The sequence below is a fragment of the Opisthorchis viverrini genome (genome assembly GCF_000715545.1).
Source record: "Opisthorchis viverrini unplaced genomic scaffold opera_v5_23, whole genome shotgun sequence".
Classification (NCBI taxonomy): domain Eukaryota; kingdom Metazoa; phylum Platyhelminthes; class Trematoda; order Opisthorchiida; family Opisthorchiidae; genus Opisthorchis; species Opisthorchis viverrini.
Window position 1 is genome coordinate 2,341,227 of NW_008751679.1, and position 65,098 is coordinate 2,406,324.

At 44.6% G+C, this 65,098-nt stretch overlaps 4 protein-coding genes across 4 annotated transcripts; 2 read left to right on the plus strand and 2 right to left on the minus strand.

The window, feature by feature from the left end:
• Positions 1–724: 724 nt before the first annotated feature.
• Positions 725–15,464, plus strand: T265_12914 (hypothetical protein; the record flags this gene model as incomplete). Its single annotated transcript, XM_009166222.1, has 4 exons — positions 725–1,752; positions 10,536–11,080; positions 11,810–12,085; positions 14,671–15,464. Coding segments are annotated over 4 exons (1,680 nt in total), but the record flags the coding sequence as incomplete, so codon positions are not given.
• Positions 15,465–19,840: 4,376 nt separating this feature from the next.
• T265_02043 (hypothetical protein) lies at positions 19,841–34,130 on the minus strand (the record flags this gene model as incomplete). Its single annotated transcript, XM_009166191.1, has 7 exons — positions 19,841–20,402; positions 22,179–22,267; positions 22,301–22,386; positions 23,634–23,891; positions 30,189–30,685; positions 33,487–33,623; positions 33,963–34,130. 7 exons carry the CDS (start codon positions 34,128–34,130, stop codon positions 19,841–19,843), a joined length of 1,797 nt encoding a protein of 598 aa, XP_009164455.1.
• A 15,026-nt stretch (positions 34,131–49,156) lies between these two features.
• On the plus strand, positions 49,157–52,516 carry T265_02044 (hypothetical protein; the record flags this gene model as incomplete). The annotated part of the gene is made up of 2 exons (XM_009166192.1): positions 49,157–49,173; positions 52,354–52,516. The coding sequence occupies 2 exons, from the start codon at positions 49,157–49,159 to the stop codon at positions 52,514–52,516; spliced, it is 180 nt and encodes a 59-aa protein (XP_009164456.1).
• A 184-nt stretch (positions 52,517–52,700) lies between these two features.
• On the minus strand, positions 52,701–63,086 carry T265_02045 (hypothetical protein; the record flags this gene model as incomplete). The annotated part of the gene is made up of 6 exons (XM_009166193.1): positions 52,701–53,354; positions 54,954–55,312; positions 58,600–58,788; positions 58,827–59,104; positions 59,148–59,779; positions 62,856–63,086. 6 exons carry the CDS (start codon positions 63,084–63,086, stop codon positions 53,274–53,276), a joined length of 1,770 nt encoding a protein of 589 aa, XP_009164457.1.
• Positions 63,087–65,098: the final 2,012 nt, after the last annotated feature.

Consider the following 65,098-nt stretch of genomic DNA (forward strand, 5'->3'; position numbering starts at 1 on the left):
TGGGGCCGACCTTTTCTAACCCGTCCTTCCTCAAGGGAAGGCAGCATCGCTGCTTCCATAAATATGGACATGCTGGTCGCCTGGGGGAAACACCTTACTGCCTTCACACTCCTGTCGCAGAGGACAGTACGACTTTACCCCCAGACCGCCTCGTAGCACGATTACTCGTAATACGGGGTCTCGCTGCTCTTGGTCTGGTTGCTCCCCTTTGGCCTTCCTGGCATGGTTGCACCTTGTGGAACGAAGTTCCAGCCAGTGTAGCCCGCGGGATCGTTGCAGCACTCAAGCCCGACCACCACGTCAGGGTGGCAGCTTTAGGTCGGGATTAAGAAGTGAGGAAACTTCTGTGCTCCACAACGCAAAATATTGACGATGGATAAACATTCAAATCGATGCATAGCTTTTTTACTGCAGGTATCACTAAATTTCCAAAGAACGTCTTTATATTTATTAGAAAAGTAGGGGTGGAATAAGTATTGAATGGTAGCTTCAAACTTTTAATTTCGCGTCATACGGATGTCCTTTGCAAGCCTTGCTGGCTCTTATTCTGTATTCCAGCATCTAGGGCATAGGTTTCATTGTCTTGATGACATGTCTTGTTAGTTTGCAGTGTTTTCGACTTTATCCACAATATATCTTTACTAATTTTCACCCGGCTCTTCCGAGCTTGTTTCTTACCTCCTATGATCACCTGAATTTGTTTTCTTCATATTCTTTTGAACAGTTTACCAGTCATGCCACGTACACTTAACAATAGAAAAAACAAGGAGTATGTATCTGCTTTGTTCAGTGAATACCTCCTTCGCGACCATCGGAGCGATTTGTTGCAAATTTCAATGCAGTCCACTGCTCCTTCATCGTTGTGGTACATTTCAACTACCTCTGTGAGTTCGACAACATGTTTTCTGAGCTGCTCTTGGTCAAACCAGAGAACACACTAATGTTGCTGAATGAGGGACTTCGTGCAAGCTTGTCTTCACATGAGAACACAAATGAGCCAGTGCGTGCTGACTTCGAGTCATTCGTACACGTCCGCCTTACCGCACTGCCCGTCATTCCGGAAGTTCACAGGACAACCGTTCCCCTATCTTCGGACGTTGGGAGATTTATCGCTTTCCGATGCACAGTTAGCCGCGTTGGACCAATACAAGTTCTTCAAGGACGTGCAACTTATGTTTGTTCCAAATGTGGTTACAGATTCCCAGTGGATGCATGTTTCGAGAACCAATATATGATAAAGCCTCCCCGTTACTGTCCTAACCGTGATCCGCCATGTGGTGCCACGTATCTAAAACCTATTGCGGACAATGTTGTTTGCGCGAAAAACTATCAAGAAATACGAGTCCACGAGCGATTTCGTTGTTTATCTGTCGGAGTTATGCCTCGTTCCATCCGCGTTTGTCTAGAAGATGATTTGGTGGAAACGGTGAAACCAGGTGATGATGTAGTAGTCAATGGTATTGTCACTCGTAGATGGCAAACACCACGGGAGAATTCACCGTGTGATATATCTTTGTGGATTAGAGCGAATTACGTGGAAAATTTGTCAGAATTAAAGACATGCTCGACTGCCGGCTGAACGGATAATCGATTTTCAGTCTTTTTGGGCTCGAACTACTAACTTCACAGAAGCATTGGAAGCGAGGAACACATTGTTACGCAGTATTTGTCCGGATGTCTGTGGGATGTACCTGGTGAAGTTGTCCCTCGCTCTCATGCTTGCGAGCTCGCCAGATTGGAATTGTTCGTCAGGTGAGTTTTATACATCATCACCGTGAAATATAGTCCGATAATCAGTTGCGGTTTGAAGGGCCTTAGTACACTTTTGCCCCATATAAACCGAATGCTGCCTAGACAGCAATTATTTGCTCTGTCGTGATTAATGTTACGTGCAGAATACTCCGAATCAACATATTAGATCATTAGGGCTTGCGTGCATCATCACATTACCCCTATCGAGTTACCTTATTCCCACTAAGAAGGATAACTAATATCCTACACGTTAGCATGTTTGAGTGTACAGGTGTACTCGTGTTGACTTATGTGATTTCCATCAACGGCTACTCAAATTGCTATACCTCCCGCGATGGCGGTTGTGCGACAGATCCGGGTGCCGATTAGTGCTAACTCACATATTCAGGTTTTCAGTTGTTCCTCTTGCACGAAATGCAGCATGTTAATTGTTGCTTCACTCACACGCTCTTCCATATTACTCTATGTTCGCAGCTAATCGACGAAACAGCGGGAATCCGTAGATAATTTGCTGGTAAGNTTACTCTATGAGCTAATCGACGAAACAGCGGGAATCCGTAGATAATTTGCTGGTAAGACTCATGGTAGGCTGGAATCCGTCTCCGGATTGGCTTGCCACATCGAAATACTCAGGTGGGCTTCTTCACACCACGGGTATCGCCACACGTTTTGCGCTGACCCGCGCATGTATTCACATGAATGTCCCGTGTACAAGGTAGATCCTGCGGAGCAGTACCTGAGATTTAACAGGAGAAAGTAGTCCTATGGAGATCAGCATACCCAACTGGTGACCCCTAATTATCAAGTCGAGTGCTATCTGGCACTATTTTGCGCAAGTTGGTGGACTATCGGGAGAGACAGATCGATGAGAATCAAGCTGGGTTTCGCTCTGGTCGAGGAGGCATCGACCATACCTTTACCTTGAGGCAAGTTCTTGAACAGCATCACTCCTTCAAACGTCCCGCGTTGGCCTTTTTCCTTGATTTGAAAGCTGCTTTTGATTCTGTCAGTCGTAATAAACTTTAGTAGTGTCTAGGGAGCAAAAGTATCCCTTCCAAATCCATATCATTTATGAGGACACTGTATGCATACGAGTATATGGGAAGCTTTCGCCTGAGTTCGTTGCGTCCAGTGATGTTAGACGAAGTTATCCTCTCTCACCTTTCCTCTTCAACGTTGTCATTGATATACCGACCGAACTTTCTCTGCCTGCCTCTGAAACTTCAGGAGTCGAAAGGCTCCCTTGACTTTCACACACAGATATTGAATATGCGGATGTTGTTGCTTTCCGTGGTTCAGATCCTTCCCAAAGAGACGATTTTGAATAACCTGGATAACTGTGCCGCACAGTTTGGCATGTGTTTCACACCTGAAAAGTGTAAAGTGCTGCTACAAGACTGGGTGGGATCAAACCCACACATGCTTGCAGGTAAGCCAACCGACGTGGTGGATAAACTTGTCTACCTGTGCTGAATGGAAGCCCCGAGAGTTGGACATTGTATGACCTGAGAACAAAGTGCGGAAACACCGACTGGTAAACTTAATCGGGTTGGCAACTGCTGCCTCTCTGGATGGGGACCCTGGGACTCGTCTCACCAATGGTTAATGACACTGGCAGAAATAGCTCAATTGAGCAGTCAATGGCGCTTGTGCATCAAAGCTATCATCTTCAATGCGTAGCTACTTAATCCCCGAACTAACTGAACATGCCATCGCCTCCAAGGCTTAACTTTATATCCCACACTGTCCCGTTTTCTAGTGATCGAAATTGTATCAGCTGTAACCAATGTGCCTAGGGTACACGGTTTATAGCTGATAGATTGAATTGACTTGATGGAGCCCTCTTCAGCCTCGGGAGTGCCTGAGTGCCTCTCTTTACTCGAGTGTCATCGTGCTCCTGGTCCTGACAACCTTTCGCCCACCGTGTTCAGGGATGGCAGTGAAATCCTCGGCTAGTGTCTGTCTAGCATATTCACGCCAGTCTTGGACAGAGACTATCCCAAACAACCGGCGTCGCTCGATAATGGTGCTCACTACATGGGTGTCAGTTTGACTGCTGTTGTAACAGGACTCCTTGCACCACTGGTTCTTCATCATCTCACGACCACACGCCAATCATTGACCTGTCAGCATCACGCAGAATTTCGTGCGGGTGGAGGCTTTGCCGACCTTTATCTTCACACCCCATCAGATGTCGGAGCAACGCCCTATGAACAGATGACCCACAATCTTAGTGTTCTTTGACTCCAAGGGTGCGTTCGACTCCGTCGATTGGGCAGTACAGTTAACCACACGCTTAACAGGGTTTGTCCCAGACCAGGCCTAAGGCTATAACATTCTCATGGTGGTACGACTTCTTCGCTGCAATGATCCCGCTGATTACAGTAGCTGGAACTCAGTTTCTGAGGATTCGGTCATGCCAGGAAGACCAGCGTGGAGTAACCCAACGAAGAACAGTGAGTCCACATACAGTGAGAAATCGTATTACGAGGCAGTCTGGTGGCAAGTCGTACTGTCCTCTGCGAAAGGAGTCTAAAGGTAGTCTAAAGGTGTCTCCTTTAAGCGACCACCATATCTGTGTTTATGGAAGCAGCGATGCTACCTTCCTCTGAGGAGTACGGGTTAGAATATGTCGGCATTAAGCCTGCATACTCCAGCGGCCCACTGACTGGCCGTGATCGCCGGCGAATTCTTCAATACGTCCGAGGTACCTTTAAGACCAATGAGTCCGGTGCTGCTCAGAAGGCATCGGTTCTGAGCGGCCGCATTGTTAGTAAGACAGTAACGCCTTTCTCTCTGCAGCCAAGAGAGTCAAACTGTTGAGTCGCTGGCTCCAAAAACGGTCTTCCAAGAAAACCGTAACAACCACTGTCTCACGGTTCAGACTTTTGTGTCAGAGGCTAGGGGCAGGGTTCCCGAACAAGAACCCTACATCCTCCCATTAGACTTTTGAGTCAAAGGCCCAAGGTGGGTTACCTCAATCAAACGCCATTGATCATTCTGGGTAATCTGAAAATACCATTCACCCTTGCACCTATTCGCTGACCGACTTTCCCTCGCACACCCTTCACACTCATCGAATTATGCAGTACGATCAACCCATCTGCTGGTTCCCCAGCCATTGTTCCGCGTCTAAACCATCGCCCAGAAAAATAAACCAAAATAATCACTTACCAATCTCAAAAGACCTGATCCATATTACAGCCTTCGATGTTAAATAGAACAACGTGCATCTATTTTTGAAACCTTGCTTCCTCTCTTTGTCGATGTGTGTTGTGTCTACAAAGCACCTCGAGCCACTTAGAACGAGCCGATATGTTCCATATTCCGCTATCCGGGTATCCGGTGATCCTGACGCAATGGCTCGTGGTATGTACGGTGCGGGAGTCACACTCAGCCCCAAAGCTGGAAGCACCTTACTGGAATAGATCCCAATAAACAATCTGATTTGCACTGTGTGGTTATCTGGCTCAATGAAGTTCAATGCAGGTCGACGCGGTAAACGGTGTTTATTTGTTGTGGAACTTAGAAGAATGAGTTTTTATCAAGATGTATCACGACCGCTTCGGTCGGCAAGAAGGACGGATATAGTAATCCTGACGAGTGATATGAATGCCCAAGTTCGGAAAAAGCACAGTTAGGCAATAGATTTGGAGTCGATGCTCATCGTACGGATAACAGGGAGCAGCTGCTTCAGTTGTGTGCAGACCAGTACGAACTTCCAACACAAACGCTCACATCGCGTTACTTGGAGGCTACCAACCACAAGACAGTCATGGCCTCATTTGGACATTGTGGCTGTCAGTAGCCAGTGAAAAACCTCAATTAAAGATTGTCGTTCCTTCTCGGGTGCGATATTTGAACCCGATCGTGCCATCATGGGGCCTGATCGTCACTTTGCTTTTGTCATCATTTCGCATACTAAAGCAGAGCAGCTCCATTAATCAAATTCGACAGGTTTCAGTCGCTCAAAGATGAGCTGATCTGGCTGGAAACGTTGTAAACGCATAGTTATGCGGATGAAAAAATAGCTCTGACGTTGGATGGAAGTCAGTCAAAGAGACTATGTTCTCGGCCTTCAGAACTGTTTGTCCAACTCATCCAACTCGACCAAATGAACAGTGGCTACCGGCGATATCAACAGGCTTTATTGCTGCCAGCAAAGGCATACCAGAAACTAGCGACGCTGATGGTACACACAGTTCCCTCGAACACCGGATACTCAGAAGCTCGGAGAGCGACAGAGAGCACTCGTGGATTGCGAAGGACTGGGAGATAGAGAGGGCCTTTGCCACAAACAACAGACGCATTCTGTTTCAGCTGATTCGATCAGTACTCCAAAAGAAGACCAGTGTCAGTGGGTGATATGGAGAAACAACGGAACGGCAAACTCCATCAATCGTCGTCTTGACCAGTTGGATGAACACTTCGAAGAACACTTTATTTAGCCTGCTTCAACACAACCGCTGTAAGAACCCAGCAGGCCTGAATGAAACGTCGACACCAACCCACTGTTAACAACAGAAATACACCCTGAGATATAACTCCTTCGACGCAGCAAGGAACCCATTCTGGATGGCCTTCTCCCCGCACTCTTCGAAGAAGTTGCTCAGGTCTTGGTAAGCAGTGTGATGACCATACTTCATCATCATCATCAGCCTTAAAAACCGCGTACTTGCCGTGCAGTGGATACACTTACCATTATCCCGTTTACCGATGATTTGAGGAAATGGGGTATGTAACTACGCATTGGAGGCGGTAGCTAATAGAATTGATGCGCAACTAAAGAGTTGTTAGTGAACTTTTAGCTGGGAAGCTCTGAAGGGGAGCTACGCATTGAGGACGGTAGCTTGAATGTTTGGATGGATTGTGATCAGCTATTTCTTCCGAGGAGCATTCGATGTTCTTCGGCATTACTGATCCGCTGTTCCCACCAGACTCGGGTACTGCGCCGAAGATATCAATGGTCAAACACTGAAAACCCTTTGACGTCCTCCTCGCGCAGTGACCAGGTTTCTGCTCCACATACGCTACCATAGTGCCGGCGGTCCATAGAGTCAAAGGCAACTTTCAACTCAAGGAAGACAACCATTGCTGTGGGAAGTAATGCCGCTGTTTCAGAATCTGTCGGAGGGTGAAAATATGATACATCCTCTTGCGGCTTGGAACCCAGTTTTTTAACGAATCTGTCTATTTCTGGAACGAAAACAGAATGCCATTGGATTGGGGCATCCAAGTGTTCAAAGTGGGCACAAAATGTCCTGCAAATTCTATCGTTGCACGAGCTTGATATCCATCGCATGTTGTTTGCTTTCTGGCATCACTTTTTGCGCGTTAGTCGATTATCGTGGGAGACGAATTTGTGAGAATCCATGTGGGGTTCCCCGCCCCTAAGGATGCATCGGTCATATCTTCAAGTTGACACGGGTTCTTGAGCAGCGGCACTCTTTCAAATGTCCAGCGAAGGCTCCTTTTGATTCTGTCGATCGTCAGAAACTTTGGTGGTGTTTTGAGGTCAAGGGTGTTCCTTACAAATTTATATCCTTTATGAGGGCATCATACGCAAACTCATGTGGGCAAGTATGAGTATGCGGTAGGCTTTCGCTTGGGTTCACTCAGTCCATTGACGAGACTGCCCTCTTTCGCCTTTCTTCATATTTTCTTTATTGATGTGTTGCTTCTGCCTGCCTGTGAAACATCGGGGATCGAAGTGCTCCCTGGGCGTTCACTCAAAGACATCGAGCATGCTGACGATGTTGCTCTCCTTGGTTGAGATCCTTCAAAAATGCACTGTTTGGCATGCACTTCCCACTTGTAAAGTGTAAAGTGCTGGTACAAGCCGAGCGGGATCGAAAGAAGAAAGAAAGAGCGTTCAGCTGCAGCACCCTTTCGGTGCCTAGCTGCCATGCCACCCGAAGGAAGCACGAGGGCTGGGATACTGCCAGGTTGCCCATGCCTAGACAGGAGGAAGTCGAGGGGCGGAGGTTGGATTCGAACCACGGACCTTCCGGTCAGTAAATTCGCGCTCCAACCACTTGGGCCATCTCGCGGGATCGAACACAAGAGTCATGCTTGTAGACGAGCCAGTCGACGTTGTAGATAAATGTATTTACCTGGGCAGTTGTATAAGCTCCGGTGAACTGGCTGGAGATGAATTTACTTATCAAATCTGGAAGGGCAGCTTTGTCAACCTCGGACACCTATGGTGCTGACGTGACATCAGTTTGTCTGTCACAAGTGCAGAGTTTACTCCTTGACAGTGCTATCCATACTGCTTTGTGGATCAGACACGTGGCCTCTGCGCGCAGAAACATTGGGCACAGGAAGAATAAAATCCCTCGGATGAGTGAAACGTCTTAGAGGTCTTCACTCGATGAGCCAGTCACCTCGTAACCATGCGGTGTAGTTCTCGTGAGGGAAGGATGATTGGTGCTATATCCTGTATAAGTACGAGTTAGTCGCTCGTGACCGATGAGTTATGCGTAAATAAATAGTAAATTAAGTTTTCAAACTACCAGTCGGGATGTCGTGGGCTTTGAGTTTCGTGAGATGCGCATTGCTGATGATTACCTGTAAGGATAAAACAGCTGTACAACGCTTCTCGAATTCCAAACATAGGTTGACTTTACTTACTGGAAGATACTTCATTTGAAAGATTCCGAATTCCCCACACTACCAACGGTCGTATCACTTCCCTCTATGCCGTCCTGTGCTTCCGTTTCCCATATCATGTGATCCATGTGAGCGGCTCTTAGACATTTGACCTGAATATACAGGCTTCATTCTGCAAGGTTCCGTTTCTGTGGGTCATATAGAAGCTGCTTCGGATTCTTGTCTGCAAGCATTTTCCAGTCACCGTAGAGGGTCGAATGTGATTGTTGCTTCAATCACAATGCATCCATCTGATTATATGTGTCTCCGACACTGGTTCGATTCATTAAACACCAACTACCCGCTTCAGTCGGTGCATGTAGAAGCTGCTCAACTGTTGGAGGTTGTGCTGATACCTGGTCAGTGCTTCAGCGCCTTGCAAAAGGTCATCTAGAACCCCCATAATCCAGCTTATTACCTTTTACCAGGTTCAGGTTCCTCCACGCCAGTTTCTCGGGTTTTACAGAAGCCACACTAGCCTCGGAAGATTGAGACCGCGACCCACAGTAGACGGTCAAGTCGGCTGACGATGTGTTTCTGGGGAATCCGAAGTTTGCCCAGTAGCCCACAAACTGTTCCAGTCTTCATGTGTTTGCTGAAGACCTCACCTGGCCTAAAATGGTACGGAACGAGAGTCTCCGGGTTGGTGCTCAGAACACACTGCGCTGCGGCGGGCGAAAACTCCTCAGCTACACTGCAGTTTGTCATGCGTATGTCCGAACAACAAATAATCGTCCGCAATGATGAAGTGCGGACCTTGGTCTTATGGACCAGATTCCTGGCACCAAAACAGACGTCTGTCAAGCTGATACTCGAACTGTAGGCCAGCATCGTCCACGAAAACAGCCTCACCTTGGGTTTTAGACAGACAGAAAAAGGAAGTGCGGATACACCCTTTTCTTACGCCATTGGGACTTCCGAAGTCATTTGAAGTCAGCGCATTTTTTACATCTTCGATTTTATTCCATCACATAGGCTTCGGATGAGGTTGATGAATTTATATATACATACAATGACACGGGCATACAAACGTGCATAGTCATGCCTGGGTAATTGTAATAACTCAGACGAAGATGGAATGAAATCCGTGTAGAATATCAGAGGCTCATATCGCGTTTTTCCATTTACATCCCTTATGGCGTGAAAAAGCACATCATGTTAACTGTGTTTCGCGTTTACCAAGCTACAGTATGGGATGAGTTGTGTAGTTCCATGTGTATGTGTGTGGCTTTCTTGGGCAGATGTTTTTTGGCGTTATATCGAATGATTCGTAGCGTTGCAATCAGGGAACGATTGTTCGGTTGTGAAACACAAAACATCTACAACTATAAATTGCATTCGCCCAACTGTGATTTTCGCATGCGTGATCATCGTCTGTCGATAAAAGAATTGTTTTCCGTACCTCCAAAATGGCGAAAAAATCGAGGTGGTCAACGTGCGATGTGGCGGGAGGTGAAAACGTGGGAACTCAGTGACTCTTGTTTCACTTGTTTGGGAACATTGGAAGGAGCGGGGTCTAACCAGTGTCAATAGTGTTTGTGCTATCATTTCCTTTCCCGATTGTCTGCCTGATTGTTTGAAAGTACGAGCATCTCAGAATGCTTTCGACAGGCTAAAACCGTGTCCCTTCTCAATTCAGTCTCTTTTCTCTTTGGTTCTTAATGTAATCAAGTAGACTTTGTGACTTTACGGTAGTGAAGCTTCACTCTCAGCGCTAACTTTGCTGTATTTTATAATGCTGATGATGATGGCTGGCCAACATATCGAAACAAAAGGTCAGTTAATCCGCAATCTGCTCCAGCCACGAAGAGGGACTAAACTTAATAAAGTCGAGAAATCAGAGCTGATGATCTTGTCATGCAAGCCCAGTTTTCTGTAAACGGCTACTTTTACACTATTTTGCGAACTAGTGACTTTTAAAGTCGGTTTTGGTATGCGCTATGTGGTGTTACCTAAAGTACTTTTCGGAGTTTATGCAAATAAGTGGGCATCTTTTTCTCGTTCCTGCACCAACGATCCGACTTTCATATGCGTGGTATGGTGATTTACCCTGTTAGGCTTATGGTCGTTTTAGCCCAGAATGTCTTTTAAACTAGCATGTGTTTCGATGTATGGTTGTTCTCTCATCATAGGTGATGAGAAGCCGAGTGCCGCGGAACTGAAGCCGCGCATTCGTGGAAGCCCCCATATTCTGCTTGTTGGAGATCCTGGCACTGCAAAATCTATACTTCTTCGTTCCGCGACAAGTCTTAGTAACCGTGCGGTACTGACCGCTGCGACTGTAACAACAGCTGCTGGCCTGACCGCTGCTGCTGTTCGAGATGCTCATGGGTGGAGTCTAGATGCCGGTGCCCTGGTCCTCGCTGATGGTGGTCTTTGTGCGATCGATGAATTCACGGCTTTGCAGGGAACGCACCGATCCGCAGTTCACGAAGCCATGGAGCAACAAACCATTAGTTTGGCAAAGGCTGGTTTGATCACCCGTTTGAATTGTCGTTGCTCCGTATTGGCGGCAGCCAACCCACCACTGGAGGATAGTTCACGTTCCGATGACTTCGGTTTGCCCACCTCACTTCTGAGCAGGTTTGATTTGATTTGGCGTCTTGTTGATCCAATGGACTCAGTCGCCTGGGATCGAAAAATTGCCGATTTCATCTTAAAGTTAGATTCTAAAGCTGTGAGTTGTCGTCGTCACTTATGTTTTGGAAGTCGTTCTTCCTGTTTAGGAATGGTTGCTTTCTTGTCGCACTAGGCACAGAAGGTCACGTAAATCAACCTCAAGATGTAATAGAGGATTTCAGCTGGAATCCTCTGTTGGCTTAGGTGACCTGACAGCGTGTTCCGGCCCTTTTCATTGGCCGGGCCACATGACAGTTCTATATTCGTTTCATTTAAGGGAACCGCGTTTGCGTGTCCAATGCAAAGTGTCCTGTTTCACTTTCAGACGCCCCTGTTAGAATTGCGAATTTTTAGCAATCCGGACTCCGTATTTGATGGGCGTGTAGTAATAAACTGAGCAACTCGTTCAGGTATGCTTGGAGGTGGCGTTCTTCTCCAAAAGCAACACATGTACGCGCTACTCAGTCGTTTGAGGGTTTACGGACATTTCAGTACTAGCGGCAGCTTTCTGTGTACGACTGACTGCTATATCCCTTTAATTTGCAATCGGTCTAAAAATGTGTTTTTACTGCACCACTATCAACTTGCTAGCTGGTGCCCGGGATAACTTAGAGGGTCATTTGAATTTAGGCCTTTTATTGTGCTTGTGAAATGGCGAATGCTCTCCTTCCTAGAAACTCGTTCTCATGAACCGTTCGCCAGTACAACCTTTCATGGCACATTTTCATGTGGTTTTTAATCTCCTCTTGTTATGCATCCATCACACCCTGTTTTATATGTACTTTAGGATTCTCACGTCAGCTCTAAACATGCTCTGTGGCCAACCGAACGACTCAGGGAATACTTCACGTGGGTTCGACAGGAGTTCAAACCCCGACTATCTCCCTCTGCCGCCAATCTGTTGCAGCGTTATTATGTATGGAGACGTAAAAGTATGGGTTTCTACGGTGTTAACTGCCAGAATGGTACGCAAGGGCGAACCACTCTCCGTCTGCTGGAGAGTCTTGTGCGGTTAACAAGGGCACATGCTCGTCTGATGGCTCGGTCGGAGGCGGGTTCTGAGGTAAATGAACTATATCATCCGCTCTTATCGTGGCGCGCCTTCACGTTGGCAGCTCTTCACTTCTCCCATCCAACATAGCTTGAGTGCCTTCTAATTTTTCAGTGGCTTTTTGCATCTATGCTAACTTAAATTTAGGCTTTTTGTCCGGGTTTCCATGTTAATAGTTCTTAACTAACGTCTTGTAATGGGCGATGACTTGGAAAATTATGGCGTGGGGCGGGGGGAACCGCAGCAGTATGAGACTGTTATCGGGGACCGAATAGCTTGCGGTTTTACTCACTGAAGACAGGAAGTTAATATCATGAAGCAGAAGAGCCGACGGTTTTTGGTGATGCCGCCATGTATCTTCAAAACTTCTTGTATACTCCATCCTTTGGCAACTTCACAGAAAGAAGTCCTAGAATTCACGACTGATGATTGTGCTGGCTACTTGTCCTTTGTGACTGTTCACTCAAATAATAGTCATAATAACAATAATAATAATCATTCATCTGACACCTTTTCGGTTCCTAGCTGGCATGCCACCCGATGGGAGTACGGGGAGATACTAACATTAAGTTGCCCAAGCCTAGGCCGGAGCGATCGAGATGCTACGTTTTCGGATCAAATCACGAACCTTTTGGTTAGTAAGTCAGATCCAGCCGCTAAAGTAGCTCGAGCTGGTCCATTCAAAAATTGGTGGTGTATCAGAGTGGGTTGAGTGGCTGAGTATTCTTTTGGCTTTTTTCAAAGCTGACGCGGGAAAGAATAGGTATGGGTATGGTAACGGCAGTTCCTAACATCGTCAGTATGACCTAGACCAGACTATCTTTCCACACAAACTCTTCCTGGTTGTGTTCAACGATGGACGTGTAATCCTTAGTACTTTTCCACTTACTTGCATCAATTTGGGAGAATGGAACTCCTAGCAAACTGGGACAAATCAGAATAGTACTTATTCACTAGAAATGCATGTTCCTACTAATTACGGCAATTTCACTGGTATCGGACTGACCTCTTGTATCAAGATCCCCATCATCGTGTTAAGGCATCACGAGAAGTTAGAATCCATGGGAGTCAAAACAGAATTACTGCCGGGAAGATTTAGCGTAGACTCTAGACAGCTCACAATCGATCTTATTCGTCTGTCTGTTCTCCTAACCAGGCTTATGCATCAAGATATGTCGCGGAAAATTCCGATTACCGTACGCATTTCGTGAATCTTTCGGAGCTGGACCATTTTTTCGTGCCGTCAAATTTTCCAACCCACCTTTTCGCTTTGCATTTCAGGGCAAACCTCTTTAGTACCAGGCATTAAGCAATCGAATTTAAAGTAATTCACTCTGAGCATCTCTGTTTTTTAATGAGCGGTTGCTATTTTCCTTAATATATCGACGGTTACTGGTGAACAGCTCAGTAAACTTGCAGTCAGGTGGAAATTTTGCCAAGTTGCATTCAATTATGGCGAGGTTGATCTAAAGCAGTTTGGGCTTATTGCATGGCATTTTGAAATCTCAGTTTTAGGGGTGGGACGGATCAACTTGTGGCCGAAGGCACCATCTTGCAGAAATGGCCTTAAGGATAAGGAAGAAGGGTCTGTGATAAAATAAGCTCCGTATAGTTAGGCGTTCTTCGCTCTGCCGACCAGTTCTGGGGAATTTACGCTCCATCTCGGCCATTCTGCTGTATACGGGTGAACCAGTTAGCCCGTTGAAGCTAGTCTGTTGTATTTTGCGCGGTGGTCGAGCTATGAGGTTACGCCTGCACTGAGCCTTGCCAGACTACGCGATAGGAGAGAAGACAGAGAGCTGGGGACACGGCTGTATTGCCAGGACTAAATATACAGAGCGTCTGCGTAAATATATAGGATGACTAATTGGTCAAATATGGTCGTTCACCTGTTCGCTCCGTACAGCCAATAGTGGTGTTCCGGTCGTGAACATTCTCAGGCCCACTATGCTGGTCGTGTGTTGCTAAGCCGTTTGGTGAGAGCCGCCAACTCACCTACTTTCCGGACGTGTCGTACCGATAGTGACCTTGGGGATGCGTCACTCTCTGCGCATGTACTTTTTCTTCTGTCTGGGCGCGCCCTGACATAGTCGTGACGAGAAAATCTCACAAGTCCACACATAGGGTTCTAATCATGTAACCGTTTATCGTTCTCTTATCTTGATCCGGCGCTTGTGCTGCTAACAACATTTTTAGTTCTTCTGAAACTCCTCTGCCAGTTGGGAAATTCCACTTGAAGCATTCCCATACTAGCTGTCTCGTTACGCCGTTTCTGTCCGACATGTAGGATCGCCCTCTTTGGCGCACTTGTTTGTTATGGAGACAGAACCTTAGAAGTGTAATAGATCCTAAAGACCCATCTACCTGGTCGCCGCATTAAGTTCGGAGGAAGCTCTAGCAGTTGAAATCGAGTACAAGTTATTATTTTCAATAACCTCTGGGTTGAAGGTTGCCGTTCATTTCGAGTACGCAGCCTGGTTATGATTTCGAATGCAATGCAGTTTGGTTGTGCGGGACTCTTACATTGCCAGTTTAGCTGCGCTAAGTTTTCGCGGTGTGATTCCTCGGTTCTACCGTCTTTCCATTTTTGTCCACAGGACGCAGTCATTGTCATAGGTCTCATGGATGCCTCACTTCAGTCCACCACAACCGGCGATGACAGTCGTGCACTTACAGATGCATCCTATTGGATGAGTACCCCGGAGGCCATCGTGGCTGCTGATATTCCCACCGATTGCCGGAAAGAATTTGGGGACTGGGAACAGGCAGTCCGTGCGGCACTATCGGAAATCAGTACTGATGGAGATTTGCCGGATGTTAGCGAAGATGAGGTGGAGTGTGAAGAAGTAGATGAACAAGTGAAAGACAGCTTGGAGGCCTTCTCGTTGTCGGATAAGGATATGAAGGAGAATTCCGTATTTTCATTAACCGCGGCTCCGTTGTTTTCGTCCACTCAGTTGGCACCCCTCCATTTATCCGTCCCTGGTTTCGAGGATCTCGAATTCGGTGCGTTCGAACAACAAGAATCTGTCGCTTTGGACAGTAGGCCGGTAGTCAGCCGTGTGGTCTCCAGCCGATCACCTGTTGTAAATACAGCGTCGACTGCACATTCGTCTCCAGAACTCCCATTCCCAAGCCCACGGAAATCAGAAACCAAGAGTGAACGTCAGCAGCGAATATGTCAAAAGCTTTCAAGGTTCTCAGCGAACGTTGCTTCGTCGAAACGCCATTTGACCGAAGAGCATTTCCCTTTGAGTGATATTTTACAGAGTCCTCAAAAGCCACGCGATATTTTATCCGGTTCCTCTCCCGATACGAAAAAACCAGCCTACGAATGCACACTCTCTTCTGACGTCCGATTAACTGATTCTGACTTTGAAATAGATTTATGATCTCACTTTTTTCATGTTACTCTCTTGTCTTATAAACCAGGATGTAGATTCTCGTCTGTAAGTGGATATAGCTGGCCGTGATGTAACCGATACACTTGCCCATAGTGCTCGACCGTCTTCCTTATAGAAATCTCAAGTTTTTAGGTGCATTTTAATGAATTCCCTTCGCAGTGCTGTGAAAACATAACACCATTAAGCGACTCAGTAATCTCGGAACAAGCTAGCCTGTGAACGTTGATACCTGTTGACAGATTTCGGCATTTTCCGTTTTAGTAATGTTCTGCCGCATTGGCTTACAGTTGGGTTTATCGATTCGGGGAAATCCTTGCTGACCGAATTTCATTGTTTCGACGATTGATACACTAAACCAAGCCCAACAAATGTGGTGTGTGGAACAGTAGCTTTTCACTAGTTCAAGTGAACATAGGATGTTTACTTGATCCGTTAGTTGTTTGCAGACTTTTTCACCAAACGGTTATCCTTGGTAGTACTTCGCAAACCATAGCAACAGCGCGTTCCGCGATAAGACTGGTATGTACCAACTTGGACGGTCCAGTTGTGGATGCATGTAATCGAGCGCAATAATTTTAATAAGACCTTTTAATTGGACATTTCGCTTTCAGAAGGATGACGGCAATCGCCACATGATCTCACTGTTCCCCAAAAGTACCATTTATTTCAGTTAGATGGTGTTTGGTTTCCGAGCGCAGTGCAGAAGAGTGAGTGCCAGGCCAGTTGATCGTGCAAAGTACTACCTAGTGTACCTTTGGTTTATTGATTGAAGCAATTCGAGTTTTTTCACCACCAACATCTGACTTCAAGAAAAAACACAAGTCGCCAGTTAGCGTTCGTCTTACTTCAGCATTTGGTATTTCATAGACTCACCTTTGACGTTAATATGTTTTCCTGTATTTTCATGAATGCATGATTTAAAACTTGATCCTACGTGATAAGACTTTGAAAATTTCAACTTTGCTTTGATAGGCAGTATTCGGTGCAAGCTATTGCAATTACGTTTCGACGCTAGTTAGTGGATATTGATTGCGTCTGAAGAGTTCTGCTTTGTTAGACGATAATGTTCAATGGAATTTCTGGGGCTAGTGGTTGAACTTCCTGTCTGCTCACGTTTCGGCGCATATCCTCCTCTTTGGTTCATTGTGCGGTGGAATGCTTCCAGAGCGTTTAAAGCACGGCGACGCCTCACTATATGGGAAAATTTCGCCGGTCTGATTCACCGATAAATGGGAAAGCGGTTCATCTCTCTATTCGTGGTATTAATGTTGAAAGCAGTTGGAGAAATCCATTATTTGCAATGAAGTTGATGCTACCGGGGGACAGCTGAATTCCAGCGGAATCTCATTGATGGCATCAAATATGCTGCACAAAGACCGCCTCATGTTTCAGCTGATAAGGTACCCGAGATATCACAGTCTATTTACGTGACAGAACACACTACTCACAAGGTTACCGAGAACTCTTCAGTACCCCGCGACCGATTATGCCCTTCTTAAGGGTCATCACATAAGCAGTCCCCGAATTTCCGCCAATTTTATGTTCTGCTTGAACACCAAAGTGTACACAAGTGACGAAATGCACTTATTTCCAAATTAAGCTGTGTGTGCTGGAACTGGAAGCGGCCTTTGTGCAGTACATGTAGTTGATTGATATTGTAAACGTGAGATACATCTGGGATCAAGCTAAGTCCCCCGTTTAACATCAACCGAATATGTAAGTGAATGTATTTCAGCTACGGCTCACATTTGGTTCTCAAATAGAACATAAAGTTCACGAAAACTCGGAGACTGCGTGTCTGGTGAGGTCCAAGAAGGCTAAAACCGATCACCGTTGAAGAGTATTCAGTCAGCCTTCAGTGCGGATATTTGCGGTGCTCCCGTTGCCTGCAATATTATGAATTCTTTCCTGGACTGTCTTGGAAAATTATCTGCTCTTTTTTATGGTTAAGACTTGGCCTTGGGCTTCTGGAAGCGTTGTTATTCAGCCCGGTACTCTGTCAGTGGTGAGCATAAACAGTGAGACCCATCACCAGTTGTAAAAACCGCGCAATTGCCGTAGGGCGGTTCTAGATGCCACAGTTTCGTTCACCGATGATTCGGGGAGGTGGGGTAGCTAGCTGCACATTGGAGGCGGTAGCTGAGATAACAATAGGGAACTGTTAGACAGCGAATACTTGATAGTGAGAGCGCCGTCTGTATTGGTTTTAATTTAAGACATTCAGACACTTCTGGCAACGAAATCCGCTCACTAAATTGGAAAAAGTTTGGAGCCGATTGAGTAGACATAGTTCCAGAATGGCTTGGTAAACAATCGGTGGATTTTTATTTGGGCAACGTTCCACTTTTAACACAACACATACACTTGGCCTTTTGTCAAAAGCGAAACGTTGCCCAAATAAAAATATACCGATTGTTCACCAAGCCCTTCTGGGGACACATACACTGGCCTTTTGTCAAAAGCGAAACGTTGCCCAAATAAAAATATACCGATTGTTCACCAAGCCCTTCTGGGGAAATTCGCTCGCATTTCTGCAAGTTTTCCAGTTTGACTTTTATTCTTGGTGTCCCGTGGAGGTAGAAAATGCATTTCAGTGCAGTAGCGAAGATGCTAAAGGTTCGTTGACGGATTTTGGCTTCGGCTATTTTGAGGGCGACAAACTTACACGAGCGCCTATCCATGGAGGTGAATATGATCTTGCTTGTAGAAGGGGATCAATCGCACTTGGAGAGATTGTCTTTTGGACTACTCTTTTGGAGTATTACTCCTCTGCGACGCCATTAGAGAGGATATGTTAGCGCTGCTGGTTGGCTAAGTGATAGTGTGAACGCATCTTGCAAGATAGTCGAAAACCGTTTCACTTTTGGAACCCACTGCTTCCAAGTGGGTGTTTCTTGTAACATTATATTTCCTGCATGTTCAGGGTAACGTGTGGTAGAAACCTCCACATTCTAGAAACCATCTGCATCTTCGGGATTATTGGTTGCCTGGGGAGAGACTGCTGTGCATTCTGTTTGCGAATTTGCATTCTCTTATCAGGCAAAAGAGTCATTCGAAGTGTGTTTGAATTGATCAAAATTAGCCTTTTCCAAAGGTAACCTTGCTGGTGAAGCGTTCCTTGAAGAACCGATGAAACTGGCCCCTTTCGAGGAAATTTGTCTAAAATAATACAACTATCTCGTTGGAGCAGTCACTTAGGCTTGCCTGTGTCAAGCCCGGCATTAGGGCAACCTGTTTTGCCCAGTAGTACGGAACTGAGACCCCTCATCATCATCGACAGAATAACATCAATATTCAACACTGATGCTTCACTACCGTACAATCATGACTTATTTAAAAGCCCTGTTGTGAAGAGAAGGATAAAGTTGGACGGGGAAGGGACTTAGTGCTACTGAGGTGCCCACGCCTTCAGACACTCATTCAGGCAGTTTGGATAGGAAATGACAGCAAAAGCGCCACTGACATCGGTTGTCAGCCGTATCTTTTAGTGTATCCAGTCAGGCGCAGTGGGGATCAAGCGGTCTCCATCGTGAAAGGCGAGCCAAACAGTTGGATTTGACCGCCAATATCTGCTTGATGATTAGTACTACTACCGTAGTTATTGCGTCAAGACTAAGTAATCTCTATATTCTGATGTATGCCTTCACCACCCCGAAGCTGCTCATATTTGACCGGAAAAGGGTGTGATTACCCGTATAGTGTGAAACAAACAACACAGGTAAACGTTCGCACACGAGCTTGTGATCTCCATAGCAGTTGTCCGTCAACAGTCCAATGAGACCAACCTAATGCAACCAGTTATTTTTGGAAGTCGTCTCTTGGTTACCTGACTCATGTTTTTTGAGTGTATCAACGGTTACATCCAGAGCGGTTTCTCTATTGCAATCGAAATGACTGGAATACCTGTTATTCAATACAGGTAATCGTGACCTTTGACTCCTATGGCTGGTAACCGGTTGTTTGTGAAGTACATAACTTCCGAGTAACATTGAGATGTTGGAAATTTTTACTGTATAGAAAAATTACACCTTATTTCTCTATTGTGTACGTTTGAACCAAAAGTCGGTTTTGGTGCTTTTAATATTTTCAATACATGGTCCACGGAATCCTAAACGCATTAGGCTGATTGATTGCCTTTACAATGCACTCACGAAACAGTGTGTCGGATGTCCTCAAATGTTGAACCATGATTCCTGTTTTATTCCATGGAGATGTACGAAAAGTCGATACGATACACAAAATCGAGGACGTTTGTGAACTCATTGAAGTAAGTGCGACGAAAAACTGCCAGCACAGGCGCTCATAAACAGCAATATGTGGAAAGCGGTTCAACAAAACAAAAACCTAATTTGGTGGGTGAACCTCACTGACACCTTTTTTGCGTCAGAATTGGTCGTCTTGTCCTTCCTGACAGAATGGACTCTGTTTCTTGAGTTGAGGAACTAGCTAACTTCTGGTTCTCCCGAACCTGTTCGCGACGTCGTTGCATTGAGAAATCTATGATGAAAAAAGTCATCAACGAATGATATAGTGAAGTGAACCTACTTGTGATGTCGCGAAATCTGGATTGATCGATCGGTTGCATTGGGACCCTGTTTGATCGCCAGTTCAACAACGACATCATGGAATCCGAATCGTTCGGAGCACATAACACGGTGCGGCCGAAAACCACATAAAGACTCTGTCCTTTTGCAATACCACACCAGAGTCGCATTGTTTTTGTCATGTCCGGGATTCCGGCTTCCAGAGCCAGTCGAAATCCGTTTTCTGCGGCTTCATAGGCTTTTGTGTAATCTTGTGTCTGCCTGATATGGAACTGGGATACCAGCTTTTCCACCTCAACTGTGACCAGTGGGTCGTTGCAGGCGTTGGCGAATCTTTCTAGTTTTATCAGCAACCGCTGAGCCTTCGGAACATTGCCGAGTCTGTAAATCATCAAAATGCACTTTGAATCAGACACGTAAAATCTCGCGTTTCTTCAACTTTGTAGTTCAACCCACCCGCGTCTTATGGGATGTCACGGGTAATGAGGACATAGCATTAATGAAATGGAGTAAACTATCTATGTTCAGGGCTGATTCTCACCCAGTTCTAGTATCTGGTAAAATGTGTGTTCCAAGTTCGGTCTACAAATTGTGCTTCTCCAGTGCAGTGGGGTGTTGACAGCCTACCCAGTCGTCCTTGACTTCGCCACCTATGTAAATGTATGCAGCGGCGCTCTCATTGTCCGTAAACCGGTTTAGATATTTCTCGTAATAGTGTTGATAAGTTTGTGACCCTCCACGCATAAGGCGATGACTCTGCTTTTGCGTAAATAAGAGCATGACAACCGTTCGGTGCTTGCTACTCAGACTCAATCTTTTACGGTCCATTAATTCTTTGGGACTTTTCATACTCACAATTATCGAATGTAGTTCACATGCAGTTGATTTGATTTGTCCCATTTTAAGTCACCAACATGAATTATGCCCGTTAAAACACAGGGCTACTGTCCTTTTATTGGGCAACCTATTCTATTGTTTCTTTACTCAATCCATTGTTTACCTGATTACGGACCGCTGTAAATGGAGCAACAACCCTTGATGATTTGATCAAAATTATCAAGCCCGAAAAAACGCGAGTTCACCCGTTTCCGGCATGGAAATCAAGTATTCTACGGAACAGAACACGGATTTTTGCTGGCGAATCTTTGTCCATGAGGTTACGTAGGTAATGAGTAATCGCACGATTTCGGTTTCTAGCCACCATGTCACCCGAAGGAAGTACTAGGGCCTTTCTTCGAGGAGTCCTTGCGCGACCAGGCAAAGGGTGGGAGCTAGCCAGGAGAGGTCAGGCATTGACTTGCCAGCGAAGTATGGGCGCCGTTACCAGCAAACTCAGACACTGGTTGCAGACATTGTCAGAAATGGCTTAGTGGAGTAAATGTATTCAAGCGGTTACCTTCAATGAATAGCTTCCCCTCCCAAACTCCTCAAGGAAAGTCCACTGACATCCATGCGTCAATTATACAAACTACCGCTATCTACCCGTATCTCACCAAACCATTGGCGAACAAAATATTGGCATTTATAAACACTGTACGGTAAGTACGTGGTTTTTTATAGCTGACGATCATGATCACGATGGGGTTGGCCTAGAGAGAAGCATTCAAGATGCCCGGGTTGGTTTCGAACTAGGGACCTTCCACCCAGTAACTTCACTCTTTAATCACTGAGTTGGCTTGAGGTTGCCTACCTGATAGTTGGAGGACAAATAAAAAGGAAAGACCAGTGTTTCATAGAGTGTCCCGTCTCTAAACAGCGCTTTGTCAAACATATTTGATAATGCCTTGAGCGCAGGCTCGAGAAGAATACATTTGTCGAGTAAATTGATGTTGAGTCCAAAACGCCAAAGAGATGGCATTAGGTATGAGACATCCACTTACTATGCAATGATTCCGAAGTTTCACCAAATTTGTCAGATAAAGAACAAAACGTCACTCATGAAAGAACACCACTCATTAGGCTGCTGAAAACTCTCGGACAGCCCAAAATCGGTTTCGCCCCAATGTAGCTCGTTAGGTAGACACTGTCTTTGAGTTTCCTAGTATTTTATGTTCTACTTGAACCCAAATTACGCGAATCAGCTGTGGTTTAGTTGGACCACCTACCAAAGTCCAAAAGATGTGTAAAAGTGTGTATTTCGGGAATAATGTCACTCACTTTTCATAGATTCGGACTACGGCTGAACAAGCAGCTACGCGGTGCCGATCATCCAGTTTTTCTGCCAAAATGTAGTATTCGTAGGCAAACTAAAAGCAATGTTCGACAGCGATACAACGTACCTTGTGAGCCAGGTTACAATCTCCAAGTTGTTCATATATGCTGCTGATTGCCAAATTGCAGCTACCGACAAGACCCTGGTTGCCAGCTAGAATGCGAAGAAGAAAATTATAAAGGAGGGTTTCAGTGTGTTTGTTCCAGAGTGCAAAAATTCCCCAGCAATTTATATCACGCGATTCTGGAATTACTCAGCACACTTTAGTTCTTCGCAATGTGGGTCACCCTCGGAATTTGTTCAAAATAGTTTCATTGGTCAATTAACAAGGGATTTCCTTTGACTACTGATGATAACTCAGTTTTGTCGCGCGACCGTATATGCTCCTACTTAAGGTCCACTTATCCTCTAGTAAACTGTCAATGGTTTGTTCCCTGTTCGTCTTTTCTTGCAAGTCCGTGTCAGCTCTGTCATTTTCGAGCGTATAGTCCAATCGCCCCAATCGTTTTGTGGGATCCTTAGCTGCTCGGATCTCACACTTCCATATAAAAAATCCACACTCCTCACAGGATAACTCATGAACTCACGCCTCATCCCTAATATTTGGCTCTTATAACGCCAAACGAAAGCGTTAAGCTTGCAAACTCACATTCTGAAACTCACTCCGATCGGCAGCTCCTGCCTAACCAAGATTATCTACTTTATTTCCCCTAGTTTTCAAACTGGTTATCGAATCCAGACCTATAGCCTGTCAACGAATTAGTCGCGAATATTGTACAGTGTGTATGCTATCCAATGCTGTGAGTCTGCCTACCCAGGGTATTCAAAACTGTAACTCTGTTACGTTGAGAATTCTGTTTGTAGACTTTATGGTTCGTTGCTTAACAGTGATAAATTCGGTTGCAACCGAGGATGAAACCGCGTTCAGGCAGCCAGGCTATTGGGACGCCAGACCGTCGCACCGCTGCGGCTTGACGACCATCGATTAGTGTATTGTCTGATTCTGACGTCTAAAAAGTCTACTCTGTTGTGTGAATTTCAGATACAACTCACACTACTGCGTTACTTCTACTGCTGCTACCGATGCCTCCTCTGACTCTAACATTCTTCGTTTCCCACTGACCACTCTACTCATACTATTTCCTCATCTCTACTGTGTGTTGTTATTTCACCATAACCCATCGACTTTGATTTATAGCTGGTTCCGCATCGTTACTGACCCAAATAGACACCGGAAATCTGCTACACCATGCTGTTGTTCACTCAGGGACGCGTGAACTTGGAGGAATCGCCATTTACCACCACTATTGTACGTTATTTTAGTCTGTCCGCCAGCCAAAAAAGCGGAAAAATTGATCCAACAAATCGAAAATCGCAAAACGAAAGTTTTGCCTACTTACATTCTGTCCCAAATTTGAGTGCTTCATATAGAATTGGAAATTTATCGGGTGGATTTTCCGCACTCATTTGTTCGGCTTCATGCAGCAGGCATCTGCACAAGTGTTCACACACAATTGCGGACATCCTCGGTGCCCGTACGATCCACTTGCTATCGGATTCTTGGTCCGGATTCGCTGGCGGAACTTTGTAAACCTCTTTTTCGTTCTTCAGTGTCTCATATAATTGCTTAGCAGCAGAGTATGCGGCAGATATCTCACCTGAGAATTAAGGAAGGAACCTTCATTTGTCGTAAACAACCCATGCTATGCAAGTAAAAACAACCCATGAAATACAGTTGTAAATCTGTTATATGTGTGCATGTATAGATGTTCTGGTAGTAGTTTTGTTCGCTGAGCTAGGCAATTTGGTTGCAAACGTTTCATTACCATTCGAGATGACATCATCAGTTGTGAGTGGAAGTGCGCTGAGGTTGCAAAAGCACACTTACTGCACTCACGATGATTGATGTAAGGTCGATTTTAAGCGATTAGCGTTAGTTTGGGTGGTCCTACTGGCCTGTTGGTTGAACTGTCTTCTGATTGGTTGTTGTCCATGCAGCCTTGAAACTTGACCGTCCTGGTAAACATCGTGAACTTTAGCGAAATACACTCATTCGCAAACAAATTTGGTTTTGCGAGAGACCTACCTGGAACCCAGCTGAATCGCTCGTTTGTGATGTAACCAAGCAAATTATGCGCAACCAAATTTGTTTGCAAATGAGTGTATTTCGCTAATTTTGCGCAATTTTATTCCAGGTAGAACATAAGTTTGACGGAAACTCGGGAGCTGCGCCTATCCGATGAGCCCCAAGAAGGGCGAAGCCGGTCGTGGGCTGTCGACGAATTTTCAGCAACCATATGAGTAGTGCATTACGAACATCACGAAATTTGTTCGTTTTTTCTCCATAGTCAGTTCCGTTTCCTGGTCCGTTTGTATGATGACCTAAGCTAACTCACTGATTCCACTGAGCTGGCTGTCCGTCACTAGTTGCCATGCTATTTCGTCGATTGGAATGTGACAGTTGTTTGAATCCTGCGCGGAGCGCTGTGCTCTTAGGAACTGTCACCCGTCTTTTACTCCCATGTGATGCTCTCTTCACTTTTTCTTGATTATTTTTTTCCTGATCGATCTTCCTCTTCAAGTCAGCTAACAAGCCAATAGGAATACTCATCCAAACAACCAATGATCGGTCAAAGTCGTGATTAGACCCTATATCAATCCATACAGGATCAACAACCACTGACTTCCAACTTCAGTGAACTTCTACTCAAAACACACTGATGATTTCATTTAGGCTGAGGATTAAACGTCTGCAACCTAACAGCCTAGCTCGGTGAACAAACCTAAGACCACCATTACTATCTGACCTACCAATATTCTTTTCAACTGTAAATTGGAATGTTCCTTGAATCTTTGAGAAATTATCTTATTGCTCTTCTTGATATCTGGAAGGTTAGTCACTGCGCTCTCTTAAACCCATTAGTTAAGCACACGTTTTGGAGCTGCCTCTGTTCAGTACATCCATAAAAACTATCATTACATCAAACTGAAATCAATTCTGTATGAAAACGCAAAATTCCATTGAATGCCGGAGCCGTAGGACAATAAATCAGTAATAGGAAGAACAACTCTGATTCACTAGGATATATTCCGCGTCTCTGCGATCCCCTGGAATGCACAAAGCTGATGTGCCTCTACTTCTGGACACTCACTACTCACCCTAACACATCGCTGTCAAAAAGCTGCGTGAAGTACTGGAGCTACCCCCAACCTAAATTCCTGTAGACCTTATATGTTTCATGACCTGGCAGAGGAGTATGAAGGAGATCACGAAACGCTTGGGTGCTGTCGGTGCTACTCGCCTTCCAGGATGGGGACCGCGTGATCCTCACTGTGCCTGGTTGGAGACACTACAAGATATGGCTGCCAACCGATGTCAATGGCGTTCTTGTTGTCAGTTTCTNNNCCTGAGTGAATGTCTGGAGGTGTATGCACCTCGGAATGATTGTGTTAAGCTAGCACTAAGTCCCTCCCCCATCCACCTTTATTCTTTTCTTTACAATAAGGCTTTCAAATAAGTCATGGTTGTACGGCAGTGAAACATTGGTGTTGTACACTGATGTCATGCTGTCGTTGATGATGATGATATATGTTTCACAATGTTTTAGGAATCTACCCTGAGTAAATACTGCGCAGATGAGTGGATTTTACTAAAAAAAACTTTCACTTCTTGACGCGCTTGTCAACAGAGCTTCGAACGGGAACCATCAAACATGCATTCACCGGAAGAAGACCCAGGCAGTTTGGATATCAAGACACCACAGCAACTACCAAATGAAGCACAGTAAGAATCATATCCAAACTCTACTCAGCGGCGTGGAGACAGTGTGGTACTTTCCTTTGAAGATGCTGGAAGAAAAATGTCCCTCGACAACATGAGCAGAATCAGCAAGGAAGCAAACGGGTTATAACTCACAGCTAGGATGTTGCAACTAAAAGACATCCTAGCAGTCAACAAACCGAAAGTAATATCCAGTAAACAAATTTAAAGACCAAAATATGATACCAATGGAAGCGGAACAAACAATTTCGTGTAGTGGACAGATTGCATGAGCTGACGTTGGCACTGTATTGAATAGACTGAACGAAAACTATCTGCAGTGACGAAAAAACATAAGTTACCTATCAGAAAACACGAGGGCGAACCATGACATTAAAACATGAATTGAAACTGATCACAGCCTATGTAAATACTGTGGGATCCTCGCGCGAATTTGCATGGTTTGCGTGGTCCTGTTTGTGTTGTATGGCGTGCAACCAAGCCCGGTGACGCGCATGATGTCATTTCTCAGCTGGACTGCCTAGCTTAATTTCGACTATTGTATGCTGGGTTTACGTCGGACAAGGTTCTCAAAGGGCGCTGGATCAGTGTAGTTGATGATGCCTTTCTTCGACATAAGGTTCAAATGATTTTTGCTGAATGAAATCTAAATGTGCCTGTATCTTGTACTCCACATGGTTTTTGGGGACATGGGACTTGTTCGCAATAAGTTCTCGCCCTTTCTTATTTACACCCTTTACTAAGTTTTTTTCCGTTTCTTGCTTTATGGCAGTTAAGCAACGGTGTACAGTGCTCGTACATTTTTTTAGTCATGAAGTCAATTGTGAACAAGTATCATTAGTTTTCATACACAAAGATCTTGAGTGGAACAAATTTCTTCTAGAAAGCACCATGATCAATAAAGGTAGAAATACGAAACAAATAAGTGATTCTTTAAAGCCTGACGCTTCACTACAAACCAACCAACTGGACCTATAGAACTCAAACCAATCAACAAGACATTGCGAATAGATCATCAAATGAAGGTCACCAGGGGACCGATTGGGCAGAGAATTACCCAACCAGTGAATCGACAGGATCAACTGTCCGAATGAGTAATCACAACCCAAGGTCAACTCTTGCCAACAAGGCTTATTTAAACGCTCGAAGTATTCATACTGACGCACAGCTTAACAATAAGTCTGTGCTAATCTACTACACACTACTAATGGTACCTCAGCTTGTGGCGAAACGTTTTCAATCAAGCTGTAAAGATCAACGAACAGAATAGCAGCTAAAATGTACCTTAAAATCCCTTATAATTATGCATGCCTTCTATCAGCGATCTAACATGTGAAGTTCTGGTCCGCGTACATGACGAAGCTTTTCAAAGGCTTCAAGTGCAGTCGAGTTAATAGGTAGCGTCACTACTCTCCACATCATCAAATGACGCTCGCACGACAAGCTTTATTGTTTTTCTTTTCTGGTGTTTATCAGTACCTTTGCTGCTGTGAAAACATTAGCCGTGAAGCGAGGCAACTATGAAAACCGAAGCCTAAACACAGTGCGGCGAGCTATCTCAATTGGCAACAGCATGTCATTAACAGATGATTTTCATCTCACGCGCTTAAAGTGGGAAATCTGACCGAGGCCTCCAAACCTGATCGTGAAGTTCCGTCACAGTTGCCTAAAGCACCTAAATATCAGATTACGGATACTTCTTCAGCCAATGGCATGGTATTTACAGGCCAAATCTCCGTACCCATAAATGCTTTGTACGGAAGCTGGCACGCACATGTTTGGGCCATCGCATCTTATTTCCACGTGACCGTCAAAAATCTTGACAATTCTGAAGCAGGTTTTGGCCATTCATTATTGACTTTCAGCTTTACTGATTCCTATTGACTCTGTCAGTTGATTTTGTGCCCCGAGTACCAAAAAAGCTACATTCGTTCTTACCGTATTGTTTACAGAACAATGTCTGACACCCTCATTTAGTTGGAACACTTTATCTACCCGGTGTCTCATTTACCTACTGAATGAGATGATTGCCAATCGAGGCAGCAGTCCCTGTTCTAACGTGTTCGAGGCCTGGAGGCTGACAGATATTATTCTGACTGTATAACAATCAGAGACGCGTAAAAATCAGACGTAACTTTAACAGGGACGACATCTAGTCATCTAATCTAAGTGCAAATAACAAAATAAGAGTCAAACTTGAGAGGGGTAAATGCATTGCAACTTACATGGTTTCTTGGTAATCATTCGACCGAGTAGAGAAATATTAAGAAAGCAGAGGATTGCAATTGCCTTTGGAGCCTCTAATTTGAGTCATATGTGGACTATACATAACAGGTCTAGTTTCACAGTCGCAAACGTAGTACAGGTCATGGCTCTGTGTGCCAAGCTGCAGCGGTAATTTTGGCGATTTCAAAACATTCCGAGCCTCTCTAAAAGAGGGCAACTGGTTGTCCACCGAACATTCTCTCTGATACGGATGCCTCCTCCTGGCTGCAGAAACAAACTCTCATAACCATATTTACAATTTCTCCAAATGACTGATTAATTCTCAAAGAGTAAACACTGAATTGGAAATACGTCATGCTACTGGCCCTGTCATGACTAATCGACCTTCTTACCCAACGACTAATGTTACAGGCTTAGCTGGCACAACGGCCTGTAACATCTGTCAGTAACGAGTTCATTTGGTTTGATCAGTAACTGGAGTAAGGACAGGTCTACCTAACAATTCACTAAAGATATCACAGATGTGATAGGCCTGAAGATAGAGAACTTGAATTTACTGATCGGAAGGTTCGTGGTTCGAACCCGACCTCTGCCTCTCGATTTCCCCTGTATAGGCTTGGGCAGCCTGGTAATATCCCAGCCCTCGTGGTTCCTTTGGGTGGCATGGCGGCTAGGCATCGAAAACTTGGCTATTTCATTTCATTTCTTGTAAGAACCCACATAAAGTGGTCGGAAAAACCCTAAACTGCTTTCCATGTTGCTCTAGTACGTGCTAGTAAAAAATGCAGAAAAAATTGCGACAGGTTTTAGCACAGTGGTCTGTCCCAAGAGTGTTGGATCTCAAGGAGAACACATTTTAGTATTTCCCTTTCGAAACGAGGGGCTCTTTTTAATATACAGCAAATACGTTTTACTCACTGTTGTTTACATCTCATTTTCCTACCCCTAGGTATAAACTGCAAACATATCTATGCCGCTCAAATATTTTTACCAATCCGCGTTCACCTGTCGGCCATTCGAACAAAAAGTTCATGTTCGTGAGCGAAGAATATCATTTATTTTGATCAAATCAGCAATTCCATGGAGGCTGTTTTACCAATCGTCCTGTCTGAAGTGAATTTTTCAGACCATACTCGTACGTTAGAGCTCCGCTCACGGTTTGCTACAAATCAGCCTGAGGCGCTTGTGGCGATCTAGACCAGTGTCTCCTTAGACCACCATTGTGATCACACCCGTTAGCTTTTGAATGAACGCCATGCATACGATTTCATGCTCAGATATTTGAGAGTGAACTGAAAGGGTGTGGTGTTCTCACCTCTGTGGTTTCTCATTTTTGAGAATCCATGAAAAAATTAAGGGTTCTGTTAACGTGTGGTTGTTTGACGGAAGCGTCCGACATAAAACTGGAAATTCAGGCCGTTCGTTTGCAGCACGATTTTTATTGCCAACCAATTAATTAACAACTGACTTCAGTCACCCTTCTTGAGGCTCGCAGAGCCAAATGCTATACGACAACCAGTACACACCAACAAACAGTTCGGTTCCAAAAGTCATGTGCACCATTGTTTCTGTATTTGAGGCCACATAAATCACATCACTGATCAGTGATCGTACTTGAATTGTAGACTTTTGGTCCGTTATCCAGAATTAAGTGAGTACTAATGTCCTTGAAGGCTCAACTATTTATCCTGGTCTCTTTTGCTATAAAACGGTTTTTACCCGCTTTGCGCAATGAGCTAAGCAAGGCTAAATGCGCGTTCCTAGTTGATACAACACGATTTGAATTGCTTTAAAGGTGATAGCTATAAACTAAGATTTTTCGATTTCATTCAGTAAACTACACGAATTTTGTGTCTTTCTTCCATTACTTTGAAAATCGCAGTACCAGTGAATGATGGAAATGCCACAAAAACGCATACGCTTTTGACGATAAATATGGTCTGCTTACCTGTTTCAGCCAGAAATGTCATTATGTGAAACGAGGCTTCGTTTGCACGCCGCTTTGCCTTGGCCAACAAGGAAGCAATATCGCCGAAATGCGAAAATTCCTCACTCGGCGATTCTTCTGACTTTTGACTCAGAACACGAAAAAGTCTGAGAGTTTTATTGGCAACCTGACTGCATCTCCACAAGAAGTGGTTGACCAGATAATCTTCATTGGTTTTCGAACGAAAAAAATCCACGGCCCTTAAAAGGGTTTTGTATTCCTCATCATAATCCCGGGCCCATTCGGCTAGTTCTGCTTGGATCAGATAGTCTACCGTTGAATGCAGAATGTCAGACCGCTCTCTCAATAAAGTAGAAGACCTGAATGTCGAACTTTGATCAGTTTTGGCGTGGGTTTGTTTCTGTGTTTCGACAAGAGTAAATAGCTCCGTGAAGGCAGAGTGATAGCCACTCTGAAGCAAACTGATGCACACGTTTTCATAGTGGCTCAATCGGTACCTAAGAAAGGAGAAGAGAAGTAAAGGGTGCCATTTGATATTTCGCTTTTGAAAGCGTTCTTTGATACAAGTCGTACCCCACTATTTCAAATGTAAGAACTCGTGTTGCGTCCAAATTTTACCATCTCCACTGAAATATTGTCCAGTTTAACCGATTTCTAAGAAAGCTGTGCTTTCTCCAGAAGTAGTAAAATATCGATCTTCTGTAAGGTGCACAATAATGACAGCCTTCGAACGTAATTGTACCATTGTGCTTTCCCTCAGTTACCTGGTTTCCACAGAATGTAGTTCACGGTGTGATATGAGTGGGTTTATTATGCATAGACAATAATGACGATAGGACCAGCAAAATAAGCTCGGTTACAAGAGTGTGGCTAATTGAAAACACGATTGATGGACAAGCCGAGTCCATTTAGGCAGTACTTGCAAGCATGATTTACGAAACGAATGTTTTCTGTTCACCTGTAAAGCCTTTATCATTCCTTTTCATCAGGATATACCATTTCCTCACGCATAACAGTTATTATGATCTGGCCGCTTAGATTCATGTGGTGGTGAACAACAATCTGATGGAAATGAATTAGGACCACATAAGGGCCAAAAACAAAACCGTATCAGCATTCCCGTGGAGAGAACTGCTTGTAAGGTTGTTGGAAATTCCTAGACCGTATAAGTAGTTTCCCCTGAAGAAAATGTACTACGATATCTTCTATATCCTATCAGCGGAAACATAAGACGCTCTTTTTTGCGGTTTTGGAGGTATATTGGGAACAATGAATTGTTGCCCTATTATGAGTTTACTCATTATGAGATCTATGTCCTTCCATGTTAGCAGAACCAATCCCATCTCCTATGAATGGTGACTTAACACCTACGAACAAGCTTTTTAAGGAACAGCGAGTTGTAGCTAAATAGATTGTGACTTTTTCAATCTTCCAGCATTGTGTGACCTTCTAAGGTCCTCTTGTGCAAACTGAACACAAAAACGCTGTTGCCTAGTAAAAACATATCAAACAACGCTGAACAACCAACCTCGGGTACTCAGAAAGTAAGGCTTGAATATTCATGTGTTCCTAGAGGTCATGGTAACTTGAAGCACAAAATGAGACGGTTGACAAAGAATTTTGTAGAGATTTCGTCCTGTAAGCGAAGCCAATTTATTCTGAAAAGCCGAGAAGCACTGTACAGCTGTTTCATCCTTACTGGGAATCATCAGTAGTGGATACCTCACAAAACTCCGGAGAGTCTGAAATCTGTGGAGCTTTCATTAACAACAGATGCGTCCTTAATAGAGTTCACAATCAGGCAGACCGTGATTGTACGTGGCTTCGCAAAATGACAGCATAGAATTGTGTCTATAAGATTTGACAGGTTTTTTGACACAACCGTGATATTTAAAACGCTGACATTTGAGAATGTCGTTTCCGCACAACTACAGGTGTGGATATTTGTGCAGTTAAAAGGAGATTTAGAGTCTCCTAATGAGCGTTTCTGACCCATCTTCCTATTCTTTATTACAAACAGCATCCTTATGCAGGCAGAGAGTTATCAATCCAGACCGCATGGTCAGTGTGGTGCCACTAGTGTATAAAAAACCATTGCTTTTGCTAGCCAACAGGAAATAGTAATATTTTACCAATAAGTGGCGTCGTACCAACTTTTTTGATTTCATATTGTGTGTGTGCGTTACCTCAAAGCTTAGATTTTGGTAAGATCAGCAGAGCGCTGTCAAGGTAGATTCTATGACCGAAAACTATTTGATAATGAAGGCAAGAAAAAAACAGACATTCTATCAGTGAAGCCTCTGAGTGTTTCAGCGTCAAAAATTGGTGGCTAAACATAATTTTTTGGTTGCCTGTATTAAGGGTAAAAACCTATACGTTGTTGAAACAAACATCTTGCTGCAGAAGAACTTTGAGCTGCATCCTCCCAGAGAACTTCATGAGGAAAATAATGTATCTTGCTTCCAGGTATTTGTGTCAGTTCAGCTTGCTAACAAAAGTGAATAAAACATGCAATTACCCTTCAAGATAGACTGTAAAGTTGTGTCCCACTGCCCAATTGGCTTTAGGCTATGTTGGTCTGGTAGTTTGCCTTTTCTCTTATCTTGTTGTACTGCAGAGAAGCACTGGCCTTTCCCACTAGCAAGACAGCGACTGGAAACAGTGTACAAGTATTACACGGTTTATTACTGATAAAGCGAAATAAAATAAACCATGCAAAGCTTGAAAGAGTTTAGGAATCAACACAGTCTGTCACGATGCTGGGTAAAGTAATTTTTAGGTAGCTTTTAAATAATGAATAAGTAAGCTAGGTAAGAACAAAGAATGAGTTTAACGTTGCTGCAACAAAACCTTCAGTGATTCACTACGGTGAAGATATCAAGGCCTTAAGACTGACTGGTTCAGTGAATAATAGCACGCTTCGCTGGTGGCCACATCAGAAGAAAATAATGCACTTCTGTGAATGCGAAGCTAACGCTAGAGTAATAGACGGCATTTCATCCCTACAAACAAAAAAATTGGAAACATCACCCAAACTCCCACTGGAGATATACCAAAATTAGTTGCGGTTCTGTGCTGACTAGCACATATTGGGACACTCAACAAGGCACCAAAAACCAACAAAGAGCCATATGAATGGCGGATCTTTAAACATCGGCGTATTACACGTGAAATCCTACGGAGTGAATCCCGTGATTCAACCGAGATGTTCAGTTTTTCAAACGGTTCATAAAAGGTTTAGTATTAACCCGGAGGGCGATACTTTAAAACTGATCTTGATTTTTAATGATACACCTACCGGTTAATATCAGACTTTGTGAGCCTTTGCTGGAAAAAGTTCTTCCCATTTTCAATAATACTTTTACTAGCCGCTGACAGCTTTCCCTCGATAGGCCGTAGCCGTCTTGGATAATGGGTAGGTTTGACCGATGTTTTCTGTCCCACGTCTTTTATTGAGATTGTAGCACTAACGAGGGTTTTATAAGCAAATCAAGCTGATGTTTTTACCTAGCTTTTGTTAATGACATTTCTTTTTGGGGCCCACTGTTGTCATGGTTATGACCTTGAGTTTGGATTTTTGGACCGTTCAACGGATAGTTTCGCGGATCGATGTAACGATTCGAGGCTTTCGGCAAAGCGTCCTGATTAAGGCTTATTCTTGCCGTTCATTTGCTTTTTTTACCAGAGGGGAACGAGCGGAAGAAGGGTTCAGCGCTGCTCCTTAAGTTCCCAGTGAGGGGCAGTAAGCTTGCCAGCGCAGATTCGCGGATTCACGGGTTGATACACAGAATCGAGGCTTTCGCCCAGGTTTCCCGGGTCAGTTTTGTTCTTTTCGGTCAGTGGCTGTCGTTCGCTTGAAAGGTACAAGTGAAAAAAGGGTGTAGCACTGCTCTTTATGTTCTCAGCGCGGGGCAGTATGCTCGCCAGCGCGAGGATTCGCATAAATAAATGTCTAATAGTGCTTTAAATTGGGTTCGAGAAGGAGCGTGTACAACCGTCGGAGGAAGGTCATTCCACGCAGCTACTACCCGAAATGAAAAAAAGTTTTGTCTAACGGATGTGTGTGCCCTGAGCTTGAAAATTTTCTTACTATGTCCTCGCCGGGTGTTTGCTGGGTCAACGGTAAAAAACCTGTTTGCAAAGCTTTGTTCAAACAGGGCATAAGTAAGAATTAGGTCCCCTAGGAGGCGACGGTACTACAGGGGAAAGAGATCAAGCATCGCGAGACGCGTTTCATGGTCCACGAATTTGAACCCGGCAACCATTCTCGTGGCGGCCCGCTAGACAAGCTCAATGAGGGTGAAGTCTTTCGTGCGTCCTGAGTAGACAACTTGGTTGGCGTACTCCAGGAGCGATCTGACGTAGGCCCCATAGAGTATTTGGAAGTCCATGTGTGTAATACGGGAGAAGGTGCGTCGGATCATCCGTAAAATGGCGAATGCCTTTTGGGCCGATTTCTCATGGTGTAATGAGAAGGACAAGTTTGAGGAGACTCAGATGCCCAAATCCTTTTAGCATCAATCCTCATGATGTTTTCTGGTCCTTTCTCACCATGCATAACAAAGACCCTTTGCCGAATCCCCTCCAAACGACATATGGACGCACTTTTCATCATTCAGAAGAAGGCGCCAGTCCAACGACCACTGCTTCGCAGCGCGAGGTTTTCGCTGGCATACTGCCTACAATTTGGGCAATTAACGATTGCCATTATAAAGCGGCGTATAGAAGTGCTCTGAACTAGGTACTAGACACAGTGCGCGCAACGTAGGATTAAGATTATCTTATTCACAGACTTCCAGAAATGAGAAAAATAGTTGCCTAATAAGGGTGCGCGCTTCGAGCTTGAAAATACCCTCACCATGTCCCCACTGTGTCATTTGCGTCAGTCATTGAAAACCTGTACTGAGAAGTGAATAACAGGTATCATCAACGTTGAGAATGCCTCAGGGGAAAGATGTCAAGCACTGCGATACGCGTTTCATGTCCCACAGATTTAAGCCTGTCAGTCATTCTCGTAGAAGCTGGTTGGAAGTGCAAATGACGGTTACGTCTCTCTTACATCTTGGTTGCCACATTCAAGAAGCAGTCTGATGTAAGCGTGCAATACGGTTAAGCTTCGTCGAATCATCCGCGGAACAACAAATGCCTTTACGGTTGCTTTCTCTTAGTGAAGCAAGAAGGATATGTTTTAGAGGGAACAGGTGCCTAAATTTTTTTCATTATCTATTCTCGTTATTTCTCCCGCTCCTTCCCCAGCTTGCATTACGGGGGCATCAGCTGAGTCTCCTCCGAAAGACATATGGACCCACTTTTTGTCATTGAGAGGAAGGTGCCAGTGTTATAAAACTGCATTGCAGCGTCCGCTTCTATTTGAAGGGCGCCGGCGTTGGAACTCCTGGAGTGCAGGTCGTTTGCAAACAGTAGACATGAAATTGAAAGAACATCCGGAAGGTCGTTGAAGTAGATCAGAAACGGAAGTGGTTAAAAACAGATCCCCGAGTAAATCCAATTTAGATATGCGCCTGAAAACAGTAGACTGAACCTAATTTCACTCGGAATGTTCTATCCGATAGGAATGTCTTAATCCGTCGCGGCATATCTCCTTAAATTCCGTGTCTGCGGAGCAGTGACGAGTTTGTGACTCGATCGAATGTCTTCGGAAAGTTGAAAAGTATGGCATTCATTATCAGTTGTTCATCCGTGGCTTGGGTCAAGCTTTCCATAAGCGTCAGAATGTTCGTCATGCAAGAATGGTTTGGAGGTATCTGTGTTGCACTGCAGATATCAAATTGTTTGGGCTAAGTTGGTATAAGGTGACTCGCTCCAAAATACTTCTCACCACCCTGCCCGATACGTTAATGAGGCCTTAGGTCTGTAGCTGCCAGGGGGTAGGCGGTCACCATTTGTGTGAGAACGATATTTTTGAAGAGAGCCAAATACCTAAATCTTTGTTGATATCTATCTCCGTACTATCTTCTAATCCATTCTTGGCATAAGCACAATCGCTTGGTCTCCCCCGAGTGTCATACGAGTTAACATTTCCTCACTCGGGAGGTGTCAGTCCAACGACCACTGATTGCAGTGTGTGCATCCATTTGGAGAGCACTGATATTTGAACTCCAGGGTTGCGAGTCATTCATAAAGAGTGGGCGTGGACTTGGAAGAACATCCGGAAGATTACTGACGTATATCGGACACCTAATTGGTTCCTAAACAGAGCTTTGAGGAACTCAAATGAAGACCAATGCCGAAGTAAAGTAGAGCAAGCCTGCTTTCACTCGGAATGTTCTCTCCAATGGAAACCCCTTGGTACATCGTAGAATCGCTTTTGAATCCCACAGGACTAAAGCATATGGAGCGGTAGGTGGTGTGTGATGCGATCGAATGCTTTTGATAGTCAAAAAATATCGCTTTTGTGGTGAATCCTTCGTCCTTATCTTTGACCAACCTGTCCATAAACACAAGACTGTTCGTAACGCATGAGCGGTTTTGGAGGAATACGTGATGCACTTGAGGTATCAGGTTGTTTGGTCTAAGGTGATCTAAGTTTGCTTGCTTCACTGTGCGTTCCATCACCTTACAACTTATGCTAGTGAGGCGAGTAGGCCTTTAGCTGCCGGCAGATAGACGGTTAACAGTGTCTGGATTGGCGTGACAGTCGCTTACTTACAAGAAGATGGAAGGTCGACTTCATATAGCAACTGATGAAACACCTAGCACAATTATTTTGCCAGGGTGAGTGACGTTTTTCTTCAGGACCCTTTGGTGGGTCTCGTCTGGCCACAACGCGTTCAAAGGTTTTGTTTGGTGCAAGAGTTGATGAACGACCTCCTCCGTGACGATCAAGTTCTCTTGGCCCACCTATTGAGGTTTGACGAGACTGAATTTCATGACGTCACTGGGTTAGAGCAAACTTTGTACAATGATCACCGTGGGCCTAAGAGGCCACGATCTGGTCATCCGTGAGATTTCACGTTCTGTCCAACGAGGAGAATGCGGCTGGCTTACTTCTTCGGTGATGTTTCAAGCGCTTCATTATTCGGTCAAGGTCGATTATCGTGGCCCGTTTCTCTATGTTTCATTTGCGGATTTCTGATTCACAGCGGTCCCGCGTTTTACAAAGCGTCAGTTCATACTCTGTGTCCCGCGGCTATTTTTTCAAGAGTAGCCTGGATCTTGCTCCCAGAAAACACCGAATTCTTTTGAGTAGCCTTTGGCCCATTTGACTGCGCGCTGGATTCTTTGGAGCGAGCATCGCTTCAATCTCGCGAATTTTCTTTCAAATGATTTTGTAAGTCCTTTCCGCTGAAGCTGGTCCCGGCTTAAGTTGGTCAAGAGGATACGCTTCGATAAAAAACCTGCACGGCAGAAGCTTCCAGTCTGCGCTTGAGGCCCCTGGTTCCTGGTCCAGTAGCAAATAAAGCCAAAGGTTAGTGGGGCCCTAATTGACAGTTGATCAACAAAGCGTATTTTTTGAAGATGACCAAACCTAGTGGAGATGGTTGTAGTCCTGCGTAGTGTCTGGTGGGTGCAGCGAAATCCAGAGCCCAAGCGCTCTGCTCACTGTATTTGGTCAGCTCCAACACAATCTCTGCTGAGCCCGAAGATGGTGAGCAGGGCAGTTAACGGATTCCCGTAGCCGTTTGGGAAAATATGATCCGGAATCCTTGATCCTTTATTGTTATTGAAATAGGCCTTATGCATAGTGCGGACAACTGTAACAACAAACACAAATTAGAAAGTCCGCCATCTGGTAGAAGTGCGCACTTTAACTTCTGGAACTTCCTTGTCGTGTTCCCCGACGTGTAATAATATTTTCAACATCAAATAATTTTCGTTAAGACCTTCGTCGGACAATGTGGAAGAATCCAGTGACCCCGGAGACGACAGTAGTGAAGAGAAGGGAGATCAAGAATCCTCGGATGTGAATTGCTACCACTGGATTTGTGTCCAGTAGTCATATTTGTACCAGATAGCTGGACTGGAATGATAGACGGTGTGCCCTTAGGGAGTCATGAGTGGACAAATTGATTAGAGTAGTCTGGTACATACCTTACAGAATTCTGGACTTCACTGCAAGTTATTTTTGGAAAACCCGCTGAATTATTTATGAGAAGACAAAAAATTTGTCAGACATTTTCGGATGGGGTTAAAAAAGATTGTCGGATAACAAGGTCCGATTCGATACCTGGTTTCCTCACACCTTCTATTCTACCCCAAAAGCACACGAGATGATTTCCTACTCCCCCTAATTACTCATAGACACGCTTTTATGACTTAGAGGACATTACCAGGCAATTGACCGCTGATTAGCTTCACCAACATTCGTTTGAAATCAGTTGATTTTGGAAATTCGAGGTCCTCCTCTAATAGTAGATTTGGGTCTGAGGTGGTGCCGGAAAGGCCGGTAAGGTGGGCCACAAAAAAGTCACTCCCAGGAATTACTCTGGAGACTGATTCAATTCCCTCTCAAACAGGATTAATCTAGCCCAAAAGTTGTTCTCGAATCTCAGTTGCTTTGAGATTGTAAAGCAATGAAACGTGCGGAATCTCCGTCGATTTTTTCTCCGAAGTGGAGAACCATGGCGTTCTTTTTACGTCCTTTGTGTATGGTTTCTATACGGCTGTCCGTGAACATGTGCATATTCGTCACTTAGGGACGGTTTGGAAAGTGTCCGCGCCACGCTCTCAATGTAAATTCGTTGGTGCTTAGGTGAGTTAAAATACCCGATTTCGGATTCGTTCTCTCGAGTTGTGTTTTACGCTTATGAAGCCAATAGATCCGAAGGCACTGTGATGTCGCTTCGCTCTGAAAAGCGTGACCGTTAGCGTCATCCGATAGCTGATGAAATATCAAACCTAATCGTCTTACGAGTAGTACACAGAAATAAGTTGAATCCAATGACCAGTGAATGAGACCAAATGGGCTTATCTGTGAAGGTATAGTTTGCTCGGGGCTTCCAGCAGCACTGAATCAGTTGGTCATCGGTCTGTTAACAGAACTCGGTAAGTGGATCTCAAACGCTTGAAAACTATTCAAGGTGACATCGTGTACCGCGCAGTGAAAATATCACCTCGATTTGGAATTAAGCATTTGCAAATCAAATACCAAGCCTAGTGAACGAATCGACGGCATTCTGATCAACCACCAAGAAGTAATCTATGATTTACCACTCTATTCGTTGTAAACTAAGGGTTATACATCTACGTAAATGACATTCCTTAATCTCGACTTTCGATGACGGATAACTGGATAAATTTTGTGGATCAAGATGCGAATCTGAGAAAAAGCTTGAAAGAAGAACAAAGGGACGTTTCGAAAAGATCGTTTGTTTTCATTCCAAGTCGATTTAGGACCCCTTGAGAAAATGTTCTGAGAATGGAATTGGGGAAACGAGATAAAACGTGGAGGAGTTGATAGGTAGTGGGTAGACGATACGAGTGTTCATCCCACTGTCCACACTACTAGTCGTATTTTAGAGCCAAAACTCAAAGTGAAAATCCACGTTCAGAGAATAATAAAATCAGCCAGATGTGAAACAAATACCCGTTTACTATTGTCCGTAGTATGGAAGATTTAGGAACCTTAGTAGGAATTTTGTCCTGCGAGTGGAGCCAATCTACGCTTGAAAACTACGAAGCAGGGTACACTGTTTCATCTTGATATTTCATAAGATGAGGGAAATTTCTGACTGAGAAGTCGTTGCTCATGGAGTTCGCCAACGCATTTTGTTGTCTACATGATGTGGATCCAATGATTGAAGGATGAGCGAAACTGTATCCTGTTTCATTTCGAACTGATCACTGCTGAACATCCGCTTGTGATCGAACGGTTAAGTGTTGTAACTAATAGCCGGGGAGACGTGAACTCGAGACTACATGGAGTTTCCTGAGGTGAACACCATTGATGATTCCCAATGAGAATAAAAGGGCTCTGCGAATGCTCATGAACGACGTTTCTATACCAAGCAGGTAGACAATGTCTAATAGTTAGTTGATACTGTCTGAAAGATGTTGCTGTAACTAGATTCGTGCATAATCGTTATTGGTAGGTTGATTTGACGCGGGGTTATTGTTGGTTTTGAGGGCTTTGGAACATACATAAGCAATCACTGTGAGCTGGGTAGCGCATCGTTAAATGGACAAGCTTCTCACAATATAAGTCAACAAAACTACATGGGGATGGATTTGCAAAAGTCTTTGAAGGCTCCGCCGGTGGGAAAGGCCAATGGATTCGGTTTAACGTTTAACGACTCTAAGACAGCAGCAGAAATACATTTACTAATTTCTAGTTGGTCAAGAAGATGGCACCACTGCAAGATACAAACCAAGGTAAGGCAAAATACACTCATCAGCACACCAATTTTGTTTTACCGGGAGACTTATCTGAATCCAAGGAGTATCTCTGGTCTAGGTTACTTCTAACTGAATGTGTTGCACAAAGTCTGCCTCATGTTTCAGGTGATATGATATTCAAGATGCCGCTCTATATTTCCCTCAATATCATAAATAAGCGATCCATTTGGGGATCATTTGAGTCTCAAAATTGGTGTGCAAATGAGTGCAGTCTCCAAAGTTCGCACACTTTGAATTCAAGCAAACAAGCTTGACTGAAACTTCAAGCTTGTGTCCATCTGACTAGCTAAAGAAAGGGAAAACTGGTTGTGGGCTGTCGAAGATTTTTCAGCTAATTTATGGGTAATTTCTTGAAAGGAAGTGTTGATTTTATAATAGCGCGACAAGTGCCTGTGTACTGACATTTCACTTTTGACGGAAATAGATCCGAAACATCATGACTACCAAACAATCACGAACTTTGACCTAGCGATAATATAGTTGCATTTCAAATAACTATGAACTTTCATACAAAATTGTAGTGTTCAAACATCAGCTGCGAAGACTTTGTGTAGCGGATCACAGGAAGAAAACTGCATGCCAAGTTTTATCTATCAGAATTTTACGCAAGGAGTATCCGATCAAATATTCTGACCAGCGTTCACCAACAATCACAAGATCCCAAGTAAGCTGGATTGGTTGAGTCACTCGATCTTCTCGACAGGCAGTTCTGAGCAGCCAGCTGATTGAGAAGACTAATCCACTTATCAAACTGAATTTATTCAACAGGATATCAGTATGTTCCAATCAAAGCCTGGTCATCTCAAGGGAAATATACGCCTGTGCTTTTGTTTGTCAACCTCAAATTTTGTGAATGAACCGACGATTTATAGAATTTCTGTGAAGTATAAGATTTCTTGGAACCTCGGAAATTCTCCTTATATTTGGCTTATCATTCGCCACTGTTTTACACAGGACTAACGGTAAGTTACACGAGTTTACTTCTACTTGGTACGGCAGCGAAGCATCGTTGTTGAACACTGACTTCATGCTGTCGATGATGATTATATCTACTTGGATACACGTCATATATGAAGATGTGTTTTTCAGTAGTCTTCTGCAAATGGATGAAAGTACAATAAAATCGCTATAAAAGTTTGAAGTCTCAGTTGTTTATTTGGAAAAGTTAACTGTTTTCTTTTTTATTCGATTTGCATTTTCGGTATCGAGCATAATACCAATGGCCATTTATTTAAGAGCACCAGATAGGTAAATCGATTGTTGCAGGACACTATCTTCAGGTAGTATCACCAAGGAGAAAGTGGGTATTTATTCCGCCTCATTGACTGACATACAGAGTATACAGTATACCGTATACATCACAGAATATATATTAGATAATGATGGCAGAGAACACTTGTGGAGAGTTCTCCAGGGAGTTACTAACCTTTGAAGGGCATGATATTTTCGGTATCGCCCGCGCCATGATGACTTGTTCCGATTTTGTGAGCCTAGGGAATTTTGTGCATGGGCTGTGTCAGACCTATACTCGTAAAGAATAAAGTTTGGAAGGGTTTCTCATTTGTTGCAAAACCATGACCGGACCCGATTTCGTAGAGCGCTCAAGTTCATCTTAAGGTACGGACACCCGCACAAGAAAACTCCTCTGTCTCTTCATCTGACTTGAATTGTGGTGTGAACTGTCAAGTTCTCTTATTGCTCACTCCATTTTCATTTGGATGTAGGCTACTGTATACCTATTTCCGGCATACTGTCAACATTCAACCCAAGAGTATTGCAAACGGATGAAAGAAAACCCAGTTGCTGCCTCAATCTGGTTTGAGAAGTGAATGCAAACTGCCTTTCTGCATTCCAGAACAGTCATGGAAAACTTGGGTGATCTTGTGATTCTTGTGAAACCTTTTTTCGGTTACATACAAAAATTTCTACGAAGCAGTGTCAGTGACTTGTTTACTCTATAACTGGTTAAAACGATGGAGAGATGGACCTTCTTGCAAGCTTGTGGAGTAAAATCGGGCAGAAGATATTTGACGGAATACTTTACGCAGAACACTAATCAACCAAACAAGTCTTGAGAGTCAGTCATAGTTTTGACATGCATGTTTACTCTCGTGGCTTATTATGTAATCAGACAATGTGACTTCGGAGTATTTAGAATAGCATTGTCGGAAAACCTGTTTCACCATAACCAAGTCGTAAGACATTCAGTACCTTTCTCATCCCTCCAAAAGTTTTCAGCAAGCTTGCGAGTAGTTTTCTTCAGGAACCTAAATGTTTTGAGGTTCAAGGTGGATAATGTTCCTCCTAAAGAGTCGATAAACTACGGGGAACACAAAATGCATAACGATGGTAGCAACCATCGTCACAACTTACCTCAGATGATGTCTATGAGTGAGAACGAAGTTTATGGGGCTTCTTTTCCAAGCGTTTTGCAAGTGGGTTTATGAAGGTCTGATCGATGTTTCAACATCGTGGCAGGTTTCTGACGGAGAAAAATGAATGCCCATCGGATGTGGTTGGCTACGGTCAATGACAAACCGTTCTAAAATCCACGTTAATCCTGGACGACGGATTCGTTTATGCATATGAAACAAATTGAAGTTAATTTTGTCACCTATTTGGCGATGTTCTGTTCAAATGAACATGACACAGGAAAATTTGTGGTAGTTCCCAGCTGAGCGTTTTGTGGGAATGTGTTGATTAACAGGTTATGTAGAAAACAGCCTCTTGTCATCTGCGTGTGATTTACAAAGTTCTACCTCTGTCTTTGGCTTGGTGGAGGAGACCTGGAGGTTTTGATTCGTATCTCATTTTTGCTGGCCATTTTCATTTTCATCTCTCCGAGGGTCTTCTTTAGTTATGGAGGTCAAAATCTTTGTGAAGTTGAAGCCCGAAAATCGATATAGGGAAAATTATTGCTTGGATTCTACGGCTTATCAATTTCTCTGGCTTCCTCTTGTGTGCAAAAGGCTCAGAAAGTTGACGGTGAAGAGCGACACCTGGTCGCATGGTTCCAGTTCACCCTTTTTATATCTCCATTTATTTTTTATTAAATACAACGAAAAAGTTTAGCATTCTAAAGTGCGCATACACCAATAATACCAAGCATCCAAGGTCCCACCCATAATATATTTCAACTGAACGCGCTGCTCAACTGGTACGATGTTCCAGACATTTGCTACTGTTTTTAAAGTCAATAAAAATCCTTGAGGCTCCACTTGTGCAGAACCTTAAGTTAAAGAATACCATTAAAGAGAGGTGTATGTGCACTTCATTTGATTCTTTCAAGTTAACTTCAAATGGCTGTTTAATTGAAGCCATTCATCAGAAACCCGACCTTCCGACTGGTGTTCTTGGTTCATCCACTACTGTTTCCGTTCAGCTGTTGCGTACAATCGTGGGTTGCTAAAACACTTCAGTAGTAATGTGTTTTGCTATAAAATATATTCCGATACCTCAAATACCAGATGAAAGATAGAGCAGCCCACCCTACTTAAGAATACCATAAACGAAGGGTTCAACTTGTTCTTATTTGTGTCTCCCATTGGAACCAAACAGGTGGGTAAATAAGCATATTTTGCTGGTTGCTTACAGTTTGTGTTCAACTGGAATGTAAGGTCGACGAATAATCAGGGGCTGCAACAACCTGATACGTTCGAATCAGTCATCAGCTATCGAGGAATTTGCAAAAACCCTAAAAGTATTGTGTTCCATCAAGGGAATACCTTGGTATGTAACGAAGTATCTCACCGTTTGGCCCATGAATCTGATTCCCCAGGTATGGTTACTTTGGTGTAAAATACCGGAATGAACGAAAAACACATCTAGGTATTTCTTAGGTAGATTAGACAAGTGAGCAGAAACGTCGATTTCTGACAAATTGGGCGGCATTGTGTACCCATTTGAGAGCTGTCATTTTACGGCGAAATTGTAGTTGTCTTCACCTCATGACAGTAAATACTAAGAGACTACTTTGTATGGGGAAGCGAAAACAGTAGTATGGGTCTGTCTAGATCCACACCACCTACAAGCATATCAAGCTGATTGCCAGTTTTACAATGCAATTATCATAACCTGGTGCTGCAGACTATACAGGATAGCCAAGCGTGATTAGACGAAGCACAATCACAATTCCTACGAGTTCCAGGGGACGAATGATTTTACAAGATGAGTAAGACCTCCAACTGAAACGTCGTTAGTCGAGGAGTCAGTGAGCACGTACGGCAACGTAATATGGGTTCCATGACTGAATGTTAAGTGTATCCTCTGTCTTCTGCCTAAGTGCGAGAGTAAATCACACTACTGATACGACATTAATGGTCGAACGGCTGGGCGTTCAAAGTGCTAGCCGGGAGGTTGCGGATTCGAAATTCCCTTTTGTAGCTAGGCACTGCTGATTATTTCCAGTAAGGATAAAACAGCTGTACAGTGCTTTTCGGGCTTTGCCGTCGAATCAATCACTAGTGACTTTTAGCGTTCTGTTGGAGACAACAATCAATACAACATGTGTGAACTGATTGGAGGGTTCAGAATGCGGTAAAATGACAAAGCAAACACGCGAGGCAGGTACTGGACAGCTGTCATCGTCAGAAAATGTGCCGACGTGCGTTTTCAATTTGACAGAAAAAAATGAACTGTGTGATGGAATTGTGGAAACAGAAGCTTGTTGAAGGTGGTAACCGAAGAATCGTCTGCCCAAAATCACGCGCCGGCAACAAAACAGGAGAATCACGCCATCATATAATTAGCGTAGACTGAAAAGACAGGGCATCAGTCATCATTCTTCGATCGCCCAATCTCTACCTCAAAGACATTGTTCCACAACAAGGAGATATTGCATTAAAACTGAGTGATCTAAGGATATCAAGTTCAGCGTGAAATAGCCTCACCTTGACTAATGATATGATATTTGGCAGCAGTATTGATCCACGATGTACAGCTGAACAGACAGTCATCTGGACCACGGTTTTTATGTAAGCGGGAAACGGCGAATTTCACGTCAGGCCATTGCATGGCCGTCTGGCAGTGCTGGTAAAAATTCGGCACTTTTTTATAAACTGGCCGGTATTACTTATAAGAGATTAGAGACAAAAGTCATCTTGGCGTGACTCTTAAAAAGGCCTGAAATCCAGATACCAACACAAAGATGAACGTGAAGTAAACAGAGTGCGTTTCTCAGATCTATAATTCCCGGTTCGAGCAGATGGTCAACATGCATGTGACCAAAATCATCGTTTGCGGAACTGGTAACTAATCAGATGAGTGTTGACCTGTCTACCGAGCTCCGCAAATGACTTGCAGACGTTTTCTCACTATTTGAGGTGACATCATCAGCGTGGTGTTGGGCATGTTCGCGAAATTCACACAGGCAGATCTCTACTAGGTTAATTACACGGGTTATCAAGGAAGTGTGCGTGAAACTTTTATTTAGTGCCCGCCATCCCAGCTAGGCAAGCATTCTAAGACATTGGCCCCCTATTGGGATAACGACAAGCGGCTTAATTAATGAGTAAGACAATGAAACTTGACCAACAAACAGCACTGGGCAGATGTATGAATATTTATGAGAAAGCATCCAAGTAATTGAAGCATGGGTAGTGAAAAAGCAAACGTTAAAACGAGGCACTTATTTTGTTGCAGATCTATTCAAGGCTTCCGCAAGAGGACTATTCATCATAGCCGTCGAATTTAGCAGATACAACAGTCCAGCAGCCTCGGGCGGCCTCTTCACTAAACTGGTGGGTAAAACTGCACGCTGAGTAATGCGTGGCAGAAAGTGTAGGAAAATGTAGGAGGCTGCGCATTAGACGTCCCCATATTGCCTAGGACTCTAAGAAAGTATAGAACTCAGACACCAAATGTGCGTAGCTGGGCAAATATCCGACAAAAATGATGGTTTAGATTAGATTAGGGAGATAATCCATTTACAGCGCCGTATTCTTGTACGTAAGGCACTTCGGTTGCACGTAAGCAAATGTTTTGGCTGTCGATGTTCTTGGAAATGGGGTCATCTCCCTTAGAAAGACCCTTTGGTAATTATTGAAAGTGACCTTTGTCTAGAGCTGGTCATTTTACAGAGCAGCTGATATCCCTGGAAAAAAAGAGATTTAGCATTGTTTTATCTCTTGTGGTGTGTGTGCTATATCCACAATCATAATTGTCCCTCCTGAACAGCCAACCCCTTTAAAAAATGACGCATCTATCAATTTTGATCGTAATAATCGTCCGAATATCAACGACAGCCGCAGTTGTTTGCACAGTACGTTTCAGCCGGTTTTACCGGAGCTGTGAGAACTTAAACGGAAAAATGAAAAAACGCAGTCGATCGTGTCGTCAACGGAGCGATATTTATTGCAGTTACGGTGTTTCTGTCGTCATCACACAAAATTTCAGTGTAGCGTTTCATCTTGACTGTGTTTCTAGCTCGTTTTTAGTTGGGTCTAGACAATTTTTGGAATAGTTCTAGCCACCTGGTCTAGCCAGGTAGCCGAATTTACAAACTGTCTCACAATCCAATCTCCGCTGTGGAGTAAATGGTACTCATCACTGTTTGTGGTCCGTGTGCATCCACGATTCACTAAACTATACCTTGGGGTTTCACTTATACACCGGTAGTTTCTCATTCTAGGCTGTTTAGTGGATAAAGGTTTGAGGAACACATTCTTCTGATCCAGCAGATTGGGGGCTGAGCCACGCAAAGCGATTCGTCCCCTGAAAACGCTGGTAGTTTTCCGACACCCACCCGATGCCTTATCGTTAGGATTTTGGGCCAAAAGCTGAGGTCGAAGGACTCAATCGTCCTCCTGCCTAGCTGTGTTTTCGCGAACGACCATGATGAACCTTAAACTACATTTTAACGACCATTCAAAAAAGACTAAACACACAGGAGCACGGGAACTTTCCCATAGTTTAAGAGCGGCGTTTATCCATGGGTGGGTATGAGTTTCTCTGTATATGGAACACAGTCGGCTGGTAACAAGCATCGCTCTAATTCGGGGATCGGCCATTGCCCAAACCAATGGGAACCATGTTTGGGTTGCTTCACTGGGCCCCTGGTTTGAGTTGCAGGATTGCTTTTTTTACTACCTTTATCATATAAGCTTTGTACTGTATTCAGTGAGACTGTAACGTTCTATTTTGTTCTTCTGTAATACTAATTCACTTGAAAACTAGAGACTACCCAGACTACCAAGCTTGCCAGTTTCGTAACTACGAGTACTTGCTTGCATGAACTAGCCTTATGTTCTTTTCCGGGTAGCGTGGGCTATCAGATAATCTTTCGCAAACACGGTAAGTTCCAACTGCTCAGGTACCCCACACGGTCTCAAATCCATATGACAAGCATTGTAGCCGCTATAGAACCGCCTCACTCCCGCCACAGTCTGGTCTGACACCTTCGGACTTCTATCAGCTACGCGGCTGAGCACAAACTACGGCACCTGTTGCACGCCGGGGGCTGTTGGCGAGATTCGATGTGACAGACTAGCTCGGAGACGAAGTAACTCCTAGAAACAAAACAACTAAGTTAAGGAAGGTTGCGACTTTCGTCTCTGATCCCGACCCCCTTGCGTTCGTCGAACGAAGCCAAGGCAGAGCAATTATTGTCAGCTCGTGGCTGGGGAAGGCTTAGAACATTTGCCAAAGTCGTGTCCACACATTAGGCTGATTCCTCTGATGACTACTCTCCGGAACTGCTGCATACGTGCTGGAGAGCTCAAGGATTGCACAAAAAACGGCTGAAAACCAGTGCTCATGTGTCATAAGGCACCTTCATGTAATGAAGATTGGTTAGAAAAAGGGAAGATAAAGGATCAGCAACAGAGCATGCGCCTCTGGAAAGGAAGTGGCTTGCTCTAAAAACCGGAAGATCAGCTGGCGAGTTGTCCGAACCGAATATAAGCGGAATACCGGCAATACATTTAACCGTCGTGATTATTTTTGATGTTGGTGTGTGTGTATCTGTGTAGGGAAAGGGGAAATTAGAATTTCACGACCAGTTTTTATCTTATACACCTATCAAGCCCAGGCCAGATCATTTCGCGGCGAAAAATACAACTTGCAATAAGGGAAAAATCATATAACTGTTCAGCTGTAACACCTTTTCGGTGGTTCACTGTCATACCACAAGAAGGAAGCATGGGGGCTCATATACTGCCAGGTTGTTCAAACCTAGACTGGAGCACTCGAAATGTCAGAGTTGTTTTCGAACCGCGGGCCTTGCGATCAGTAAGAAATGAGTTTTGAACATCTCGTCCGAACAAGGATGGAATCGTTCAGCTGTAACACCCTTCCGGTGCCTAGTTGCCATGCCACCCGAAGGAAGCATGAGGACTGGGATACTGCCAGGTTGCCCAAGCCTAGACAGGGAAGTCGAGAGTTAGAGGCCGGGTTCGAACCACGGACCTTATGGCCAGTAAATTCGTGCTCTAACCACTTGAGCCATCTCGCCCCCTCCCCACAAGGATGGAAGAGAAAGGATTAAATATAACACTCTGTTGATGAGACGGTTGGGCTTTTACAGTTCCTGCGGCTGGTTATTACTTGCTTACAGTGCATTAGAAAAACTTTTCCGCAGATAAATCTGAAAATGGTTTAAGTCGTAGTGTAACACAATGATTGCAGCTCAGCGGTTAATTCTGTGATGTTAGGTACAGATAGTTTATAATGAAAAACCGAGTGGCATTTCTTGGTGGAGCATACTGCTCATAAGGTCACCGAAAACCCTTTGACAGCCCACGACCGATTTTGCGCTTTTTGGGACTTATCAGGTAGACGTATTCCCAAAGCTCCCCTTCTACGTGAACGTTAGACTATATCCCATTGGACTGTCAGTCTTCAGCAGCCTCAGAGTGGTGTGTTCCGTCAAGAAAATATACACTGATATCCTGAATATCGTACCAAAGGCGTTTTTTTATCAGTATATCCATTTGAAAAACATGAACACATTCGTCAGGTTGTAAATAAGTGTACATCACCAAGTGGACAGGATGTCCTTTAGGATTTTAAAACTACGCTCACAACTAATGGCCGATCGATCTAACCCACTCACCTTCCTTCTTTTGACCCCAAGTGGCCTATTTTCCTTAACCGCTTATGTCAAGAGGATGTTCCCAACAGACATGAACTACTTGACTTGTTATTCCTACATTCTGCAATGTCTGCGTCGACAGGAGTGAGACATCTAGAAAACTCCACCGGTAGTTTTTGGCGGGTGACTCTTAGAGACAAACCTCCGTCTGTAAGCTTGTTAGCAGAGATGAAATCGAACAAGCGATAAGTCGTACTGAAGTTGTTTGTGGCAGAAAGAAACCGAAATGCGCGTAATTAAGGTGAACAACCGAACCATAATAGGGACAGAATCATGCAAAATGGACCGATGCTAATGATCAGTTGGTGAGGTTTGTTGCCACGTAGTAAATACACCCCTCAGATAGAGAGAGTATTGGGGTCTCCAGGGGGAGTGCACTGTATACCATAAGTAACCATAAATCCGCCGAGAAATTGCTGAACAATGTGCTCTCTCTACTTATGTGGGACTGGCTCCCATCAAGAACATGGACGGGTTCCATATATAGGCTATAATTCAATGGTTCACTAGAAAAGCAACAATATGGAGACCTATCAAGTTACCTGCAGGCTGTTCGACAAGTGGACTGAAACTGGACGAAACAGTACACTCCAGTGTAAGGCGTGTTCCGTTCAGCTACGCATAAGGTCACATTCCTCTTGCGTATTAATCAGCTATGTAGATAGACAGGGTGTTTGGAACAGAGCTGATTTATTTATCTTGCGTAGGGTGACATCAAGGACCATGTGAGACATGCTTTCGGGAGGAAAGCACACAGACAAACCCTCATATATGACAAAACTGCGGATATCGATCCAGTAGTTTGGCCGTACACATGTAATGCGAGTTAGACTATGAAAGCCGAGGACTCAATGATTATTTGTGGTCATCCAATCGGGCCACGGTAAAAATCAACGCCTAGATCGGTTCAGCCGAACTTGTCAATCCAAATCTGACTCGCCTGAAAAGTGTGGAAACTGATAACGAACTAGACTGGGACAGGCTGAATCCCACTGGTCAGCGGTGCACACCGAGGGGGTCACCTCTGAAAGAAACAGATGAACTGACAGGCTGAATGAAAGAACAACCGACGCACCTATCTAATTGTGTTGGTAGTTTTAGGGCGTTATGAATTCACCTTCCAGATACAAGAATGAGGGGGGCCAAGCGAATGACACACCAACCTCGATGCTTAATTGATTATTTGTGCCAATCGGGCCACGGTAAAAATCAACGCCTAGATCGGTTCAGCCGAACTTGTCAATCCAAATCTGACTCGCCTGAAAAGTGTGGAAACTGATAACGAACTAGACTGGGACAGGCTGAATCCCACTGGTCAGCGGTGCACACCGAGGGGGTCACCTCTGAAAGAAACAGATGAACTGACAGGCTGAATGAAAGAACAACCGACGCACCTATCTAATTGTGTTGGTAGTTTTAGGGCGTTATGAATTCACCTTCCAGATACAAGAATGAGGGGGGCCAAGCGAATGACACACCAACCTCGATGCTTAATTTATGCGCCTGGTTTGTAAATTCCGGTGAACTCAGAGAAAGCCAACTGTGAGCGAGATGAACGATGTAACTTCGCCGGTTAAGGAATTACCTCTACCTAACAAATAATTGGGTACCGATCGAATTACCTCACCTGGTGGACATATCCTGATGAGAGAACAACCCACACAAAGAGAAGGATGACTTAGGCTGGGTTCCATCGCCATCGATGTTTCCATCCAAGGAAACCTGGTCGCAAGCTGGTGTAAAACAAAGCAGGAACAGTTGCTGTCGAATGTGTACGCCGTCGCGGGTGATCAGACCGAGCATTGCTGTGAACTACTGCTGTCTACAGATGCCAGTTAACCATTACCGAAACGTATCGGCAAGGCCGACGTGCTACAATACACCGAAGCCTATAACGTCTTTCGTGCTTATCCCGCGATCCAAGTTTCACCATCCAACAGCAGAATTTGAACTGTACATAAATCCCCCCACTGCTAAAATTCCACAAGTGCAGGGAATGCTTTTATCCGCGATTACATTTTTCATCTTTCAACTAACCTAATGTCTAGTTTGTTAGATCAAAAACATTTCACTGAAGTGAGGTATCTAAAGCGGATGTGAGCAAAGCCATCCGACCTCTGCATGAAAAACTGCAGTGTCTGGTAAGCACAACAAAAAGTGAACCGGACTTAGGGAACCACTATGTGGATCCAGCAGCTTCACACTTGGCCTTCGGCATTGCTCTTTACAACTTCACCCGACTCGTGGCCGAAACTATGCTGCAAGGCGCAACTGATAGGGAACTCAGTAGGCCAACAGTACGCACCACGTACAAAGTGCACACTTGTTGGTGTAATCCACCTAACACATTCGTAACCGATTATGCAACATCGAGGCAATGTCCAGTTTTAGGCTTTGGTTTGTCCGTAGTAACATGCAGACTGGATTGGCTAGTAATTAACAGGTAGGCCACAAAACACACCAATCCGCTTCGAACTAATGTAGGACGGAGTGGACCAACGAAGAGAAGAATCCATTCATGCACTGGAACTGATACAAGTCGATCTACCCAAGACTACTTTAAGCAACATGTATTAGATGAGTGGCTTTCCCTTCGATGAAGTAAGCAAGGGAATAGCTGCCTTAAAGACCATTTGTCCCAAGCTGCATTCACTAACGAAATACCACTAGGATATGGAGTTTTTAATCCCATTGGAATGCCTGATGTTTTGAGGACCGCAGTTATGACCAGTCCTGGACAGTTGTATCCTCAGCGCCTAAGGGCAGCAGAAAAAAACGTTCATCTGTAGCACCTTTCCAGTGCCTAACTGCCATACCACCAGAAGGAAGTATGAGGGCTGGGATACTACCAGGCTGCCCAACCCTAGACACAGGAAGTCGATAGGCGGTCAGGTTCGAACCACGGACCTTCCGGTCAGTAGATTCGCACTCTAACTACTTGCGCCATCTCGCAGCAGACCACACCAACGGACAAATACGCTAAAAACACTTGACGCGTAATCTTGACAGACCGTAAACTACAAGGTAGAACAGGAAATAATCACAAATTGCGAATGAATTTCTGCTAAATAATGCGCACATTCGATTGCACCGAGCTATGCATATTGATAAGATTATTGTACAAATTTACAAGGATTTCGCTGCTAAGTAAGGATAGCTGATAGGACAACAGAGAAGTATGAGGGGGCGCCGAGACGACGACGGTTCCGGTAAAAAAACAAGACAGTGTAATACACACATGCTGATGCTGCAAGAAGGTATGTGAAGAGTGATAAAACATGCGACGCATACGAATACAGGTACGACGTCCACAAGAATATGTACATACGAGCTGGCGCATGGATCGTTTCCGTGAGCCAATGCACTGAGTCAAAGCAGAGAATCAAAAATGCGAAGTCCACGAACCAAAGCCAAAACAACCGCAGTCACGACTAGAGGTGATAAATGCCATAGACGTTGAAGCGAAACGGACGACACTATGCAGTAACACGACAGAGGGAACGAATATTCTGCACTGTGCATACGAAGTCGGTTCAAACCCAGACCGTTATTAGCTGAGAACCACCGTGTAAATGCGCCGTCTCAGTGTACAGGACGATCGGGGTTTGGAATTATGGAGACCAGGTCGGCCGTATATCCCATCACTGTTCGTCCAGGCCATCTGAGGCGTGCCACGATTGAGTCGTATCAGACTGGTCGCCATCCGGGGCCAAATCAAGGATCTGCAAGTAAATAAGAAACAACACAAACATTCAAAACATGATCACTACGGAAAAGCTAAAACCATGCTAAAAAGAATTCACCGGACCAGTCAGTCAGTCGACGAGGTAAGCTGCTACTTAAGTTATCTGAATACCTAAGATGAACTAGTAAAAAGTCCCCTTGTCACTTTGTTTTGTAATTTTGGTACCACAAGAACACGATCGTCGTTGCAGTGGAGCGGTTGAATGCTGTCTCGCTACTTTGGGCCGACAGTTACCCATTCAATGACGTCAAAAGATCACAGTGAAATTGTATCGCACTAGTGAGAAATGAACTAAGCATCCTAGTCAGTTATCTGACACTTGGGATGACTCAAAGAACAAAGGCTAGATAGTTTGAAAGTTTCCATGTAAAAACGTATGATTAACGTTCAGCGTGTGAGTCCAACAACTCATCTTTCATGTTCCAAGGGGTTTAGTTTCCACATGGAGGTAAACGCCGGTTGAGTTGACCTCAGTTGTGGAACCGCAAAATATGGACAATTGTACTTTCGCTCGGACATCGCTAGTGTAAGCTAAGTTAGGCCAGTAATCAAGACTTACGGGGATGCAAAACAAGCAGTGTATTAGGGACACTATAGACGAATAGGTATACCAGCGCCACCAGGTATGAAGCTTCATCATGACGGCGAGGGCGTCTAGGTTAGTATCTAATAGACTTTATGATCAAATCGGTATCACATACTACTGTGAAAATAAGGTCTTCAAAGCCAGCACCCTACAGACATATTCATTCAACTATTTGGATGGTTACAAACACAAAAAATATGCACCTAATGTTAAACAGCTATCAAGCGAGAGATATTGGGTAGAGGTCATGATGTGATGTTCCAGTGTTAGCCACAAAAATTTGTTGTGGTATAGAATCTCCATCAACGTGTCGAATTTATTAAGCCGTACTTGGAAGACAGCTCACATCTTCATTCAATTCATCACGGCAATTCCCATCATAAGGATTCCAGTCTCTCATTAACCCACAGAGCTCTTTTTCTGATCGTTCCGCATCAAAGAAGGCTTACTTCCGGACATCAAGTTCCCAAAGCACAGACGTGGTAAGCTTGTGAGGTGAATTATCCTTTTGTTAACGATGAACTCCCAAATATTTCATTCACCGTGAGTTTCAGGTGATTCAGAAAAATGCTAACAATATCTTTGAAAATTCCGCTTTTTTATCACAAATTTAACAAAGCTACACGGAAGACAGTTTTCCTCGCACCGTCATTCCATTTTGCATTTTCCTATTGTTGGAGTACTCCTTTGAGGCCTCGATTTGCCGCAAAGAGGCACGATCGACTGACTGATCAAACACTGCTCTTAGATCAAAACCGAAGGTTGCTGGTCCTCTGGAAGCTTGATGATGTTCTAGCTGGTAGAGAGTGAAGACATTCTCCTCAGTGTCCACAATGTTGGACAACGAAGCGTCTCTCTGGGCAACAGATTTCCCATAACTTTCGTCCACATGAAATCCCAGCTTTTTCTGGTATGCAAGCTACCCTGTGGAATAATTTGAAATACGGTTTGGTTCAGTGTACCCTGCGCTAATCAGACTGTAGAACTTACTCGTCGTAGTGCCGAAGGGCCGTTTGATGATTTACTGCTGGGACGGTGTGGCAACTGACGAAATTCTCGGTGTACGTTTAACTTGGACCGGAACCGATCTAGTGGAAGTTGTCTGTCGGCAATCGAACCATGTGGCAACAATTTATTCGAATGTGTTGTTCGGGCGGAAATTTCACTGTTCACTGTGCTACGCCGCTCGACACGGTGTATGATTTTATTGTTCACATCAGGAACAAACCGTCGAAGACAGACCGGCTTATCAGCTTGTGTGACGGAACGAGTTGCCGTTTTGTGCTCTCGAAATGTTGTACTTGACGTGGCAGCTAATCGAGATTCCAAGCGAAGAGACAGCTGGATATCTGTATACAAAATAAAAAATACGGTGTCACATGCAGGATGCCCAGACGAACAATACGCAATGGACAGTGGTGGAAACCGGATAAAAGATAGGCCTTAGGGCTGAGGTGTTACCAAAGTTCACGAAAGTTCCCGTAACATGTGCACTTCTAAACACTAGCAAATCAACACGCAGGCAAAAACCCCACTCAATCGAAAGGTGTCTAGTTTTAGCGTTGACATGAATCGAGGACCTGGTGCCAGGTAATAATAATTGTTCGGCTGTAGTATCAGTGAATGACTTCCACTCCATTCAGGGGAACCACTATTAATTGGACATTATCAGGTTAGCCAAGTCTACATTGAAACAGTTGAGGCGCCGGGGTCGGGCTCGATATCATGGTGCCGAGTATCGAATGAAGTGCAAGCCACTCGATAGCATGATGGGAAATTCATGCATCCATAAACTGTCCATCGAAAAAACTAGTAAGCTCGGTCGCCAAACTGAATGTAATCAATGGTATCATGTGTACTTGGGAGAATTCCAACTGGCCGGACATCGTTACGGTTTGTTAAGTCTAAAGCTGAACAATATAGAACCGATGTTAAAAACACCTCAAGGTGACTCGTCGATCGAAAGATTTTCAAGGTTCAGTGCCGTTGAAAACAGCAAAATAACTTCGCGAAGATCCACGCGCACAAAGCGGTGATAAGCATACCACTTCACTATTACCTTTGCAGTTGTTTTCCGTTTATAGCTGGATTGAGCAAAAATGTTTCCAATAGTGGCACACACACACGCAGTAACTACAGCATAAGAGAATCACTGCAGCGTTATGCTATGCAATTGAGTAGTGTTTACTCTGATAGGGTCGATTCAAAGATCCCGATTCAACGGAAACGAGAAACAACAAGGCTTAGATTGTTGTATGATACGATGACTCTCCTCTGATGTGACTAGTCAAAGTGTTACGGGGATATCCAGTTGCGGCAGAAAACTAGCCCGCCTGCCTACAGGTGACCTACAGGTGCCTTGGTCTGGGTCGTAGGCAGAACACGGTTAAATCGTAGTGACCGTTAACTTTCTACACAAGTCGGAAGCGTGGGGACCTGTAATTATCACGTTAACCAGGCCTGAACACGGGGGATCGATAAATCAGAATTATCTTCAAACCAAACCTTCGGTTTGGAAACCTGGAGCGGGATTAATAGTACCCGAAATTCAACATGAAAAGAAAGTAGATAGAGTGTGGTTAATGTCGGACAAAAAGCCGTTGGGTCAAAGATCAATTGTAGCAAGATACACTTATTCGCATACCCATTTGGTTTTGACGGGAGACTCACCTAAAACTCAGATGAATCTCTCGTTTATGATGTTTTAAGCAACAAAGTGTACAATCTGGGTTGAAGTACATTAGGCTGATGGAAACTCATGGACTGGGCTTATCTGATGAGCGCCAAGAACGGCAAAACCGGTCGTTTTGAACAACCTTATGAGTAGATATCAAGTCCATATAAAGGTTGATTTGCTTACTGTCCAGGTTGTGAGAGAAATTTAATATAAGCGCCGACTGCCTAAGGAACGAAGTGGGCAAAACTCACAACCTGAAATTACACAGAGCAGTGAAACTGTGCCCAGAAAGTGTGCACCGAGGACTCAGCTCAACAAATGGCTGCCGAAAGCTGACCGCCTGAAGTAACATAAAAATCTAGATTCTTCGATGTTGAAGGCATCCGGATATTAGTCAACTTGATTTCTCTCGGCAATACGGAGCATGCAGACCCAAACCACTTTTGTCAACAACCTAAACTAACTGAATAACCGACATACGCAAATTATCTGCATGTAGTTCTCAAAATAAAGGCTGATGGAACAGTAAAACAGAAAGTTCAAAGGACACTAAAGCAGGTAGGTAAACGCACGGCAAATTAACGGTCTCGCTGACACTCCACATGAACGAAACTTGGCTCACTGTTCAGTGGGTAGGCCACTTATGGATCTCAGACATTCCAGCTCATTCCCCTTACGCACATCTGCACTTCTTTAGTTTATGTGATGCGTAGTAGTGACCCTAGAAAGGAACTGCAACAAACACAACTTAGTATCCAACCTCTATGAAGAGAGGCTATTCTCCCGAAGGGATTTTATTGCTTCACTGAGGGATACTACAACACATATCGCATACATAAACATGTACCAGTTATCCAGAAAGCGTGCGAATCCATCGTTTTAAAAATTAGGAATGGCACAGATGTTAGTTTATGATAGGAATGGCATTCATTCTCAATAAGGCTTAGATTAGTATGAGACGGGTGTCACCAATAAGAGTCATACACTGGGCATTAAAATGTCATAACAAAACGCATGTGTTGCGCACCGAATACGAAAGTTGCTCAAAAGGTAGCGAGATAGTGAAGAGTAAAGTGGCCTGCGAAGTGAGACTGACGGTATCAGCTGGTGCAGAGACAAGTGAGATACACAGACAGCTGTGGCTGACGCTGAACCAGTGCTTCTTGCTTCATGGGAGTCGACGGTTGGGATATCGTTGCAGCCGATTCATCGTTAAGAAAAGCTGAGGTAAAAAACATTGGAACCAGTAGAAAACGCAGCCAATATCAGTACCGGCGTCAACCTCTCCTTAGGAGTGGTAACGTCTAAGAATATGATAAGCCTTAGGAAGACGGTCACTCAAAACGTCAGAACTGGAGCTTTAGTTCGACGACTTACTGATGGCCGATGCCACCACCAAAGAGAAGCGGTCAGTCTTCGTCTACCAAAGAGGTCCCGTTCGTGAGCGTCCGCAAAGTGGATAGACCGCATTGGCACCTATCAGTGAGCAGTGAACAGAATGGACCAGGACAGTGCTACCCCAGACGATTCAGTAGACGAAGGCCACCAGGTCAACTCGGCGAATACAGGACTTTCTTCAAGGATACAACAAAATGACCTAGACGACCCTCGGTTACCGTTAAACGCACTAACAGACTAGTGAGTTCCATCCTGTGTGGCCAAAAAAGACTAACTTGTTCATTCCGACTGAACTGAGTTGGCTACCGATTAGCCGCATGGAAACGAACGTCATCCTAATCGCATGAATAAATCGTTCTTTCATCTGTCCGATCCTCAAAGTAATACTTTCGCATTCACCATTTTCTGTGTTAGTTTATTGATTCGCAACCGTGGAGGCCAATCGAGATCTGTCTGAAACACTGAAATAAGCACTCTTCATACAAAACCTCCATTGAAAACCATACTGTCATTGGCATCTGGAGCAAACATGTAGACAGTTTACTAGGATGCAAAACTCACCTCCAGGAATAGATAACTTTGGATGAATGTGGCCACTTAATGGTCTCGCACGCGTCAGAAGGTCAATACTTTCTGCTTCCGCGATTGTGGATGGTGGAGAGGTGTGCGCCTGTGCACAGCATATGATACAAGGTCCAATATAACCAGGGATACAAGAGCATCTCAAGTGTAGGTCTGTGGACAACGGGTCTGGAAAACATATACTAGAACCCAGAAACAAAACTTACTCAGTTCGGAAACCAATCGACTGCACTTCGCGGATGTTAGGTCATGATAACAATGCCGTCTCGAAGAATCCTTCACAAATGGAGTCACTCTAGAACAAGTGGCTTCAGTGGAAGTGTCCATAGGCAAATTTAGGGGGAGACCATTCTTCCAGGCTCTAAAGCTGGCCTTTAGATGCCGGAGATTCCTTAAATTTTGTTCACTTCTTTTTATTTCTGTAATGAGCCAGTGCCAGTGTGAATTAACGACCGCACGCGTGCAGACCCAGTGGTCCTCCAGCCTGTAATTAGGTAGTTGTGTTATGTGGTATTTAAAAAACAAACCTAGGTACTGATGGCGCCGACGATTCATCATCCGAACTACTTTCTGTCTCATCTTCAGCTAAGATGCGCGAAATAGTTTTGGGAAGAGCCGAAGAGTGCGTGCCGCTCACGCTGGAGGTACGCAGCTTCATGGCAATAAGCCGAGTTAAAACTGCGGCAGATTTCATGCGCACACTCTTGAGACGTTCAGCGTACGCCTCTAGTCTCCGCCTGTAGCATGATCGTCTGGTGTCAAGATCCGGCCGGATTCGGCGTCCGTTGAATGTAACATCCGATTCGAACAGGTTCATGGCCATGCGCTGAGGACCAATGTGTTCCGTACTTTTCGCACATGTGCTACACTCACCATCCATTTGGTTGAATGATTTGAGACGGTGGTTAGGGTTAGTCGTCCGTTCACGGTTCAAATCGGAATCCGGAGCAAAATTGTTGGTCACGAAGACCGGTTCCATTGTTGCCCTAGGGGGCATGATTGGGCCGGATGTGATGGTCTTTTTTGGTTCACTGGTACAACACACTGGATTGTTCAAGATAGGCGAGTTCAGAGCCACCTCGTTGTTGACACCTGTATAGTGCTTCAGAAATCCATTGTCATTGTAGGTGGCCATACAATGAACACGATGTTCATATGCCTGTAGAGAGTAGTAAAATTGATCAACAACAGTAATACATCAATAGTAAGGACTGGTGCCAAATTGTCCTAAGCATAATTGCTGGGCACACTTATTCCAAATAGGTTTAAGGGTTCATCTCATTTTTCTAAACTGGAACAGCGACTCACATAACCGCAACACCACAAAGCCGTCCAGCTGTAACATATTTTCGGTGCCTAGCTGACCGACATACCGACTCTACCCAGAGGTAACAGAGCAAAGCTGAATGGAGCATTAGGTTATGCAATAACATGAGTGCTAGTAGGCAGCGTGTGGCACAGCAGTCGATCTTGGTTCGACTGTAACAGGGACCCAGACGTGATAAATAAATGTTGGTCGTTCAGCAGTAACACGCTTGTGGCTAGCTGCCATGCTGCCCAAGCCTAGACAGGGTTGTGTTCGAACCAGGAACCTGCCGATTACTAAGTCCGCGCCTTAACCACTGAGCTATCACGAGCTCACATATTATCGTTATATCGGGATCACTGTTTTTGAATACGTGCTGTATATTGGGAAATACCTGATGACAAAATAACGAAACAGAAAGAAATTAATGCAAGCCTACAACAAATCTCACATCTATATTCTCAAATACTCAGGAGGCCAGCTATGTCAGTGACGTTGATATAGGTCAGCTGCAGCGCGTCACGCTCTACCGTATCACTTCATCAAGTATTGTCAAGCTCCAAACCAATGACGTTTGACAGCCAGTAGCTAAATAAGTAGGCGACCGCTATATTACTGTGACTAATGTCAGCGTTATTCACAAATAACTATACTGAGTACCAGAAAAATGAACAGGAAAAATCTAGCCAGACGAATACTGAATTAACTGATTTTCACGCGGGAGCATTTCAGTTCTCAGCTACAAAGCCTAGACAACTTCATTTTCTCTTAAAGTCAAATATTTCTTGCTCCATCGCCAGGTCAACAGTTGTCTACTCCCTTGTTGCTTCCAGTCGAGCTGGATGGGCGCAAACACAGCACGGTACGGGAAATGCGCCGGTGATGTAGCTCATGTCAGAAGCAGCATTCCGTTAATACTGGATTCTCATCCTACACCACTTTTAATTGCTTTTTACAAGCCTATGTCAAACAACTTGACCTGTCAGGGTAACAGGTGTGGGCCTGCTCATCTTGGTTTAGGTCCTGATCATTTCATAGCAGCTGACCCACCATGCCATGCACCTAATTGCCTACGTGGATTATGTGCTTGTTTATGATGTAACGATAGAACATAATCCATATCAAGAAACCAAGTAGCCATTCTGTCTATTCGGGATGAGTGTGGTGTTCGCTAGATAGTGAAATCCAGGACTCAGGGTATACAGTACTCATCAAGGGTGGTTATGCAGTTCCTTGAAGTGCCCACATCCAAGTACTCTTACACTGCGATTCAATGATAGTTTAAGATTGCAAACATATGCTGACGCAAAAATGGAAGGAGGCATGTGCGCTTTGAACGGAATCAGAGAGACTAAATTTGTTGCACGAAACTAATTAGTGGGCAACTAGAGCTGCAAGACGAATTTGGATCTCAGGAATCCATCTGGAGTACTTCTGTGAACAACCTTAGTTGAACGTCCAGAACCTCCCAACAGTAGGATGCCCAAGTTTAATGTCAACCAGTTGCAGTACTGACGTCTTAACTTCGACACATAATACTAACGGGCTCTGCACCATCCTCTAACCGCCTGAGGATAACAATAACCCTACATGAGAAGCTTTGAGAGATTTTTATGAAAGCTCGTTCTTCAGATGTCTCTCAGGGGCGGGTTAGACGGGGACTCAACGAACTAAAGCGGTCTGAAAACGGACCGAAATCGACTGTAACTTTGGAGGTGAATAAAGTGTTGTTCGTTCCAGTTTTGGACAGGTTCGCTAGTCGTTTTCCAAAGCAGACAAACTAAATCGTCTCCTACCTGCGTTGCAAAATGAGTATGTATTATTCGTAGTTTATTCCAATAATCAGGCTGGCATTAGTTTCCATCAAGCGGTGTTCCCAACCTAAAGCTGTCACCTGGTCATCATCGGGCGTCTGTGCTGCAATGACCCTGCGGGCTATACTAGCCGGAACTCAGTTCCTAAAGGTTCAACCATGCCGGGAAGGTAGCAGCCTGACGAAGAACAGCGAGTAATCGTACCACGAGGCGGCCTGCAGGCATCATCATCAAAGACAGCAACATCAATGTTGGCACTGATGCTTCATTGCCGTACAACCATAAGGTTCACCTATACAACCAGACAATCTGGAAAGAAACTGACAGCACGAACGCCACTGACATCGATTAGACGCCATTTCTTGAAACGTCTCCAGCCAAGCTGTTTGACTTGCTGTACGGTAGTGCAACTCTGTGGCGGTCCCTTGGCTTCCTGCTCCGCCCACTATGGTATATCAAAAGACACGGTAGCTCTACAGTTCTTTATGGAGACAAAGGGAAATCATTACAACTGTATTTATAGGGTAGTCACAGAGTGTTCCACAAGGTCGTGCCAGAATCTCCGCAAGGGGGCAAGAAGCGTCGAGTCACAGGAACCTGACTCGGATAGACTGGCATTCTGACCAATCGGGGCATGCCTTCGTTTGGCCCGTGTCCTGCGCGTGACACATCCGTCCAAATGTTCGGTTATTAGGTATGGCTGGCCTCCGAACACAAGCACAGGCGGGGTCACGGGGACCCCGTCCTGGAAGGCGTACAACACCAACAACACCCAAACTCTTCGTGACCTCTTTCATTCCTTTCTGCCAAGTCATGTGCTGTCCACCTCGCGGTTTGCGCCATCCTGAAGGAGGCACGGAGGACAACAATCGTCTCAGTAGGTGTTTCGGCATGCGTAGCACATGACCGAGCCATCGTAGTCGACGATGCTGGATGTTTGAGGTGCCTGCAGCACAAACCAAATCCCGTTTTCTAATCCCCTCGTTAATAATACGCTGACGCCATCTAAAACCAGCCACTCTTCTGAGGCATCATTGTTCAAAAACCTGAGGACCCCTCACATCATCTGACCGCAGAGGCCATGTCTCGCACCCATACAACAACACAGCCCTTACTGTAGCTTGATACACACGACCCTTAAGATCCAGTGGGACGCCTTTTTGACGCCACAAGTGACGCAAAGTAGCAAACGTGATTCGAGCCTTTGAGATTCGTGCACTGACTTCATCAGACACACTTCCGTCAGAGCTAATACAACTACCGAGGTACGTAAGGTTTTCCACGATCTCCAGTGGTTCTCCTTGAATTGTAAGGGATATATTCGCAGATGGCACGTTCTGAAGCATGACCTTGCACTTTGAAGGTGCGGGGCGCATGCCAAAAGAAGATGCCGGTCAGTTTATTCAACAGAGCTCGTGCTACGCCTTGATCTTCAAAGATGAGGGCGATGTCATCTGCGTTCTCACCAGCAACAATTTGAACACCGGGTTTTTTTTGGAGACCACCCAGTGTTCACCTCATTACTTCATCAATGACGAACTTGAACAAGAATGGAGAGAGCAAACATCCTTGACTTACGGCAGTGAAACATCGGTGATGAGCACTGATGTCATGCTGTCGATGACGATGATGATGACATCCTTGTCTGACACCATTTTCTGTAGGGAAGCTTTTGGAGAGCTCACCATACACTATCGCCCGCCCAGATGTATATGAATATAACGATCGGATTATGTTTACAAACTTCTGGGGCGTAGCCTGTTTAGCAGGTGTAGTTAACAGCATTGATCGATCAACAGAACCAAACACACCCTTGAAGACGAAGAAGGTGACGCCAGAAGTCTTGTCACAACAGGCGTCAAACTAACACCTCTACGATTACTACATTCACTGCGAGTATCCTTTTTGTTTTGAGGCACCACTTTCGCTTCACCCCAGTTGTCTGGGACGGTATCCTGCCAGATAGACCCAAATAGGCTAAACAGGCATTGGCTGAGGAGTCCACCACCGTCCTTGAAAAGAGCAGATGGAGAGTCGTCAAGACGAGCGACACGATGTCGCTTGAGTGGCGAAATACATTTGGACACTTCTGAGACTGGAGCCGGCTCCATATTTAAGGTCCACCTTTCTCCTGGAGGCTAGAATTCTGGATTGGAGGTAGCAGGTGGCCAGCTGAATTGCTGTTCGAAGTACTGTGCCCAGCGGTCCAAACTTTCTGCTTTGCTGCATATCAGGGAACCATTCTGGTCTGTGATTATTTCGCTGACGTGAGGTTTCCGAGGACTAGTCGAACGAATCAAGTGGGACAGCTTGCGTACGTTTCCAGCATTCTTGGCATCCTCCATTTCTTCGGCTTTTCCGGTCCGCCAAGCTCCTCGGTCTGCGCGGACACCAAAATTCACCTGGCGTCGGAAGATGTGCCGGGTGGAGTTGTGGCTGTGACCAGGTGGAATCTGTCGCCGGGTCTCCAGCAAAGACACGGTCCTATCAGAGATCCTATGTTTGGATGAGGTTGGCTGGTTTGCATCGAAAACAGGCATTCCGGTTTTGAGTAGCGCTTGAGGATCTTTGCCCAGTGGCCGTTTACATCCGATACTGTACCGTCCGGCAGGCATTCGATGAGCTGGTTCTGATAATTTGGTTTGACTTCTGGGTCCACTAGCTTCCCAATGGCTAAGCGATGTGTGCGCGTTTTGCGTACACCTGAAAAGCGCAATGGAAAGCAGCAGCGTACAAGTGCAAGGTCGGAGTCCACGCTGGTGTTTCAGAAGGAGCGGCAGGCGGTGACTGACCCTCGCCACCGATAACTGACGTCGACGTGGTCTATTTGGATTCGGCGCTGGTTTTTGGTCGGCACCGCGTTGTCAAGCGATTTCCGCTGTTCCCTCCCAGGATGCTCCAAATCCACCGCCAGGGTGAACTCGACAGCATATTTTCCGAGATGTTAAAGAAAAAATTCATCCGTCCATCTTCCTCACCCTGGTCGTCACCAATCGTCCTGGTAAGCAATAAGATGGTAGCTTACGGATATGTGTGGACTACCGACAGCTGAATCAGGTCACTGAGCGTGACTCATTCCCATTTCCACGCGTGGATGCTACTATTGACGCAGTGGTTGGCTCAGGGTGGTTTTCCACCCTGGATTTAGCGCTGGGTATTGGCAGGTCGAGGTCCACCCGAAGGACCGCTGTAAAACTGCTTTTGCTTTTTGCTTTTAAATAGAAGCGCGGGACTCTTCCCAGTAACGGAATGGACGGCGTTCCTGTATTGCATTAGAAAATTATCAATCCCATGGTCCAATTCCTCAAAAGTAGTAGGAGAGAGTGAAATAATGGCAGCAAGCCCATTCGACTGGGGA